Source organism: Pinus tabuliformis, chromosome 3_2 (assembly GCF_031772625.1).
Source record: "Pinus tabuliformis cultivar Carrire ecotype Pingquan chromosome 3_2, CPIR1, whole genome shotgun sequence".
In the NCBI taxonomy this organism is placed as follows: domain Eukaryota; kingdom Viridiplantae; phylum Streptophyta; class Pinopsida; order Pinales; family Pinaceae; genus Pinus; species Pinus tabuliformis.
Genome location: NC_142302.1, coordinates 215,257,358 through 215,329,446, shown reverse-complemented (window position 1 = coordinate 215,329,446; position 72,089 = coordinate 215,257,358). Strand labels below are relative to the sequence as shown.

Here is a 72,089-nt window from a genome sequence, read left to right as displayed (position 1 = left end):
AACAATAGTGGGATTCTATGGGGTAAAACAATAAAAATAAGGGGGGGCACACTAACAATAACAATAAAGGTCTACACTAGTATTATAGGGACCTAACACACCCTCTTTGGGGCAAGAACGAGGACTAGCCTATTATGTGACGAAAAACAAAAACGCTCTCTGTCAAGCCCTCGACCCTTAGAAATATCTTGGGGAGATTATCCCTCATGTGTATAGGGTTTTTAGTGTTTTTAGGGTTTAAACCCTTGACACTTGTTCATGTGACCTATATCTTTTGAACTTATATAAAGACTTGGCCCAAATTTTTTATAAGTGTGTGTGTGCATATGAAGGCATGATTTCTTTACATTTAGATCAATGCCACATGGCCATTCCAAAACACAAGCCATTCAGTACAAAATTAATCAATGCCAATAACAAATACACCCCTTTCTCACTATAACAACCATGAATAAGCATCCATTCATTCATAAACATAGGAACATGCATTCTTCATCTCATTACACAAGAATAGTCATACCATCATTACGGTCAAACACAAAAACCCTAAGCTTCTATCAGTATAAAATTAGCAAGAATTCATGACATTCGTGCCTAACATTTGTAACAATTCATTGAGTCCTACAAAAACTTCAAGAATCATGCATTTAACCAAGAACACATCAATAATTATAGGGATTTATAGCTCCCTGACATTCTGATCATGCAAGCATATTCATAAAACACATATTATTGAAAAAAAAAGCAAGATTACTCAGCCATCAACATCATTTTTCATACATATTTTTCCATTTAATACTATGATACATAATTTAAGTGCAAATGAGTATACAAGGAGCATGAATGAAAAATTTATCTTATCTTTGAAATATTGGAAACTGAAGGTGGAACTTCAATTTTCCAGCCAACTATAGACTAGATATAGCCTAACATTTCTTGCAGTTGTCAACCATGAGTCAAATCCACGATCCAAGGGGTTTTATCAAGTAGATTTATCTGGAAATTATGCTCATCACTAGGAGACTAGGAATTTTCTTGGAAGAACTTCTACAAGCTTGGCCACACCAGCCCACCGTTTAAACACAAAAATATAGGGAACTCCATTCCCGCAACCTCAACAGACTATACCAGCGTTCCACAAGTGTTCACGTTTTTTGTTGCGCTTCTTACTTACAAAAATCAATATGTGCTCTTCCTCCAATTTCTTCCATGGAGATTCCTTCCTTGAGCCAACTTCCCCCTTACTATCCATGTCCATATCTATCCATTTTGTGTGGTTGTTCGTGTCCCCCAACCATTCTCCTTCCAGGAGGTAGAAAATGTGGGTATTTTCTTGAGAATATTTGTTGTAAATCATTACATGGGTGCGTTTTTTGTTTCTTCCAGTTGAAAACACCAAGCTCCATCTTCCCCCCTAGATCATGGATCCATGTCCCATACTTTAGGTCATCAATTAAATTAACATTCATTAATAATCAGAGTACAATTAAATTACAAAATCAGGGGAAGTGTACCAGGGGTGTTACAAACCCCACCCCCTTAAAGGAACGTTGTCCTCGATGTTTTGTTGTTGAACAATTTTTTTACTAGTGTGCTTTATAAACATAGCTCATTACAATTACATTTATCACCTTTAGCTTTCACAGTTGCTTTTCCAACAAGTTCAATGGGTATGACACCCCATTGAACCAACCATTTTCTTAGTAGTTATTTACAATTCACAGTGCTTCTTGTTCCGCCTTGTTGATCTTGATAACTTTCCCTTTGGAGTGTTGTCCACCTCCAATGTCCAACGATGTTTCCACTTCACTTAGTGCTCCTTCAACAAACAGTTTCGTCTCATTGCTTCCCACGACACACCCAATGTACATATGATCCCAATTACAATTCCCATGATGCTTTAAAACTAATTACTTCTCAATTTCTAACATCCCCTTCTCTACTTCCCAATCCCTCAAGCAACACAATTCTTCTTTCCAGGTAGTCATTCACCTTCTACATTTTGGCATCCCCTTCTCCACTTCCTATCCCCTTGGGCGATCCATTCCTTGGCAATGTTTCCTTGCCTCAAAAAAGGTCTTTAAAAATAAGGCATCTCCCTTCCTTAAAACGCTCATATCATTCATGGGTAACTTCATGGTGATACATGCATACAAATGAATTCTAGTGTCACCAAAATATCCATGTTCCTAAAGTCTTCAACTCTAGTGTGCTACTACACACTTTAAAATCTTCAAGTTGTTGTTTTTTTCCTTGCAGTCAACTTCATATACTCATGCTACACAACCCAATGATTCTCCTACATCTTAGACATATATGTCATGAGATAATAATAAAGTTTTAATTCAAATTGAAACACAACATAATCATATTGAAACATAACTCAAGTGGGCACTACCAATCCCAATAGTTTTCTGTCGACATGAATATTATTTACCACCAAAACTCCCCTCACACTTGCGTTATTATCACAACTCCCACTTCCTCAAAACATATACACACTATACAATATATACACATATACAACATATATTCATATACACATTATACAACATATATACATTAGACATCACAACTCCCTTGTCATCACAAATCCCATCACTTCTCCTACGCTCAAGAAACCCCCATTTTTGGCAATATGCATGTCCTCTAGACTTAGGAAACCCCCACTCCGAGTAGTCTACTTGTCCTAATATAAATCAAGGAAACCTCCAATTTTGGGTAGTCTACCTATATTCATTGTAATAACCGAATTGTGTGCATTGAGTGGTTCCCAATCCCAAGGTAACACTCGGTAGTATATGTGCCTCGTCCTTTGACCAACGATCCCAGTTTGTAGTTAATATACCTACTGACATAACCTTCAACATTTCCTATTCATCAACATGACATAAACATAAGTGTAATAACCTCATGATAGTAAGATCATTAATTAAAAAAGAATTCATTCTTTCTTAATGGGTTCCTCACTCAACCAAGAATCTCATTGGATAAATCTATTACGTTATCCCAATGCTTCCATTCATATATGTATCAAATTCAGAAGTATGATGAATCATTCTTCCACAAGAGTGATCCCTAGAAACAACTTGTCAATTATGATGGTATTTCATTCATTCATTTAATCACAAATCATGTTCATGAATATATCACATATTCACACATGTTAAATAAAATCAAGGTTAAGAGAACCTCTTGTATCTATGCAAAGCACCCATAAAATTGAGAACAATATTTTTCCAATTTATCCCAAAGGGATTCTTCACCCAAATTCCTTTCATTTACCTTTCACCTTGTTTTCATTACCAGAACCATCGGATGATATTATTATTGTTGCAATCTTCAACAATTCATTGATCTGATATTCACCCTATGAGTGACATCAATTAAATATTTATTAAACTAAGGTATTACAGACTCATGTGTTGGTGTGTGTGTTTTGTGTTATTGTAGCAATGAAGCGATCAGATTGCCAATACACAGACAATAAAATGGAAAGACAATAGAGAAATAAAGTAAGCATACATAATGAAACAAGAAATTGTAATAAGGAGTTCACCCTATTCTCCAGGGCTACATCTCCGGTCCAGCTCTCTGTGGTGGCCTTATTTTATTGTGCCTTTAAGCAGAGAAATTACAATACAAGGACTCGATGTGAGTTCTCCTAAAGCAGGTTTTTCTTGGTAGGGTGGTTCTTGGATTCCCCAAGCCACTTGAGTACACAGACTTCTTCTTCCTACCAACTCTGTGACCTTTTGGTCTACAAAGGAGAGCCCAATGTGGTGCTCAGCCCAGACAGATTCCTCTATGGGAAGGCTTGAATCTTCAAGCTCTCTAGTGCTCGATGCTACCTCTGGTCAGCTCATCCCTCTGTCTATTCTACTTTGTTGTACTGTTCTCTGTGTTCAGTCCTCCTCTCTGGGTTCACTGTTCCACTTCTTCGTCTCTCGACTTTTTGTTGTCTTACTTCCCTTCTCCACTTGACTGTCTTCTTCCTCTGTTCATGGCTGTTACACAAAAATATAGTCACCATGACTATTTGCAGCCAGTATGGGTCTATCATCACTTATACTGTCCTCCTAAGCAAGCCTCAGACCTCAGCTCTTCATGTCAAGCTTTGAAAATGAGAGAAAGACATTAAAAATCAACAAAGCTCTGGTTCCGCACTTTCTCTCACTGTTGCCTACAGTCTCGCACCCCCTGTTCACAATACTTGTGGACCTGCCCACTCTGTCTCTAAATGAGTGGGTGCGGACCCCTGTGAAAGTCAAAAAGGCGCAAGTTTATTCTAAAAAACTCACTTTGGGTTAATTCTAGATGATTCTAGAAGGAATTTTGATGTGGATGGTTCGCTCTTAGGTGGTTCATGCATCCCAAAAGAGAAGGAGCTAATCCCTTGATGAGAGGAGCTATCCCTTGGAAGGAGGACTTTATCCCTTTGAAGGAGGACCTAGTAACTTCCCTCCATTGCACTATAAATTAAGGCATTGGGCTGGCTGCTAGGGAGGTTAGAAGCTGAACATTTTTGAGGGTAAATGCTGGTGGAATTGAGACTTCCTAGTTAAGCTTGAGAGGAGAGATCACATACCTTTTTGGCTTCATTAGGAAGAGAGTGAAACTTGTCAAAGTAGAGGAGACTTCTTGTTGGACCCTAGGAGGAGCTTGTACAGCATCAAGGCACAGGTTGTAAAGTTCTTCTTGATTTGAATTAATACAATCAGATTCATTTTTCTCAACAAATTGTCTTATGTCATTTGTTTCATGAATTCCTTGATCATCATGATAAGTATGCTTTATGATATTGGCTTTTCAGGTGCTATTTAATTTGTTTTCTTGTTTGTGTTTGCAGATTCGCTACAAGGGATATCATTTGGATCAAAGGAGCGAGGCTTCCACAAACTTGCATTGGACCCAAGGTAGGCCTAAAACACTTGTTTGCCTTTGTTTATAAATTGCATATTTAGAGAAAGATAGTTTTTGATTGGCTTGCTTGTCACTAGATATCATTAGATTCTAGGAAGGTCAATCTTGTCCGCAAGATCAACTCATTCCATGTGACAAAATGGCGACCATACTGGGGACTTGATTTCTTTATTTGCTTTACTTTGACCTGAGAAACTGTGTTTTTGTTTCTGTTTTTGGCTTGTTGTGTGTGGAATTGGGTAGATTTAGTAGATATTGGATTATTTTCTGTTTTTCATAACTTTGGGAGAGGACCACACCCTCGGCTTGCAACACAGTGCGGACCTATCCGCACTTTTGCTTTTCACACAGAGCGGTACCGCACCTGTGTGAACTGTGGGCCTGCGGACCCTGTCAAAATTTTGGAAAACTTGAGATTTTCTCTTTTAGTCAGCTTAGTTTTTGTTTAGATGTTATTATCCCCTAACCAGACCTGCATGTAACTTGTCAGAAGCTTTTCTTAGGTTAATTCCATTGGTGTAAAGGGTTTTAGGTGAAATTCCTAGAAGTTTTGGTTGTCGGGCTTGGTTTTCATTTTGGTCTTGTAGTAGCTCAGAGCTTAGAAGCTGTAGAAGCCTCAGATCACCTTGGTTTTTACTGGCCTTCTTATGAGTCTGACCATTTGCAAAATCTACCTTTGTTGACGAATCCACCTTGTGTTTTCTCTTTGTGAAACTTCGAAAAGCCTTGTGTTAAAAGTTTGGATTTCATTTTTAGAAAAGAAAACAAAAATTGGTTGTTTTTTGACTGATTTGTGATTCTAGACAAATTGGTCCTTAGTTTTCTTATAGCTAAGTAAAACATCCTTGAAAAGACATCTTGTAAGCTTTGACTTCAAATAGTTTTTTATAGTTTATAGATCTCAAGATTAGTTATTTCCATAGTTTTGAGTGTTTTATAAAAAATAAAAAATCTCTTTTGGAAAAAGTTTGTTTTTGTAGTATTTGAGTGTTTGAAAGAAAAAGGAAATTTTTGTGAAAATAACTAGTTGTCTCATTTTGAGTGCATTGGAAAAGACAAAAAGCTCTTCTTTTGATTTGTTTGTTAAGAAATATTTGTGTTTACAAGCATTTGCATTCTCAAACTCTTTCCTAGCTAGAAATTCATTGAAGGGAAAAGATTGCTTATCATCTTAAGTGCATTTTTTAGTGATTTCGAGTCGAGTCTTTACACCACAAGTTTCATCTCCGCACCTCTTGACTTAAACAAAAACCAATAAAATAACGCTTAAAGTAAAATCTATCTAGTAATCTTTTTATTCCTAGGGCTCTATTACACCAACATAGCTTAGGCTAGTGTCTTGGAGTAGGGAGTAATTAACTCTCCAAGACAGTAAAACAAACAAGTAGCTGTATCTTTCGGTAGGAGAAAAATCCAATTGTTGCATCTATGCTTTGGGAAAGCTCCTCTTAAAGGAGAAGCACGAGATCGTGTCTGAACCAGTGTGGGAATCAATCCTTCCTCATTGGGAATGACGCCAGATATTCACGTATTAAAAATGGTAAACCTCAGATTAACCATTGTCGAGGAGCCTGGGGTCACTTGTTGGTAAACCTTGGATTATGTCAAGGAGCCTTCAAGGGGATTGAGCTTGTTACTCTACCCTTGTGTGCATATCGGATCGTAGATTGTTCCCCCAGGTATATTTGTTTCCGTTGGTAACCATAGTGACCATATTCTATAGGATTCTTCCTAAGGTGACGGTGGAGGGAAGATCCCACTGTACCTGGAGTAGACGTCGGCTAGACTCACTTGGATTTTCTGGGGGGTTCTCTTCACTCGAAATGGCTTAGTGGAGGAACTTGTGTTGGTCTATTCATTAAGCAGGTTGTTGGGGTAACTGTTCCAACTACCATTTCTGTATTGAACTCTGCGACGTTGGATTTCATCACCAACTAGTGTTTTAAGTACAAAAAGTTACTATTTGTGTGTGGTTTGATCTGCTAGATTCTTTATGCGTGTGATTCAAAATTTGTTAGGTTCTTTAGAGACTTTAGGTGGTTTTCATTGAGAGTTTATTTTGTTTGCGTGTGAAGTAGTTAAAATATTTAATCGTGGCTGAATTACCGAGGAAGTCCCGTAGACTTCGGGGCCAACCTCCTGAGTTTTCACCGAGCCAGCCTGAAGGGTTAAGAGCCCTCATAACTCCTAGAGATAGTAGAGTTGGGTCACCTGAAGAAGGAGAGTCTTCTTTGGTGGTACATCCTGATTTTCAAGCTTTAGTAGCAGATTATAATCCACAGTCTGTGTCTGTTTCCGAAATTACTGGTAGCTTTTCATCTACTAGTGATTTAGGTGAGGAACCTGAAATATCTGAACCTGAAACTGAATTTGCTGCTACTCCAACATCAGGATTTACCTCTCCAACTTCTAGTGGTCCTGGTTCACCAAGGGTAGAAAGAATAATTACCCAAAATCTTCCTTCTGGACTTATAACTATTGAAGAACTTGCTACTCCGGAAGAGGAAGGTATCCCTATCCCTGAAAATCAACCTATTATAGAACTTAGGGAGCGTGAATCAATCTTTTACAGTCCACCTAGGAGCAGTGCTTGGTATCTTTCATTGACCAATTTTTTGGAAAACTCGGTACTAAGTTTTTCACCACCTCGTATTCCTTATCACCCAACACCTAGGGATTACTATCCTCCGTTAAATATGTCAAGACAGTCGTCCATGTTTTCTCAATCTCTAGAATCCTTTATGTATGACGGTCCTTCTGTTCCCTTTGGGTATCAGTCACTTACTGGTACTTTTTCGGGAGCATCTTTTCAACCTATTGAACAAGGGTTATTAACTGGAAACAATGTTACTAAGCCGTTGAGTGTAGAAGATATTCTCATGATGTCAGGTACTATTCCTAATCCTCAACCTCAAGGTGGCCAGTTACCGCCTGGGGGGCAGCCTCAAAATCCTCAATTATCGCCTGGGGGGCAACCTCAAGGTCAACCCCAGTATCAGTACATGCCTCAGGGTTATCAACCTTAAGGATAGTACATACCTATGGGACAGTACGTTCCTCAAGGTCAACCCCAGACTCAATATGTACCTCAAGGTTAACCCCAGTATCAATATGTACCTCAAGGTCAACCCCAGTATCAGTACGTGCCTCAGGGTTATCAACCCCAAGGTCAGTACTCGAACCAAGGTTTCCAACCACCTTCCGGTCAATCATATGTTCAAGGAACTGGAAATGTACCTCTGAATTATCAACCCTACCCTCAACTCGGTTATGGTCCTCAATATTCTCAACCTATTATGGGTCTGTACCCCGGAATGAACTTAGTGTGGGATCCATCTCAAACTCAACAGGTCTCGCAACCGAATGTACAGATGTCATCTCAAACTAGACAACCCTTAGTTTCTGGTTCACCCCAGCAACCTGTCCAGTCTACTATTCAAACTTCTGTACCTTCTGTAGTTTCTCAGCCTGGGCCTAGTACGCCTCGTACTCCGCCTCAAACGGCTGCTGCAACATCTGTTCAATCTACCCCACCTACTTCTGGAGTATCGACAGCTCCGGTTTCTACTGTTCCTGTATCAACTCCTCAGACATCTTTACCTTAGTCTGGATCCACAATTCAAACTTTGGTTCAAATGCCTGTAGGACAACCTGGTTCAAGTACGGTTGTCACAAGTCAACCTCAATTTACTTATCAACCGTACCAGGGACAGTACCAATTCGGTCCTGCTGTGTAGCAGCCAGTCTATTAGTATCAACCGTACCCCGGGTATACATATCAACAACCTCAACAACCCCAGTACGGTCCGGTTAATCCTAGTTTTCCAGGAGGATATAATATCCCAAATGAAATTCCAATTCCTAGTTATCCTGTATATCCTCCTCCTAGGGCTGGTCTCATGACCCAGAGTTTTAGGGACCCTAATCGTCAGTTACCGTTTATCGCAACTTTGGACTTGCCTGACTTGTCACGCCTTACGAACAATCCCATTAACTATCTGACGTTTTGGCCGCCAATGCCGAATAAGTTGCCTAGTGATATTCCTAAGTTTGAAGGCAAATCAAGAGAGGACCCGTCGAACCATGTGATGACTTATCACCTCTGGTGTGCATCTAATTCCATTTCAGATGATTCAATCCGTTTAAGGCTTTTCCAGCGCACTCTAATTGGTCTTGTGGCCAAGTCGTACATTGAGTTACCGCGAGCCACTTTTTATAATTTTAGTCAGCTAGCTACTTCGTTTTTAATCATTTTTCGTTTCCTGTCAGATATGACAATGGCACGGAAATATTAACTTCATTAAAGCAGTCGATGTCCACTTACATTTCAAATCACATTCATGAATGGAGACGTCGACGGCGTTTAGTGAAAGTTTTTATTCCGGATTAGATCTTAGCTGAATGGTTTGAAAAATCTTTATTGCCAAAGATCACTGAGGATGTAGCTAAGGATGGAGTCGTTACTGAGGAGCAAGTAATTGCTCAAGCACAGTACCTTGACTTAGTTTATACGCAGTCAGGTACATTACACGAGAAAATCCCAGATCTTCCTAAGAAAAATCAAATCGCTGCAGCTCCTTCAGGGTCTCATGCCGCTGATGGTATGATTGGTACGGTTAATACCAAAAGTAAGAAGAAGTCTTCCAAGAATTCTTCTCCTATCATAACCTTGCCAGATTCCCCGACAGGAGATTCTTTCGCAGAAATTTCCGTCGATATTCATGTTGTAGAGTCATCTACAGCCAAATCAAAATCTGGTGGTAAGAAGAAAGGGAAGAAGAAAAATAAAATAGATAAAAATTCTAAAGAGAAACTAGAAAAAGCAGAATCAAATGATGAGAAACGCAAACCTCGTTATCCTTGTCTCATTTGTGACGAAGATCATTTTACAAGAGACTGCCCTCATCATGCAGAGGTTGCGAAAATTGTCAAAGCTTCCCAAACGCCTGCTATTTTGAAGGATCCTTTTCCAAGTCAAGACAGTAAGATGATAGGTTCTTCCTCAAATGCCAACGAAGAACCCATACTGATGATGTCCCATGTTAGGATTGCAACTCGATCGCATGATTATGGAATTAAAAGTCATGTTGATGGTAAAGAAGCAGAATCTTCTCATTCTAACCCATCAACCTCAGCTCCCGGTTCCGATCCGCTACAGATCGAGAAACCTAATCCAGACTTAGTAATCAAACCGCCCTCCAAGGGTATACTTCGAAAGTCATCTTTCATTCCACATGCAAGAGCAGCTCAGAACTATAACATTGTTCAAGATTTAGCTATTTCACCTTCAACAATGTCAGCTTTGGAAGTGCTGCAATCATGTCCAGCACAACGTAAATTACTATTGTCGGCTATAGGATCTGTTGACGTTCAGGACTCGAACCTTATAATTTTCGATCTAGAAAATAGTACACAGCACTTACCTCATCAAACAGCTTTCCGAATCCCAGTTTTTGTGGAGGTAAATCCTCTCTGCGGACAGAGATGATCCCTACTAGCCCAGACCGGGTCTAGCAACAATCACACAATGCTATCACGCAAGTTCCTAATTGCAAATACAAAGTAGATAGTGAGAACCTACTTGGATTCCAACGCTAGTGTTCGTAGAAGAGATTTCGCCCTCGTTCCTTTGCTTTGGCCGGTCACGATCCCCACGATCTCTGTGATTGGACACCTGCACATGCAAAGAACAACACGAAAACAAGCATAAAATCTAGTAGATGCAATTATATATCAGTCAGAAAAGATATAACTCAACATCAAACATAAGACAATGAGAGTGGAACCATAATGATAGTCATCTATTATTAATAAATAACAAAGAAGAATACAACCATTTTTCTGACGTCAAATCCTCCTTTGGCTGGGTGATCAGCTACACAAGTCTTGCAAAGCTTGTTGGGATGAGGAACAAGCCTCTCTCTCTTTGGGTGACAAGAATCTCCTTACTTAGATTTGGCCTTATGGGTGCAAAGAAGGCTCTTGCAGCTTCAAACTCTCTATCACTATGCTAGAACTGGAGCTATTGTAACTATGACTATGACTAGCTTGCTCAAGGCATAGAGGAAAGCTTTTATAGATAGAGAAGAAAGAGATAGGATCAACCACATTATTCATGGGATTGGCCTTATCATTTGGAAACTTCCATGAAAGGTGGCAAACCACTTTCCCTTCTATGGAGATTCGAAGCCAAACCCTCCTAGCTCAACATAGATTCAGTTGGTGAATGGGTTGAAGAGAACCTTTGGGAGTTTGTTGGTTGAAAACTTTACTCAATTTGGTTGGCGTGAGTGCGACTCTGAGACAGAGCGCCAATGGCGCGCCCCTTTTAGAGGATTTCCCTCATTGGCGCGGGCAGTGAACTGTGGACCCGCGCTAATGCAAAAAGAGTTGTTTTCATGGGTATTTTGCAGGAGATGTCTTCAGGGAAAATGAAGCTCATACTTAGAGGAATATGATGTAAGTGGTTTCAGGTCATGTCACTTCTCACAGGTCCCGGAATGAGTCCTCCAGTGTGCGGGTGAGGGGTAACAGGGACGGTGACAGACGGTGACAAATTGTTGTGTAACACCAGTGTTAGTAAAAAACAAACCTATTTATAGGACTGTGATTGATGAGGGAGCCTCAACATGTATTATGTCGATACAGTGTTGGAGATCACTTGGTTCTCCTTCCCTAAATCAATCCCTGACGATTCTAAAGGCCTTTGATGGTCGTGGGTTTCATCCTTTTGGCATTCTACAAGATCTACCTATAGGGGTAGAAGGAAAAACTGTTAATCTAGATGTGGAGGTGGTTGATGCCCCTCTAGATTACAACCTTCTCTTGGGTCGTAGTTGGTCTTACGCTATGACAGCTGTCGTTTCATCGGTCTTTCAGCTTATAAAGTTCCCTCATAATGGAAAGATCGTAACTATAGACCAACTAACTTACTTTTCATCCGACCCAGCATCTTCTGAAAGTATTCAGCATGTCGGCAAAACGACTATCCCGTATAAGGATGTTGGAGTAGGACTAGTTAAAGATGCTAGTTTGCTGGGAACTTTTCCTTTTCCTCCTATCAACACATCATCTTCTACTGCAGCCATTCATATGATTTCATCATACACCATTGTTTATGATGATCCTTGGATCGTACCTTCCAAATCTAAGATAGACTCATTTGGTGATGTTATGCCTTTGAGTCCATATGAAATTGCGTATCAGGCCGTGCAGTCGCTTTCCGACCCATATTCAACCAAAATTGACTTCATGAATGTGGTCCATGAAGAATCACTTTCAATATCAAACTCAGATTCAACAATGTTTTCTAAACTTGTTCACACTGATGAGCAAATTCGTGAAATCCTGTGTCGATGATTTACCATGGGAAGATCTTCATCATAGATCTTCGTTTTTACCCGAGAGTGATCGTTTTGAAAATGATTTTTCATCAATTTTTACGACTGAATATGTCAAGGAACCTCAGAATCCAATGAAAAATCCTGATTCAGAGTTAAATTTGGGAAACATTTCTCGAACTATTCCTATTGATATTTCGGTTAAGCCTAGAATTGTTGAAAACATTCATATAGGTGCCTCTTGTTCGGAAGATGAAATTCAAACATATAAGGCCCTATTTGAAGAATTCCGTGACGTGTTTGCCTGGTCATATGAGGAAATGCCAGGAATTGACCCAGCAATTTTTGTTCATGAAATCAAAACTTACCCGGATGCTAAACCCGTCCGGCAACGTTTGCATCAGATCCACCTGAGAAAAGCTGCTGCTATTAAAGCAGAAGTTGAAAACTTACTCAAAGCAAGTTTCATTTATCCAATTCCGTTAACGGATTGGGTATCGAATATTGTTCCAGTTAACAAAAAGCAAGGGACAATAAGAATATGTATCGATTATAGGGACATTAATCGACCCTGTCCAAAAGACAACTACCCAACTCCCTATATCGATCAAATCATTGATGATTGTGCCGGCAGTGAAATATTTTCCTTCATGGATGGTTTTTCTGGATACAATCAAATCAATATTATACCTGCTGATCAACCAAAAACAACTTTCATTTGTCCATGGGGGACATTTGCTTATTGCAAATTACCTTTTCGGCTCAAGAACGTTGGGGCAACTTTTCAAAGGGCCATGTCTTACGCATTTCATGATATCAAGCACATTGTGCAACCCTATCTCGATGATTTGCCTGCTCATTCATTACATCGAGCTGATCATCTCATCCATTTACGAGCAATCTTTATGAGGTGTAGGCATTATCGAATTAGGTTGAATCCACACAAGTGTGCTTTTTGTATAGAAACGGGTCGGTTACTGGGGTTTGTTGTTTCGAAATCCGGCATTCACGTCGATCCCTCGAAGGTTGAAGCTATTGTCAAATTGCCTCCTCCTTCGAGTCTTTGCCAACTCCAAAGTTTGCAATGGAAAGCAAACTTTTTACGTTGATTCATTCCTAACTACGCCGAGATTACAAAGGGTTTTACCCGGTTGTTGAAACAGAATACTCCATTCTTTTGGGATGAGATAGCTCATAAATATTTTGATGCACTAAAACACGTGTTGACCCATGCACCATTATTGCATCCTCCCAACTACAACCAGGACTACTTCTTGTATCTCGCCGCCTCGCATTCCACCATTGGAATGGTGTTAGTTCAGGAAGATGAATTCGGTACTGAACATGTGATATATTACCTTAGTCGAACTTTAAATCCAACTGAGCTAAAATACTCACATGTGGAGAAATTGCCATTGGCAGCTGTTCAAGCTGTCCAACGTTTTCGTCATTACATTTTACTACGTAAAACTACAGTAATTTCTTCTTGCAACCCTATGATCTATATTTTGACCAAGCAATTGCTATGGGGCAAGTACTCCAAATGGATTGTCATCCTGCAGGAGTTCGACTTGGAATTTGAAAAGTCTAAGTCGAAGAAATCTTTAGTCTTTGCAGAGTTAATGTGTGACTTCCCGCATGCTGACACGAAAACTATGGCGGAGGAGCCCACTGCGGACGAATCGTTATTTCTAATCAGCACTTCAGATCCATGGTATGAGGAAATCATCGTTATCTCCAGACCCAATCATTTCGGCCAGAAATTTCAAGGTCAGAACGTCGAAAAATACGATTCCAGTCCCAACAATTCAGAATTATTGGAGATACTCTTTATCGTCATGGGGTGGACTATGTTTTTTGACGTTGTTTAACACATGAGGAAGCTGAAAGGGTTATAAATGAATGTCACTCTAGAGCGTGTGGCGGTCATATGTCTGGGTATGCCACAGCCCAAAAGATATTAAGCACTGGCTACTTCTGGCCGTCCTTGTTTAAATATTGTATTAATGCGGTCCAAAAATGACACAACTGCCAAATTTTTGATCGAAATATGCACGCTCCACCTGCTCCTCTCCACCCTTTAATTGCCATCGGTCCGTTTGCAAAATGGGGTATCGATTTTATTACATGTAACCCTCACTCGGCCGGGGGGCATGCGTATATCATCCTTGCGGTAGATTATTTTACCAAGTGGGCCGAGGCGATGCCTACATTTGAGGCAGATGGAAAAACAACTGTGATTTTCATTTTCAATCATATAATTGCTAGGTTTGGTGTTCCACAAGCGATTATCACTGATCATGGGCGTCATTTTCGAAACGTTATGATGACTGAACTTACAGGCTAGCTTGGCTTGCGTCACGATAGTTCAACTCCATATTATCCACAAGCTAATGGTCTGGTTGAAGCCATCAACAAAGTTCTAGTCATCATGATCCGACGAATCATTGGGATTCACAGGTCGAATTGGCATAACATGCTATTTTCAGTGCTTTGGTCGTATCAAACCTCAGTAAAAACGTCAACAGGGTTCACTCCTTTCCAACTAGTTTATGGTTTGGAAGCTATGTTACCCATTGAATGTGAAATCTCGTCATTGCAAATGGCCATCGAGTTACTTCCAGCCACTTCCGAAGAGGAAAAACGTTTGTTATACTTGGCTCAGCTAGATGGGAATCGATGTGATGCTGCATTGGCAATCGAAACTCACGCAAAACGTATTAAAGCTCAGTATGATTGAAATGTGACCCCTCGAAATTTTTCAGAAGGAGACCTAGTCTTATTGTACGATCAAGCAAATGATAAATTAGGCGCTGGAAAATTTGTACCTATGTGGCATGGTCCCTATGTTGTCAAGCGAAAGCTAGCAAAAGGGGCCTATGAATTGGTAGACTTTGACGGGGTCTCTTTAGGTAAACCCATAAATGGTCTTTACCTGAAGAGGTATTATGCTTAAAAATGGGTTTGGAGATTTTTATTTAGGTTAGTTTTCTTTCTAGCTGGTGTGTTTTAGTTTAAAAGTGTGCTTAGCTTAGAGAGTGTTTTTCGTCATTATTCCTGCTTATCTTTGTTTAACTCTTGATATTGCAGATGTCGACGCCTCTCCAAACATACATTGGGTTTGCTGATGGCGCTTGTCGTAATACACGGAACATTTCTTCCCCAGCTTGGGTTATCTATTCGCCCTCTAACGAGTTGGTATCTATGCATGGGGTAAGCCTCGGTCAAACAACTAACAACATTGCAGAGTATAGTGCAGTGATTGAGTTATTATCCGAATCTATTTCATTTGGGATTCGAAGTTTGATAGTGAGGTTAGATTATGAACTCGTTGTATTACAACTTAATAGAGTATATGCCATTAGAAATCCAGTGTTATTGAGATTATTTTTGAGAGTGCGTCTCTTGGAACGTGAATTTGATTCTATTGAGTATCAGCATATTCCAAGATATTTAAATACATTAGCAGATGCAATTGCTTCTCGAATGTTAAGTAGACATTTGCAATAACCATACAAATAAATTTAAAAACATTCCATAACATGTTTTACAAGATAAGCTGGTAATAGTGATATAGTATAGTATAGGAGTGTGTCAAAATCGTCCTCGATCATAGGTTGAAAAACACCTTATGATTGGCAAAAATGATAGTACAAAAAGCAAAAATGTCATATGTTTCTACAATAGGCGATCATCCTATCACTGGTGATGATCTTGATAAGAAAACACTGTACGGGCCACCTTACAAAGGAACCTCCTGAAAGGTCCTGGTACCCCAATCACATAGCGCTGTAGTCGACGAGGAATGTCATCTATGTCGGTCTCCGGAATGTCTCTTGTCAAACACTCTAGATGAATCTCTAATTCAGCCAAGGTCTCTACTGATTCGTCCTGTGGGGCTGGTGCCGGTGCAGCTGGTTGTTTCCTCTCGTAAGGCCGGAGAGAGGCTGGTCACTGTGGACCCACATCTGCATTTGAAACTTTTACTATGAATTTTGGGACGAGATAAAAAAAAATAAAAAAATTAGGAAAATGTTGAAAATGATTTTACTTGAGTCATCCCATTGCTCTCCTGGTGGAAGAGCCATGTCTGGGTCACTGCGAAAATCTACCCCAGCATAAGGAAAGTATTGAATAGCAAAAACCTAGTTTTCCAACCAATGGAAATACTCAGGTTTGAATCGAACGACCTCTGTCCCCTCATCAGGATGACGGGCCATAACTGCAACCCATCGCATCAGTTTCGGCTCTCGAGGAAGTCCAGCTCCAACAGTGAGGTGTTGTGGGACCAACATTGGGACCCTCTCCAGACCAATGCTCACAACTAAAGCACCATATCCAAAGGTCTTCAGTTGTCTGTTGTTGGCTCTAGTCAGTTGGCCTTTTACATTAGCCAACACAGCATCGCACCAGTTGAAGATGGTGCCTCGAAAGCAGTCAATTGCCATCTGCACCTGGGATCCAGTGGCTATATGTAGGGCGGAACTCCCGCAAAGCCTAGTAACAATAAACACGATTACCATGAGTTCAGGATGGGATATGGTTTTGATGTCTATCCCTTTGTCTCTAATTTGGTTGTTACAGAACTCTAGCTGGAGGCTATCGACAGACTGGCCACCTGGCCTAGTCCCGAATAGAGTCAAGTGTTCACCTCTCTTAGGCAAACTAGTAAAAAAGTATATTTATGCCAGCTCCATTTCGAGCTGGTGACCACCAATGAAGAAGCACTGGTCCTGTATGCTCCACCTGTCTACCAGCCACTGCAGAAAGTCTACCTGGGCCCTCATGCCAGGTATGGCCCAGAATTTGTACAAGCCACATGCCTTCAATGCATCGATCGAAGGTTGATGATTTATCATGGCAAGATCTACATCCTCATGCTCTCGTTCTTGCCAATCAAGCATGATGTATACTCTACATCCAACAAAAAGGTGAACTAGAATATAAAAAATGGAAATTTTTGGGTGAATTTTGAGAAATTTAGGGTTAAAAACCCTTGCTGCGGGGACCGCACCCTCTCTGTTAGAGACAGTGCGTGGGTCCCCTGACTTTTTCCCCATTGAGAAAAATTCGGGGTCCGCAGGCTACCTATGTTATCCTTGCGGGCCCCTGTGCACGGGTTTCTAGCCTAAAAATCCTCTAAAAAATGAATTTGAAACCTAAAAACAAATTTGAAATAGATGAAATTAAAGAGTAGGATGATGTGGATTACCTGGAGGAGATGGCACTTGATTCCGACGGATGGATTTTCCGCAATCTTCATGGGAAGTTTCTGACCAAAAGCTCTATTTTCTCACCCAAATCTCAAATGGTAAAAATGAATTGACGAAAGCCCTTTTTATAAGTTTTTTGGATAAATGAATTGTAAATTTGTTTATGTTTCACTTTATAAAGGTAACTTTTGCAGCATTTTTATCCATTTTAAACATGTATGAGTAATGTTTGACTTTTTGTTCAGGATAAAGGATTTTTCAGGCGAAATCGATCATTTTCGACGAAAAAACATTAGAGTCACCTTTAAGCTCTTTTCTGACTCCTAAAACATGAAAAGATCGCTGAGTTTTTCTTTTTAAACTCGTTAAAACGGAACTAAAAAGACGGTCCACTTACAGCTCTTTTTCTGATCGTAAAAACATGAAAAGGTTGCCGGATTTTTGTCATTTCAAATTCGATATTGGTTATAAAATGACGTGTCATTGTTCGTTTTTTTACTTTTTTGGATCAAAGGCACTAATTACGAAAAGTACTCCTTGGTCGTAATGATCAAGCGGTTCTCTCAAGTATTATTTTATACTTTTTTGGGCTTGGGAGACACAAATTTACAAAAATGGTCAACCATGGAGTCTTCTTAAGTTTTTTCAGACTCTCTAAAATTGAAAAACGCCGAGTTTCTCCTATACTGGACTCGTTAAAATTTAACAGTAAAGGACCTGTTCAATTACAAACAGGAACGGACCACTCCTTCTTAGGGTTCGAATTTAAACTAAGTTGGACTCATCCGAAGGATGAGCTTATAATCAAGCAAATGTTATCCTCCTCAAGCTTGTCAAAAATAAAGAGGTACTTGCCAGAAATGGTGGGGGAAAAGAGAGAAAAATGAGCCTGTTTGTCATACTTTGTAACCACTCTTGAACACGACACTTTTATTCACCTAGGTTGGGAAATCCTTTGCCTAACAGTTGATCAAACCACATTGAAAGTCTTCAGCCAGTTTCTGGGTATTAACTTTGGGTCAATTGTCACCAAACCATCTGCTGTGTCGTTATGTGTTCAAGAGGTTAGTGCAAATAAGCCATTCATCTGCAAAATATCTGTCATCCATCTTGACCATCCCTGAGTCAGTCCTTGCAACTAAATTTCTTCAAACTTGATCTATGATTTCGTGTTGTGGGCTTGCCTACGATGGATCGCTTTCTATCGACTTCAGCTCATTATCTAGAAAGATGATCTAGAAATCATCAGTACCTTGGGATCTGCATGCCTCAATGGCAGGTTTCTTGCCTTCGACGATAGGTTGCATCATTGACCTTCGATCAAAGGACTCCGTGACATGGTCGACATCAACACATCTATTCACATCTCATGGATTGTACTGAGTACTTTGAGAGCCATTGACATTAATGGTGGTTTCTCTCACGCTTGTTAACAATTTACATCATTGACTGGCAATCAAGTCGTTTCTACCATGTTCGACTTCAACACATTCATTCGCATGGATAGAATCATACTATTTCAGGAAGTAGAAATGAAGACCCTGGATCTAGTTTTCGCCATCCAAGCTGCGAGGAATTTTGTATTCATTATACTGTAGACTATTCATAAATAGATGGCTACATCCATAATGTGTCTACATGTGTCTATACTTGTGATGTAACAAGATCATTCCTATATCAGAGCAGTAGTTAGTTTTCTAGTTAGTTTTGATCTGAGTATGGGAATGCCTACCTCAGCGATGATATGATCTCATATATATATTTCGCATTGAACATTTTTATGGGTTCCAACTGGGCTCTCCACAAGATGATCCTCGAAATGATAAAGTACTTCACTCTTCCTAGATGATAAATGAAATCCTCATCTACTACAGACTTCGCACTTTAGGGGGCAATCTATTACACAAAAATATCGTCACCATGACTATTTGCAGTTAGTATGGGTCTATCATCAATTATACTATCCTCCTAAGCAAGTCTCAGACCTCAGCTCTTCATTTCAAGCTTTGAAAATGAGAGAAAGACATTAAAAATCAACAAAGCTCTGGTTCCGCACTTTCTCTCACTGTTGCCTGCGGTCCTGCACCCCCTGTTCACAATACCTGCAGACCTGCCCACTCTGTCTCTAAAGGAGTGGGTGTGGACCCTTGTGAAAGTCAAAGAGGTGCAAGTCTATTCTAAAAAACTCACTTTGGGTTAATTCTAGACGATTCTAGAAGGAATTTTAACGTGGATGGTTTGCTCTTAGGTGGTTCATGCATCCCAAAAGAGAAGGAGCTAATCCCTTAATGAGAGGAGCTATCCCTTGGAAGGAGGACTTTATCCCTTTGAAGGAGGACCTAGTAACTTCCCTCCATTGCACTATAAATTAAGGCATTGGGCTGGTTGCTAGGGAGGTTAGAAGCTGAACATTTTTGAGGGTAAATGCTGGTGGAATTGAGACTTCCTAGTTAAGATTGAGAGGAGAGATCACATACCTTTTTGGCTTCATTGGGAAGAGAGTGAAACTTTTCAAAGTAGAGGAGACTTCTTGTTGGACCCTGGGAGGAGCTTGTACAGCATCAAGGCATAGGTTGTAAATTTCTTCTTGATTTGAATTAATACAATCAGATTCATTTTTCTCAACAAATTGTCTTATGTCATTTGTTTCATGAATTCCTTGATCATCATGATAAGTATGCTTTATGATATTGGCTTTTCAGGTGCTATTTAATTTTTTTGCTTGTTTGTGTTTGCAGATTCGCTATAAGGGAGCTCATTTGGATCAAAGGAGCGAGGCTTCCACAAACATGCATTGGACCCAAGGTAGGCCTAAAACACTTGTTTGCCTTTGTTTATAAATTGCATATTTAGAGAAAGATAGTTTTTGATTGGCTTGCTTGTCACTAGATATCGTTAGATTCTAGGAAGGTCAATCTTGTCCACAAGATCGACTCATTCCATGTGACAATGGCTTTAGCCATTTGACCCCAATGCATGTTCGGTTCCTCTTGCACCTCTGTCTCTTCACCTTCTACAAATGTGCTTGGAGTTCCCTGTTTGGCGTCATCATCAGCGCTCAGGGAGTGGCCACTTGTCCTCCTCTAAACGTCGCCAACATACTTCGTCGATTCATTTCTTCAGTTACGTCGTGGATGAATCTTTCCTCCATTGTGGCGGTAAAAACGGATTCCAAATCCCTTCTAAAACGCGGCGTATTCCCTTGTTGATTCTGCTTCCTCCGTTAGGCACAATCTCAGCCGTCTGATCTGAGCCTTCCAGATCCGACACCATATGTTCATTTCGCACGGTTGACTTGCTCGACCGATGGTGTGTGATCAACGGTGGTTTTCTCTCACCTCTGCCTGCCACACGTCGATCGGTGTATAGAATCGCTCCTATCTCGTCCAAAACCTCTTACCGTTCAAGGGAACCCCGATCAAAACCGTCGGTTTCCAGAGCGCAAGTCCCACCATTTGTACGTTTAACACTTTTTCCTTTTCAGCCCATGGTTCTACGACTCCCGATGCAACTGAGTGATCGAGCTTCCCCATTTCAGCCTTGTTCGCCTAGCGATGCGCGATTAGTACTAATCATGCATCAAGAATCACCTCTTTTTCCCATTTCAGGGCTCTCAGGGGCTACTTTGGCCTCCCGCATGGTCTCCATGGGCCTCGGTCAGCGTGCTTTAACTAAGGTCCTCGTTGTTCCATGTTGGCTTCCATTGCCACTAGTTCAGGGTGTCTTTGATTGATGTTCTGGAATTCTTTAGAGATTTGTTCAACTTGATACAGTCATGGTTCTTTGACAGTCTTCTATGGATCCAATTCAAATCACGGCCTTCCCACTGAAAAAGATTTTGGACCACCAAAATTTGGTTTTCAAGCATTGACTAAGTGAGGATACTGTTTCTTCACTTGTCCAATCTCAATCCACTTTACGCTGCTCGGCTTTGAACCTTTGAGCCTAATCCTAAGGTACTCCACATTTCCCCTGCGCGTCGTCCTTACCTCCCTATCCAGCACTGTGTCTTCCTACAACTCATTGAGATATTCAGGTAGCAGGTCATTGATAGAAGGAAATTGACTCTACTCTTTAGGGTCCTCAATCATTGAAGGTTCAAACAATCTCAAGAAATCTGCATTTACGACTGAGTAGATGTGCATGTAAGCTGGTAAATCAAGGTGAAAAGCATTTCCCCAATCTTCTCAAGTATCCTAAAAGATCCATACCTGATAGGCTTTAGCTTTTTACCTTCACCTTGCATCCTGTCCTTATTGATATACAGCCATACTTGGTCTCCAACTTGAAAACTATGCTCCATCCAATGCTTATCATGCCTAGCCTTGTACTTGGCCTGACTCTTTTCCAGCTGTTCCTGTACTGCCTGGTAGATCTCCTCGATCTGTTCAATGAACCTAGTTTCCTTGTCCACATCATTGTGTCCATCAACCATAGTATCTTTACCAAAGACAAAATCCAAAGGAGACCTTGGTGTGAAACCAAAATAGGTATCAAAAGGAGATCTCTGTGTAGAATAGTGCTTGGCTCTGTTGTAAGCATGTTGCACATAACACAAGTGTTCATCCCAAAGCTTAGGATGTTTGCTGCAATACCCTCTCAGTAACTAGATCACTGTCCTATTTACTACTTCTGTCTAGCCATCTGTTTGTGGATGAAAAGCTGTGCTTTTCTTCAGTTTGGTGTCCATTAGTTCCCATAGACTCAACCAAAACTTCCCCACAAATCGGGTGTCTTGATCAAATATAATGGAATTGGGTAATCCAAAATGAACCCATACATGTTCAAAGAACAATTTTTCAGTTTGTTCAGCTGTGATCTGTTTACTACAAGGTATCAAAATACACATTTTGCTGAAGCTATCCACAAAAACATATAGATAATCATGACCCTTCCTAGATTTAGGCAGTCCTCCAACAAAATCCATGGAAACACTTTCCCAAGGGTGAGAAGGAACTAGCAATGGAGTGTACAAGCCCAGTTTTCTGTTGTTGGGCTTGCTTTTAGCACACATGGCACACTCTCTTACATATCTAGAAATTGTCTCGTTCATTTTCGGCCAATAGAAAAACCTTTGCAGCTATGCAACTATTTTACTTACCCCAAAGTGACCTGATATCAGAGAAGTGTGTGCTTTCCTAATTATCTTTACTCTCGTGGTTTGTGGAATGCAGAGTTTCCCACAATGGTATAAGAGTTGGTCCTTCATATGATAGTCCAATTCTTCTACTCTTTTGCCTTGACTCAAAGTTGCATATACATCTTTAAAGTCCATATCCTGAGCATATTGTTCTATGTAGCTTTCATGTAGCACAGAATTATGCTTAAGTATGGTAGATGCATTTATAATGGGTCTAGAAAACATGTCTGTAACCTTGTTATGCATGCCCTTTTTATATCTGATGACTAAGTGAAACTGTTGTAGAAAACCCATCCACCTATAATGTCTTGATTGCTGCGACTTAGTTTGGGAGTGTAGATATTGGAGTGGCTGATGATCAGTATGTATTACTATCTCTTTGCCCATTAAATAATGTTTCCACTTTTTCACACTCTAAACTAATGCATACAATTCTTTATCATATGTAGGATAGTTAACTACTGCAGGACTAAAAGTTTCAGAATGATAACACATGGGTTTATCGTGCTGTGTCAACACTGCTCCCATGGCATAGTCACTGGCATCAGTTTGGATCTCAAATGTTCTTTGTAGATCTGGCAGTGCTAGTATAGATGTTGTACTAATTCTCTCTTTCAAGGTGTTGAAGGCTTTCTGATGTTTTCCTCCCCACTGAAACACCTTATTCAATCCTGTTAAAGCATGTAAGGGAGCTGCAATCAAGGAGAAGTTAGAAATGAACTTCCTCCAATATTGTACTACTCCTAAGAAGCTTCTCAGTTCTGTAGTAGACCTGGGTTTAGGCCAGTTCATAATGACTACCACTTTAGAGGGATCTATCTTTAACTCACCTCCCCCTACTATATGACCCAAGTAGTTTAGAAATTTTTGCCAAATTCACATTTGAGAGTTTAACATAAAGTTTTTCTCTTTTCAAAACATTTAATGTCTGCTTAACATGCTTTAAATGTTCTTCCCACGTTTTACTACAAATCAGAATGTCATCCAGATACACAATAACAAAATCATCAAGAAAAGGTCTGAGTACATCATTCATTAATCTCATGAAAGTAGCAGGAGCATTAGTTAAGCCAAAAGGCATAACCAGCCATTCATACAATCCCTGCTTCGTTTTGAAAGCAGTCTTCCATGCATCTTGATCTGCAACTCTGACCTGATGGTATCCACTATGCAAATCCAGCTTGGTGAAATAAACAGCTTCCTTGAATTGATCTAAAAGATCATCTATGTGAGGAAGGGGATAAAAATTTTTTATTGTTATATTATTCAGTGCTCGGTAATCAATGTACATTCTCCAAGAGCCATCTTTCTTTCTCACCAAAATGATTGGTGACCCACATGGTTATGTGCAGGGCCTGATGAAGCCCTTCTCGAGAAACTCCCGCACCTGCTTCTTGATTTCAGCATTCTCTAAAGCAGACAACCTGTACATCCCAAAGTTAGGCAAAGGAACATCTTGCTACAAAATAATATCATGTACTATTCCCTTTTTGGGTGGCAGACCTTTAGGTTCTTGAAACAAGACATCATACTCTAAAACAACCTTTTCTATATCAGCTTGCTATTCAACATTACAACCCTCAAATACATTGGTTTTATTAGGTTTCTTTTCCTTTACAACCATCAGTAAGATTTGTTTACAAGAATTTATCATTCTTTTCATCTGTCCTGAGTTTATGAGAGTATAATTATTCTTGAGCTTATGATCTCTTACAAAGTATTCGATTCCATTTTTAACAAGTAGATACTTGTTCTCAACTCTATAGAATATAGCCTTTCTATCATACAAGTAAGGACTTCCTAAAGCAATTCCACATATATCCAAAGGAATTATGTCTAACTCAACCTCATCTACAAACGTTGACCCAAAAGAAAACTTGAGTTTGCATTGTCTAGTCACTTGTAGTGTGCTTTATCATTCAACCATCCTAATGGGTATGGTTTCTTGTGAGGTGTAGTTGTTAATCCCAATTTCTTTACAATTTCTTTAGAAATCAAATTTACTTGTGAGCCACTATCAAACAAAGTATCAATCTTTTGATTTTTGGAAATAACTCGAATATGAAAAAGCTCATGTCTTTTTCTCTCATTTTCTTCATCAATAACAGATTGAGCAGAATTACTAGTAGATGCTTCAGAATTCTTACCTTTTATACTTGTGGCTGCTATAGTTGTTTCATCTCCCAAGTCTGACCCCAAATCTTTCTGAATAGCTAAATTTGTCTTCTTCTTCTTGCCCTCGGACTTCTTAGGTCTTAGCTCTAGATGCATAATCTAACAATGCTCATCATCATGCCCCTCCTTTTTACAGTGAGTGCATGAAGCTTTGGCTTTCTGTGCAGTGTTAGCCGTCCTTGCTTTCCACTTCTACTTTCTTTTATCCTTACTCTTGCTTACAGTGGGTTGGGATGGTCCCCAACTTCTGGATTTCCATTCTTTCCTCTAGCTTCTAGATGAGTAGCTTGTACAGATACCTCATCTATACTAGTGGGATTAAACATGAGGATGGTATGCCTCATGTAGCTGTGTAGACCACCAATGTACTTCAAAAGAGTCTCTGGTGAGTATAATGAGATACCCAATATCAATGCTCTCTTTCTGAACTCTTGAGTATACCCTTGCACACTTTGCCCTTTCAACTGTCAAAGAGTTTTCCAACTCATCATGGCTTGTTGCATGTAGACCAATGGATAGAACTGCTTTTTGATTGCAAAAACAAAGTCACTCCAGACAGAGATCATCTTACCATGTCTTTTCATATCAGCTTGGGTTATGCCTTCCCACCAAACCAAGGTAGTGCCTCCTAGGCATAGGCTTGCCAGCTGAATCTTACTCTTGTATGAGTTTATGTTCTATACCCTGCAATACACATCAATTTGTCTAATCCAATTGTCCAACTTTTCAGCATTTAGCTCTCCATAATATATAGGAAAATCAAATTTAACATCTACTTAATCAAAGATGCTTTCTTATTATGCACATGGCTATTAGGAGGTGTGAGAAGGTTTTCCTCTTTCCCCTTTCCTTTGGAGTGGTCATGGCAATGAGACTCATCTTCTTCTTTATCTTGTTTAGAACCTGATGAATCTTTAACTTTTTTCTTTATAAAGTCTCTTTACATTTCTTCAACCATAGACTTTATAGCTAGGAAACTCTCTATGAATTTAGGGTCTGGCCCAACAGAACCTTCCTCTAACATTGTCTTCCAAGAATAGACTCTCCCAATTTCAGGATTAGTTTCCACCAACTCTCCTTCTCCTAATTTGAGCTTTGATCTTGTGAGCATTCACAGCTAAACCAACACAAGCTTGTCTAACCTTAAAACCTAGTGCTCTGATACCACTTGATCTGATATTCACCCTATGAGTGACATAGTTAAAGATTTATTAAACTAAGGTATTACAGACTCATGTGCTGGTGTGTGTGTTCTGTGTTATTGTAGCAACAGATCGATCAAATTTCCAATACACAGACAATAAAATGGAGAGACATCAGAGAAATATAGTAAGCATACATAAAGACACAAGAAATTTTAATAAGGAGTTCACCCTATTCTCAAGGGCTACATCTCCAGTCCAAATCTCAATGGTGGCCTTATTTTATTGTGCCTTTAAGCAGAGAAATTACAATACAGGGAATCGATTTGAGTTCTCCTGAAGTAGGTTTTGCTTGGCAGGGTGGTTCTTGGATTCCCCAAGCCACTTGAGTACACAAAGTTCTTCTTCCTACCAGCTCCGTGACCTTCTGGTCTACAGGGGAGAGCCCAATGTGGTGCTGAGCCCGGACAGATTCCTCTATGGGAAGGCTTGACTCTTCAAGCTCTCTGGTGCTCGATACTGCCTTTGGTCAACTCGGCCCTTTCTCTCTTCTACTTTGCTTTACTGTTCTCTGTGTTCAGTCCTCCTCTCTGGGTTCACTGTTCCACTTCTTCGTCTCTCGACTTTTTGTTGTCTTACTTCCCTTCTCCACTTGACTGTCTTCTTCCTCTGTTCATGGCTTTAGCCATTTGACCCCTATGCCTGTTTGGTTCCTCTTCCGCCTTTGTCTCTTCACCTTCTACAGCTGCGCTTGGAGTTCCTTGTTCGGCGTCATCATCAGCGCTCAGGGAGTGGCCACTTGTCCTCCTCTAAACGGTGCCAGCATACTTCATCGATTCATTTCTTCAGTTACGTCATGGATGAATCTTTCCTCCATCGTGGCAGTCAAAATAGATTCCAAATCTGTTACACTAAAATTTGTCACCATGACTATTTGCAGTCAGTATGGCTCCATCAATAACCATACTGTCCTCCTTGGCAAGTCTTATATCTCTGCTCCTCATGTCAAACTCGAAAAAAGAGAGAAAGCCTTTAAAAAATCAATATAACTCTGGTTCCGCACTTTCTCTTACTCTTACCTGCGTACACGCACCTCAAGTACATAATACCTGCGTACTTGTACGCTCTGTCTGTAAAGGGGTGGGTGCGTACCCCTGTAAAAGTCAAAAGGCGCAAGTTTTACTTCAAAAAACTTACTTGCGGTCGAATCTAGAGCATTCTAGAAGATGGTTTAACGTGGATTGAGCGCCTCCAGATGGTTCATGCATCCCAATGAAAGAGGAACTTATCCCATGAAGAGGGGAACTATCCCTGTGAAAGAGGGGCTTATCCCATTGATGGTGGACCTGTTTAACTTCCTCCAAAGCATTATAAATACAGGCATTGGGCCAGAGGGAGGAGAGGTTGAAAGCTGAACATTCCTAAGGGTAGATGCTGCTGAAATTAGGACTCCCTTATAGAGCTTGAGAGGAGAGATTCCAATCCTTTCTTAGCTTCATTTGGAAGTTGGTGAGCTGATCAAAGTAGAGGAGAACTCTTGCTGGACCCTGGGAGGAACCTGCACAACACCAAGGCACTGGTTGTAAGGTTTCTTTTGTTTCCAATTGATACAATTAAGTTCATTTTTCTCAACAAGTTGTTATATATAATTTGTTTCATAAACTCCTTGGTCTTTATGATGAATATGTTTTATTATATGAGTTATTCAGGTGCTATGTAATCGTTTGCTTGTTAGTGAATGCAGGCTTCAAGGAGAAGGAGCTCATCTGGATCGGAGAGGCTTGGCTGCTACAAACAACGTTGGACTAAAGGTAAGCCTTAAACACCTGGTTTCTTTTATTTTAAATGCATATTTAGGGAAAGCTAGTGCTTGATTGTTTTGTTTGTCACTAGAAAACGCCTTAGTTTTTAGGGAGGTCGGTTTTGTCCGCAAAATTGACTCTTTCCGCATGACAAAATGGCGACCATACTGGGGAATCCATGGATTTGATTGATTTCTCTTTTTTGATTGATACTTTGATTTGAGAAACGTTGATTTCGTTCTAGTTTTTGACTTGATGATTGTGGGATTGGGTGAATTTAATTAAATTTTGGGAGAGGTACGCACCCTCTGAGTTAAGCACAGTGCGTACTAGTACGCACTTTTGCTTTGTGCACAGATTGTAGACGCACCTGTGTAAACAGGTTGCCTGCGTACCCTGTCAAAAATTTGAAAAATTTTAAATTTTTCCTTTTTTTTATTAGTTTAGAATTTGTTTATAGGTTTTAGCCATTGCCCAGACCTGCTTGTTCCCTGTCAAAAACTTTCCTTGGTTAATTTCATTGGCATTCTTGCTCTAAGCTTTTATCAATTGGGTGTTTTGAGTCTCTTTTTGAGAAATTCTTGATTTGATTTCCTTTGGTCATTACTTGGAGGTTTGTCTCAGTCTTTTCACAATTTTGCATCTTTTTGCTTTTGTTTTGGAAAAAAAATTTCCCCCTCATTCGCCGGGGGGGGCTAAATTGTGTATGAGTGTTAATCACCTTTGAGTGTTTTTATTTTTTGATCTTTGGAACTCTCACCCAATTTTCTCGACTTGCACTTGATTGGTTCTTAGATTACATTAGAATCATCTTGTGTTTGAGAATTCTCTTGCATACATCACATTTGCATAATTAGAATTCTCATTTTCAGAATATTAATGAAAAATGTGCATAGATTACATTTGCATACTTTTCAAATGAATTGTGCATAGATTACAATTGCATAGTTTACATTCTGAAAAATCAATCGTAGATTTAGATCAGTTTTCTTTGATTTGAATTTACACAAAAATAAAAATAAAATAAAAAACTATTTTGGAATTGATTTGCATTAGTTTTTCTTGATGAAATTAGTGCATTAGAGAATTTGTTATATTTTCTCCTAGTGATCAATTTTTTGCATTGTTGGAAGTGAATGGAAACTCTCTCCTTACTTTAGTTAGGATTCATCGAATTGAAAGGATTACATTATCATATTCGATTGCATTCAGTTTTGAGTCGGGTCATAACACCATTGGTTTCGCATCCATTTACCCTTTTGAGTAATAACAGCCTAAATAACACAACGCTTAATTAAAATTCACCTAGTAACATTTTTATTTCTAGGGCTCTGATACACCAACTTAGCTTAGGCTAGTGTCTTGGAGTAGGAGAGTAACTAGCATTTGCACCAGATGTTGCAAAGGAAACGCCGTAAATTGAAGAACACAAATACAACAAAAGGATACTTTGATAAGGAATAAAAATATATTGAACGCTCAAATCAATGCCCCATTAACTGGAACCACTTAGTAGACATATCTATCAACATTAGGGTTATATACAATGATCAAGAAATTTCTCATATACAAACAACACCTTCCACAACAACCTTTTGTCACATCCACATTTTAAAGAATGCCTTGGAACGTGATTGGAATCTCCCATATTTCCTTTTTCATTATGCAAATAAATCTTCCACGGACAAAAATTTACAGCTAATTTGTTATAATCGGGATTATGTTTTATTTATTTCCTTCACAATCTATCACTTTTAAATTTTAAACATGGTTCTCTGGTTTTAGGTCGCAAATTATGTGATAAAAATGTGCTCATCATTTTCACTATACCTATATTTTTTTCCATTTGTAAGTATTTAACACTGGCAAGCAATTGAATTTGCACAGTTCAATCAAATTTGACATCATTAAGGAAACTCTATTTTTTACTGTCTAACAGCATTGATACATACATGGCCAACAATTAGGTTACAGAAAGTATTCCCAAAAATTATCTTATTGTCGCACAGTTCAATCAAATTTGACATCATTAAGGAATCTACCCGAGTATGAAGAGAAAGCAAGAAAACAAGGGGGGCCAAAAGGATCTGGAATGTATGGATAAGATCAATATCTCTTTAATTAGTTTTCGGGTTGTAGTTTCAAGTTATCCTTATTAGTGTTTGGTAAGATTGACTCATTTTCACTCATTGTGTGTATCAGATAAATTGGTGGGCTTGTTACTAAAACAACAGTTGAAGTTGTCATAACTGAGCATGCCATTGCACCTCCTATCGAAAATTCAGGGAAGGGTGTTGCTCAAATTTCCCTGTTAGGATTATTGACAAGAGAGAATGTTCAATGGTGGCAGACATTGTGAGTTCTAAATATGTGCACAGGCCACTTGGTTGTCCATTTTTTCAAACCATCTTCTTGGTTTCTGATTTGATTTGGCCAATCCTTTATTGTATCTGCATCGTCTCAGAGCTCTTCTCATGAGTATATTCATCAACAAGATCTTATTTACCTTCTACAAATATCAGGTGAAAAAGTTAACTTACTTGAAGTGAGACCACAATCATATGAAGTGATTGAATATCTGGTACTCCAGAGCAAACCCATTCAGCTCAGGGTCTGCTTCATGCATTTATTATAAATAACCAGTCATCGCGTGGTTCATATTCTGGATAAGTACTTGTATGGTAAGCTTTTTATATGTATAATTTTATGTAGTTAGCTGCTGCAAGAAATTTGAAACTGGTTTGGTAGCTTATATTTGAATTAGTTACTCTTATTTGGTGGTGGTTTTGAACATAAAATAAACAGCACTTTGTTCCTCATGTAAGAGGGTACTTATTTAGAATGTCGAATGTAACATATGCAATCTACATGTATGCCCTAACAACAATGTGCATGCACTATTTAGTACGACATGGATCCTAGCCCTTAGTAATGAATGGAGCAAGGACTACTATGCAACTCTTGGACATTGGCATTTATGCTGTGAATTTTCTTTTCTCAAGAGTTCATAAATGAAATGTTTTGACATTTTCATGTTCAGAGTTATCCTTTCCTTTTTTAGTTCAAATGATATCCAATTTTTTAGCAAAATTTTGCTCTGTCCTAATTTGGAAATAAAAAGTTCATATTCTGATTATTCTTTTGTTGTCATTCACAGGATTTTGTTTCAGATGATTTAATCTTCTGTGGGGTTTTTTGATGGCCATGGTCCTTATGGTCATCTTGTTGTTCGCAGGGTCAAAGGTTCATTACCAGTGTAGCTGCATTATTTTTGGCAATCTTTCAAGGATAAAGCAAACAACATCAATGCTACTGATACATACAATAATAAAAAGAAGGCCAAAAATGCCCAAAATGACTTAGATGGTGATGGCCAAGTCAGTTCAACAAAGGAATCCAATCTTTTTTCTACCTCGAAAGACACCTACCTGAAAGGAATCCAGTCTTTTTTCTTTTGCAGATACATATCACCTACATTTTGACCTTGAGGAAGTTTCTTATTCACACAAATTCAGGGTTATTTCTGTGTGGTTAACCTACACTATTTTGAGGATAATTGAATGATGTTTGGAGCACAATATGTGGATTTATTTTGAATTCAACATTTTGTCTGCACAAGTGTGTCCTTCGATCTTGTACTTCAAACCCCTTAAGTTGTTCTACGTAGACTTCCTCTTTAAGCAAGCCATGTAAGAAGTCAATCCTAACCTCCATTTGGTGTAGGATCCATCCTTGAGAGGCAACGAGAGAAATAATAGATCGGATAGCTCATATTGAACAATAATACTCATAGCAACTAAGTACCCTTGATACCTATTTGGCTTCTTACTTTCACAGAATTTCCCTCTTGGAGCGATATGTCTTTCAACATCTTCGAGAGTATTTTTGAGCTAGAAAGATATTTTCCTTGAGGTATAGGTATCACTAGGTGGTGGATCAATGGGATCCATTGGGCCTTCAACATCAGGCATAGGTTCATCTGAAGGAGGTTCATCCTATTTTTCCACAACATCATCATTATTGTCCTTCCTTGGAGTGGGGAGATCTTGGGTCTTCCCAAGGGAAATATCTTCATCGAAGGTGACATCATGGCTAACTTCCACATCTCTTTGTCCAAGCACATAGATTCTATATGCCTTTGAATTCTCACTATAGCCCACAAATATACCTTTCTTCCCAGATGCTTCCAAATTGTTTCTTTTCTCTTTATACACATGAAAATACACAAGACATCCATATATTCTAAAATGAGAAACACCAGGTTTCTTACCAGTGAAAACTTCTTCAGGTGTCTTAAAATCCAGTTCTTGACTTGTGCCACACGTGTGAGAGAAAAGAGAGCCCAATAGTTGTACAAACCAATGGGAGTAGGAGAGAGAAGAATACGAGTGTTGATGATGATGCCAAATAAGTTGAGAGGTCACGGGTGAAGAGTCATGTCCATTGGGCTTCATGAGCCTCCATGATGATGTGGCCAACCTGAACAATTTGCACATGTGTGGGCATAAATTCAAAATCTCACACTTCTGCTTGTCCAAATGCGATGATTTTTTTATCAATTTTGGTCTCTCTCATAAAGTGAAATTTAATGCAATCATCATCTCCATCAAATGAATTGTCCCAAGGTGGAATTTGGCCCTAGTTGCCAATTTTAACACTTTCGATCTTTCAATGGTCTTAAGTTCCAAATTTCACTCCACTAAAACCTAAACCCTTAGTAATGATGAGAAAGTTTTAAATGGGGGAGAAAGCATAGTATGAATTCTATAGAAAGTTTGGAATGATCCCTCATTACATTTTAATTGGCATGGAAAGAACATTAAACTAAGGAGATAACTCCCTATACTTTCATACAAAGGAGATAACTCCCTGTACTTTCATGGAATTGTTTTCAAAGTTTCAATTTTAATTTGAGAGCCACTCTTATAATCAATCACGTGCATTCTAAACTTTTCATTTAAACAAGACACAACTTTTCATTTAAACAAGACAATTTATACTTTTCATTTAAAAAAGACACTTTATACTTTTGTCAGTCAGTGTTGAACTTTTATCATAGTGAATTTAAAACATTTAATGGAGTATGAAACTTTTTAAAAGAACATATTTAATTTTTGTGCCAAAAAAAATGTGTGCAAGTTCCTCCCATAGCTAAAGTGAAGTTTTAACTCTGATAAAAATGAAAATTTACCTCAACTAGGTGAATTAGAAGATTTTTTGAAGTTGATGTAGAATATCTTTTTTATATTGAAAATTTTAAATTAAAAAAAAAAAAAAAAAAAAAAAAAAACAAACAAACAAAACAAAACAAAACTTGTTAAACTGAATATTAGTTAAAACAACCACTCAAACCAATATTTTCATCATTATTCAAAAGAAAAGATTATATATATATATATATATATATATATATATATATATATATATATATATATTGAAAAAAATAATTAAATAAAAAATAAATTGCTTTTAAAGAACAAAAAGCCTATGTCTATTTTGTACATCTCTCATTTTTTCTTATATTCTTTTCCCTCTTTTGGGCATATTTGATGGTTAGATAGTAGAATTCTCAAATTCTTACTCATTGAAATATTAGGTAACTTTAAAAGTTTATAACTACAAAATATTGTGAATAAAACTGAGTTGGTTCATTGCATGAAGGAAAAAAAAACACATTAACAATTAGCCATCACTTATTATTAAGACCTATGAACCTTGACAAGTATATCATAGCTTGTTTGGTAGAAATGAGAATAAATTGTTGATGTGAATTGGCATAGTATTACTACATATAGAGGTCAGAACTAAAATAGAAAAAAAAAATGCAGATGTGAAACTCAAAATAATAGAATCAAAGCAGGAAAAAAAAAGACAAATTAGTTAGAGGCACCTTACATCCAACTACACTGCCTGTACAAATCCAAGTTGTCTGGAGTTCTCCAATATTACCTTGATTACCTTGTTGAAGTGATAAAAGTTACACAGGAAAAAGGGTAAACTCCATTTGTATATAACAAGTGAAAATTCATAACTGTCAAAGTGAGTGAAAGTCACTGATAGGAGTTATTGAACTCTTCTTAAGGACTTAAATATAGAATATTATCAGAAAATAATGAGCTTACATGGTAGCTCATAGCCTACTATATTGTATCTCTATATTGTACATTTATCCAGCTTGAGTTTTAGGGAAATGAAGATTTTTCTCCATTCTATTGTAAACCCAATATGACCAATGTCCAAAGCTCTAGTTAAGATATCTATTGGATGGAGTACTCTGAAACAAGTTTTGCAAATGCAGAAAATTTGTTGCTGAGTAGTTTGGATGGAGTGTCATACTCAACAATTTGTCCTGATTCAAAACAAATACAAAAGTAAGTAAAAAATGAAATGTGTCCAAAAAAATAGTAACTGTAACAAAACACTAGAAAATAAACAACTAAAAAATGTTATACCATCCTTTAATAGGAGAACCATATCACTCTCAATAACAGATGGAATCTGATGTGCTATAGTAATGACTGTGCAGGTAGAAAATTGGTGGCGAATTATTTGCTGAATAAACCCATCAGTTGCAGTGTCAACTGAGGCAGTTGCCTCGGCAAGGACCAATATCTGACTTTGTTTCAGTAGTGCCCGTCCCAAATAGACAAGCTAGCATTGACCCACACTCTAGTTTCCTCCATTCTCAAACACTGTACAAGACAGACAAGCTGGCATTGACCCACACTCTAGTTTCCTCCATTCTCAGACACTGTACAAGACAGACAAGCTGGCATTGACCCACACTCCAGTTTCCTCCATTCTCGGACACTGTACAAGAGATCATTCCATTAAATTCGATTCTCAATTTTCATTCTAAAAAAAAGGGGTCCTACAGAACAGGTAGGTCTCAAGGACACCAAAAAATAAACAAAACATGAGCACTAAGATGGAAAGAAAATAGTAGAAATAGCTACTGTAAAAGGTTTTATTTTCCTCCTTCAGGACTTCCACTGAATGTGATAAAGACACATAGACCTGAGGAATCAAGTTTCTTTTCTTTTGCTTGTACAATATCACCAAGTTGGCACTTGTCCAAAGCCTGAAAGGACAAGCAAAATTGAAGTGGATTCATAAACAATAAACTTATAGCAAGATCCACAGGGAAATATCTATATTCTTCAAGGCAAGAATAATTGGCGCTAAAATTGATGCTAATGCTTATAGAATATGAAGCAAAACTAACCTCCCAAATCTCATCATCCAAGCAATCTTCGAGAGGATCCAAATTATTTCTTATAGTGCCTTCAAACATTGTTGGTTCTTGGGGAATAATGCTTAATTTGGATCTTAGGTCATGGAGGCCTATGGATGAGATGTCGACTCCATCAATGACAATTCTGCCCATTGTTGGTTCCACAATGCGAAAAATGGATTGAATAAGAGTAGATTTGCCACTTCCTGTCCGCCCCACAACTCCCACCTTCGTGCCTCCAGGGAAAGTGCATGTAAGGCCTTTCAAGACAAGCGGAAGATGTGGTCCATAACGCACCTGATTGTATGGATCAAATTTATAGATGAACTGACATGCAAATTACTAGCATTGAATGCGTGAAAAAGAGTCTATTTGTATTGAGTTCTGACCTGCAAATCAGTTAGATCTATCGTTCCTCTAGATGGCCAGTTGGAGTTTGGTCTACAATTCTCTATAATCACTGGTGACTCACTGGGAATTCATGAATACTGCATTATTCTCTCCGCTGACAACATGTTGGTCTTCACATAACAAAGGCACCATATTATCCAGGCTTGTACCATGTTCAGACTTAGACTATATGTTACTGCCAACCCTGCAGTGCCCGTTAAGGTGCCATTTTGTTTACTTTCATATTTCATTATAAAGAATATGTCTAGTCTACTGAGATCAGTTTAGGAAAAATAATTGTAAGCCAAGATATTGCTTCTGTACCTACTTGGGCTAATAACACCAAAAAGAATGCAAACACAAGATTTGACAGAAAATCCATCCGAATGCCAAGCCACTCATTGGCTCCAACATTGTGGAGACTAGGTCTCATATATATATATCAATCAACTCGAGATTTCATTCCATGAATCGAAATTCCTGGTCAAAACTTCTAATGGTGGCTGCTCCAGAGATTGATTCTCCAAAATGTTGTACGATTGAAGCTCTACAAACTGATGCCAGCCGAGCCAGTTCCCTAGCTGATGTTATGCAGTATTGCTGCATGCAAGGAAGGTCAGAGGAGTTACAAGAATTCTCTTATTACTATAAAAACCCAAAAGCATGGAAACAAAGAAATACAGATAAACTGTTGTCATGATAGAATCCTGATGCAACTTAATCTATTTGATAACATCCTTTTCAATCAGATTATGGGATCTACCTACAGCAAACATTGAAGTAGAAATCAAACTCTCTTATCGCCAATTTATGTTCCTCTGAGAAAATTAAAATTTGCAAGTTCGTATTTATTATTATTGAGAAATACAGAGAATACTTGATACCATATACAACTTGCACCCACTGGTATAAACATAATGAAGACCTGCCAAGCAATATGAGACATGACTGCAATGATCCCCAAAAGTTGTATAAATGCAAAAGCCAATTCTCCTAGTTGAGAAGGAATCAATGTGTCCACTACACTCTGATCAGTTGATGCCTGCCAAGAAACAGAGAGCTTGTTACTGACCCACTAGAATCAAATGATTTCCTCCTCTCTCAGGAAAGGTATTAGCTTATTAAAACAATAAATGTCAACTGACCCGATTTAGTATTCGCCCAGATGGAGTTGCATCAAAGAAGGACATTGGTGCACAAAATATACACCTGTGCAGAGTGCTAAAAAGCTAATTAGCAGTTTTAAGTCCAACCAATGAAAGAAGCATAGACGTCACAAGAACGCACAGGGAGCTGCTTAATGTCAAAGCAACATAAACTAGAATGAAAAGGGACTTTCTCATAGGGGAACTCTCATTTTCTTTTGTAGAGGCTTCCAATGTCATCCAGAGGTTACTACATATTTGAAGTAGCTGACTTATTATTAGGGCCAGTAGTATTAGACGTATCAAAGTACCATTGTATGCAGCAGTAATGTAAGACCAATGTACCGACATGCTTACCCTACCTCTCTCTCTTTCTTATTCTTGTACAAGCTGTGAATTTTTATTCTCTTTATCCAATCTTTCTTTGTGGTTTTCGGGTTCAACCTCTTCCTCTACATCTATTGAGTTCTGAACACCGCACTGCTCCAGTGTGTCGCTGGCAGTAACATTTTTTGCTGCATCTGTATTTCTAGGACATGAGCTTTCAACAAATCTCTCTGATGTGTACACTTCAGATTTCTCCATAGCAGAAATAGCTTTCAAAGCTTTCTGATGTGCACCAACTAATTGCACAAAATCTGTGCCTGATTGTAAGATGTCATCATATCTACCAACCTGAGTAATTTCACCATCTCGCATTACCTGTGAATAATATCATTTACATCAACAAAATATGGATCACTTATCTCCTCCTCTCAATAAATGATCAATAAGCCCACTATCCCTTTACCAATTACATTGAAAGTTTTAATATAACTATAGCAGGATGAAAGAAATTCAAACCTACCAGAATGATGTCAGCAGAGGGTAAAAACTCCACTTGATGAGTTACATAGACTAGAGTCTTTGAACCCAGAATACCAAGTATGCATTCCTATAACAAGCAAGTCCAATTTCTTAGATGTTTATGGACATGAATTTGCAGCGGCACAACCAGCAATGTATATTATCCAGACTGAACAATGAATTGCAGAGTGCTACTGTAGAGATTCATCATTCCATCAAAACATTAAAACTAATTAATTCATCAAACCTACAGTATGTAAAGGATAAGAGAAACATACTTGGAAAATATGTTTTCCGGTATGTGCATCCACAGCACTAAAAGGGTCATCAAAAATATAAATGTCTACATGTTGATATAAAGCACGGGCAATCTGTATTCTCTATTTTTGTCCACCACTCAAATTTAACCCTCTTTCTCCAATGTCTGTCTCGTCCCCATAAGGAAAAAGTTCAAGCTCTTTTTTCAATGCACAAGCATCAAGTACACTATTGTATCTAATAGTATCCATCTGCTTTCCAAAGAGAATAGCGTCTTTAATTTTCGCACTTTGTATCCAAGGAGACTGAGGGACATATGCTTTGGTACCACTTAAGCTAACAGAGCCTGATATTTATGGTATTTCACCTAATATGCAGGATAAAGGGCTTGATTTTCCTGAACCAACAATTCCACATACTGCAAACCTCATGTCTCTCTCTAGTTGGACATCTAAACCTCTTATAGTTGGACTAGACGAATTGGGATTCCAAGAAAATATCCCTCCCTGGATTTGAATCGCGAAGTCTGTTGACTCCTTTGATACCTTTTCTACCCCGTCATGTTGTAGCTCTTCCTCCTGCAGAAAGGCCACAATGCGATCTATTGACACTTTAGTTTGAGCAATCTGAGGGATTAAGCCAGGAAGCATGCCCATAGCTCCCTGAAGTGTCCCATAGGTCGCGAGTGCAGAAAGAATTCTCCCTGCTGTCAAAGGCACTCCTATAAGCATAAACGTACCAAAAGTTGCAACAATGATAAATATTGGTCCAACAGAGGAAACAGATGTTGTGATAGCTGATGCGTAAACATATTTTTGTAGCCAACTATATTCTGCCTGCCTCAAAATTTCTAGTTTCCGAAGAAATCTTGTCTCCCAAGCCTGCAATTTTAAGATCCTCATAATTTTTAATGTCTCCGATGTGGCCTTCATCCTTTTGTCTTTTTGTTCCATTATTCTCTCCTGAAATTTTGCTTGCAATTTTGCAAGTGGGAAATTTGGCAACATAACTGCAAATGAGGCTGCCAACCCTGAAAATGCTGCCAAGGCCAACGTCTGATATAGAATAATGAAGGCTAGAACAAATTGAAGAGGGAAAATCCAAATACTATGCATATAGTAACAGAAACATGAAACATTCTGAACATCTACACTCGTGTAGTTGATAATCTCTCCGCTTGTATGCTTCTGTCTTGACTGACTCGAAAGCAACAAGCCCTTCCTGTATATAATAGCTGTCAATGCTGCTATAACCCATAAAGTTAACTGATGTTGTTTGAAAAACCCTTGTCGCTGTGACAAAGACTCTAATACCTTTGCCACAAAAAAAGCACAAGCTAGCACATAGCCTTGACTTTCAAACTGTTTCATTCCACCTAGAAACTGAACAAAGGCATTTATAAAACATGGACCTACATATGATGCACAAGTCTCCAGTGCTGCTACGAATGCAGTCAAAAGTACTTCCTTCCGAAAAGATAGGAGTAAGGCTTTTGCTAATAAGCTTGTATCACCTTTGGCCTCTAGCTGAGCTCTGAATTTAGGGTATAATTGGCCTGTCCTGCCCGCCTCTGCAAAGGGCTTTTATAACCAATAGCAAGCAAAGGACTCATCCAAGAAAATGACAGCCGACTGAGAAGGTTGGTTGTTGCATAAGTAGAGACTGCGTTAATGTTTCCACATTTTTGGGGATTGTCTTTCAAGAGAGGTTCTAGAATGGTCTGTGAGGAGGACTGTACACCACTTCTGGCACAACAACTAGTATAACACAAGCAAGCCAAAATGAGAACAGCCATAATTTCAACAAAGATATCAACATCAACGCTTCTTTGTTTTGTCAACCATTGAATGTCGAGGACGATGAAGAAAGCTTGTAGAATGAATGATAGACTCCACCACAACTACAATAAAAGTGGAAACTTATGTTTACCTTCTTTTCTGAAGGAGCGATGAACATAAGCTGACATTGTAACCCAAGTCAGAGCTTGGACAATATACTCGCCCACATTTTCAAAACCTTCAGGCCTCTCCTTCAGCCACCAATACACAGGGCTCCATATCCCAAGAACGCTATAGCATATACAAAGAAAAATGCAACCACCTAAAGCCAGCTTTTGCATAATCCCCAGTTTAAACTTACTCGAAAAGCTGTTAAATGGAACAGGAGGTGTAGGTGGCCGAGGTGTGTGAAATTTACACCTTGTTCAACACAGTTCAAGGATGACAGAAACAAGAAAGAGCAAATTAAGCCCAATTGCAAGTGCATGTCGAAAGAACTGCCCTCCAAAAAGAGCCCTAAGTCCCTGACACCCAATTGTTTCACCCATTTCCAGCCAGAGGGTATTGTTATTCTTGTTTAGTGCCCCTATGGCTTCCATGACTGCAAACAAATAATTTACTAACAATATCAACAAAGTGCCTTATCAGTATATCTACTTCAGTACCCACATGAAAAAGTGCCAACAGATCTCTTGGTTACCATTACCATTTATAAATGCACATATATATTGGGCTTCATACAACAAGGATGTTGCAGTGCAAAAACCTTCTTGTTTACTGGATTAAATAATTCTAGAAGCAGCATAAACATAACTAGCACTAAGAGATGGTGAGATTAAATAACAGGGCAATAACTGATACTTGTATACTTGACATGCCTGGGTAGCTGGCTGCATGCACTCTCCCTCTTTCATTCTGGTGGGCAAGATGCAAACATTTAAAAGAACAGAGAAATGGGTGTATCAATTGAATGCTTTGTTAAAATATTTATTTCATTTTAATTTTTAATAATTTCTCAAGCTCATCCTACTGTCAGCTCATTGACATTGCCAGAGCTTCGTCTCCAATGTTCTTCTGGGTAACACATATCCAACGCAAATGAATTGCAAGCACATTCAGGTCAAGATCCAGAGCAAATGAGAAGTACATTCTATCCCGTAATGAATCACTAATCCACATTAGCATGAAAAATAAATATTGAGGCATCCTGATTTTTTCTTTTTATATATCAACACACACAAGACCTTAGGTAGCAAGAAACAGTCAAACCTGAGGTGAAAAGTGGGTGGCTGGCTTGCTGAAACTGTTGATTGTCGGCAAGACCCTGCTGCCTCTCTAACATTTACAGAAGCCGACCTGTGGTGTACATTGTAAATTTGGGATTCCATATATCTGTGTCTACCTCGGCTCTCATATTCCTGATCAGCCATCTCGTTTTGCTTACCACCTGCTCTCATATTCCTGATCACCCATACCGTTTTGCTTACCACCTAACATGAAAAATAAATATTGAGGCATCCTGATTTTTTATTTTTATATATCAACACACACAAGACCTTAGGTAGGAAGAAACAGTCAAACCTGAGGTGAAAAGTGGGTGGCTGGCTTGCTGAAACTGTTGATTGCCGGCAAGACCCTGCTGCCTCTCTAACATTCACAGAAGCCGACCTGTGGTGTACATTGTAAATTTGGGATTCCATATATCTGTGTCTACCTCGGCTCTCATATTCCTGATCAGCCATCTCGTTTTGCTTACCACCTGCTCTCATATTCCTGATCACCCATACTGTTTTGCTTACCACCGGCCTGTTCCTTTAGACAGGGCACTCTGTTTGAATCTAATGAAAACTGGTATTCGAATCATATCCACCGATGGTATTTGAGTCTTGTTTCCATCATGGCGCCATGAATACACGACCTCATGCTGTTATGCTCCCTTCCCCTACTCAGGGTCACATTCACACCATGATGCAACTCTCTAAGATTTTATATGCTCGAGGCTTCTATATCACCTTCGTCATTACCGAATACATACAAGAGCGCTTCGTCGTATCCGGATCGGTGGACTCTATTAAATCTTGGCTCGGATTCAGATTCGAAGCTATTCCAGACGACCTACAACCATGCAAAAACGAATTGAACGAGATTTCTTGCCGATATACATGAAATGGAAAAAAGAGAACCCAGATGCCAGATGCCATGCGCAGCCAGGGGATAATGAATCGACTTCGAATCAAACGGTGAATATTAATTCCATCGTCTAACAACGAAGTCAATGGTGCAGGAAGGTACAGAGTGGCACTAGAGGGGAGTCCTTCCCAGAGGAACGCCTTACGGCGTAATTAACTCTCCAAGACAGTAAAACAAACAAGTAGTTGTATCTTGTGGTAGGAAGAAATCCAATTGTTGCATTTATGCTCTGGGAAAGCTCCTCTTAAAGGAGAAGCACGAGATCGTGTCCGAACCAGTGTGGGAATCAATCCTTCCTCATTGGGAAAGACGCCAGATATTCACGTATTAAAAATGGTAAACCTCGGATTAACCATTGTCGAGGAGCCTGGGGTCACTTATTGGTAAACCTTGGATTATGTCAAGGAGCCTTCAAGGGGATTGAGCTTGCTACTCTGCCCTTGCGTGCGTATTGGATCGTAGACTGTTCCCCCAGGTATATTTGTTTCAGTTGGTAACCTTAGTGGCCATACTCTTTAGGATTCTTCCTAAGGTGATAGTGGTGGGAAGATCCCACTGTACCTGGAGCAGACGTCGGCTAGACTCACTTGGATTTTCTGGGGGGTTCTCTTCACTCGAGACAGTTAAGTGGAGGAACTTGTGCCAGTCTATTCATTAAGCAGGTTTCCAAGGTAACTCTTCCAACCGCCATTTCTGTATTGAATTCTGCGAGGTTGGATTTCATCACCAACTAGTGTTTTCGGTACGGAAAGTTACTGTTTGTGTGTGGTTTGACTCCTAGATTTGATAGCGCATGTTAATTTGTTTGTTTTTACTTTTAGAGACCATAGGTGTGAATTGTGAATTTTAATTGTTAGGTGTGAATTGTGAATTGTTAATTTTAGTTTTAAAATTGTTAATAAAATTCACTGAAGTTGAATATAATGGAAAATGTTCCAGAATTTACCAACCAAGGAATTCCTCTTGACGAGAATCCTAGTACTTTTCCTTACTTTGGAAATGTTGGTCCGCCTTACATGGCTACTTTGTCATTACCTGGATTTACAATAGGTTTACCGATATGGTTATTTTCAACTTCGTTGGCCCCAAATACTCCAATTGTTCCACCTCAACCGAATGCTTCACCTCAACAGAGTTCACCATCTCAACATCACCAACCTTCTGTTGACCCTTTGCCTTCTTCAGCTAATTTTTCTTCCTCCATTTCTTCCTCTTCGCTTGGTAAAAGCCTTGATGCTAGTAACCAGGTGGCTAAGAAGAAGAAGAAAGGGAAGAAGAAGAAGAAGAAGAAGAAGAAGAAGCAAGATAAGAAAGAAGTCAACCAACCAACTATGGCTGTAAGTGTTAGTTGTGTTGAGGAAACCTCCAACATGCATCGTAAACCCAAATACCCTTGCAAGATTTGTAAGGGTGACCACTTCCTTATCAATTGTCCTGGTATTCCAAAGGTCTTGAAAGTATGGTCAAAAAAATCTCATCAACTTTCCATTGATCCATCAACCAATGATAGTCAGGTTCCTGGGAAAAAGGGTAAAGTTAGGTTTCCTTGTAAGTTATGCAAAGGGAGTCATCAAACTCACATTTGCCCTCGCATGGATGAAGCCTCAACATTGTTGGAAAACCTTACTGTTCCACAACAAGAATTTCCAACTGGTTACCGTAAACTTTCTCCCAACCTACCGTCAACTGACGAAGTGAATGAACTAATTTCAAGTACAGTCGATCACACTCTTCCATCGGAGAGTGAAACTCATGTCACTCAGGTTGATAATCCATTAGTTGATCAAGTGGTCGATTCAATTTCACATTCGGTTGATCCCACTTTCCCTTTAGAGAGTGAAGTTCATACTGCTCAGGTTCTTTTTGTTACATCAGATTCTTCTACGCCGGGGGGCATTTCACCTATTTCTATAGAACCTCCTCCAAGTACTGAGGTCTTTTCCTTCGATTGGAATAGACTAACAGAACCTCGTCTTCCTTCCTCCATCCCTTTCCAAATCATTGTCAAGGCTGGTGGTAGGGACATGCATCGCACACAGGTAGATGAAGGTGCTTCTGTTAGTATTTTATCCTCAACTGCTTGGAAAGCTTTGGGTTCCCCTCAGCTTGTGCCTATTACGCAGAATTTGAAAGCTTTTAACAGAACCATTAGTGAACCTTTAGGGATCCTTCCTAATTTTTCCATTACCTTGGAAGGTAAAACTGTCTGTATTGATCTTATGGTAGTTCGAGGTCCCTTGGATTTCAATTTACTCCTTGGGCGAGACTATGTTTATGCAATGAAAGCTGTCGTATCGACACTCTTTCGCGTGATGTCTTTCCCTCACAATGGCAGTATTGTGACTGTAGACCAGCTTTCGTTCCCTAGTCTTTTTTCAACTACCAATAATATGACACCCCTAAATGTTCCTAATTCTAAGGTGGTATCTACCCCGCCACGGGTTAATTATGTGGCAACTGGTCCCATGTTTTCAGTTACCGATGTAAGTGAGCCTCTCACTGTTTGCTCATCTTCCTTTGATTTAGATCCAGTAATTGACATGGAAAACTCTATGGGATTACTTGAACACGATGTTCTTATCCCTTTTGAGTCCCTTGACATGTGTTCCTTCCAAAGAACTATTCTTCCTTCTGACGAAGACCTTTTGGAAGCCATGATCAAGGTGTGTCCATTGACATGTCATTCCTCCAGTTGGAAGCCATGATCAGTGATCGCAAGGATAGTTTTTTCCTGTACCAACCTCGTTAAAAAATGAAACAGGCTGCATCGAGGAAAGTTCCTTTTACTGTGTCGACCTCGTTAAAAAATGAATCGGTGAGTCTGAGGATGGTTCTTTTCCTGTGTCAACCTCGTTAAAAAAATGAATCAGTTGGTCAGAGGATAGTTCCTGTTACTGAGTCGACCTCGTTAAAAAATGAATTAGGTATGAGGACAGTTCTTTTCCTGTGTCAACCTCATTTAAAAAGAATGAATCAGTGAGTATGAGGATAGTTCTTTTCTTGTGTCAACCTCCTTAAAAAATGAAACAACTCCCTTTTCGAGTCGAATCTTTTCAAGAACTTGAAAGTAAACCTTCATTCCATCCACCTGGTTGAATGCAATGAAGCTTGGGAGGCATGTACCTCACTTTGCATCATTATGCTGGGGGCATGCGAACTTTTTGAGCATAGTTCCTTGTCTTGTGTCAAGCTCGTTAAAAAATGAATCAAGGATTTTCGAGGATAGTTCCTTGTCTTGTGTTAACCTCATTAAAAAATGAAACAAGGATAGGTTATTTAGGTAGATTGTTGAGAGTAGTCATGAGCAAAGTTCCTTGTCTTGTGTCAAGCTCGTTAAAAAATGAATCAAGGATTTTAGAGCATAGTTCCTTGTCTTGTGTCAAGCTCGTTAAAAAATGAATCAAGGTTTTTAGAGTATAGTTCCTTGTTAGGTAGATTGTAGAGAGTAGTTATGAGCATAGTTCCTTATCTTGTGTCAAGCTCGTTTAAAAAATGAAACAAGGGTTTTGAGGATAGTTCTTTTCCTGTGTCAACCTCACTAAAAAATGAAACAACTCCCACGAGTCTTTCCAAGATTTTGAAAGTAAACCTTCATTCCATCCACCTGTTTGAATGCAATGAAGCTTGGGGGACATGTACCTCGATTTGCGTCATTATGTTGGGGGCATGTAAACTTATAACAAGCATAGTTTTTCATTTCAAGCTTGCGTAAACATGAAACCGAATCCGAGCATAGTTCTTTTCCTGTGTCAAGCTCGTTAAAAAATGAAACAAATCCTCCTCTAATTGAGTTGAGAGTTTGACTAGATCTCATAAATGTCAAGTTGTATATTTAGGTTAGTTATTTTAGTTTTTTGCATAAATTTCTTACAGTTGTAGGTCGAGTCTTTCAAATGATCTCGTAACTGAACCTTCATTCCATCCAGCTATTAATTAAGGTACTTAGTTGAATGAAATGAAGCTGGGGGGGCATGTGCTCTAGGAGTTATGCTTAGGGGGCATCAAGCACAGTTTTCTCTCTGTTTCAAGCTTGTGTAAAAATGAAACTACTTTGAAGCATAGTTTTTCTCTGTTTCAAGCTTTTGTAAAAATGAAACCTATCTCGAGTCAATTTCAGTTATTTTCAAGACTCGTTAAACTCATGAAAATATCAAGATTATTTTGCTATCTTTCATTCTCATAAAACAAATGAAAAATGTCGAGTTCTTTCCGTCTTTTCCTGCTCGTAAATTAAATTGAAAGTCGGCCATATGAGTACATTTTTATCCCTTTTTCGAACTCATTAAAATTTACGAAAAAGTGAAAACCATGAGTACATTTTTATCATTTTTTTCGAACTCATTAAAACTTACGAAAAAGTGAAACCTTAGAGTCATCTTTAAGCCCTTTTCTGACTCCTAAAACATGAAAAGATTGCCGAGCGTTTCTTTTACACTCGTTAAAACGGAATTAAAAGACGGTCCTCTTACAGCCCTTTTCTGACCGTAAAAACATGAAAAGATTGCCGGATTTTTGTCGTTTCAAATTCGATATTGGAAATCAAACGACGTGTCCTTGATCGCTTTTTACTTTTCAGATCAGAGACACTAATCATGAAAGTACTCCTTGGTTGTAAAGATCAAGCGGTTCTCTCAAGTATTATTTTATACTTTTTCGGGCTTGGGAGGCACAAATTTACGAAAAAGGTCAACCCTGGAGTCTTCTTAAGTTTTTCAGGCTCTCTAAAATTGAAAAACGCTGAGTTTCTCCTATACTGGACTCGTTAAAATTTCACAGTAAAGGGCCTGTTCGATTACAAACAGGAACGGACCACTCCTTCTTAGGGTTCGAATCTAAACTAAGTTGGACTCATCCGAAGGATGAGCTTATAATCAAACAAATGTTATCCTCCTCAAGCTTGTAAAAAATAAAGAGGTACTTGCCAGAAATGGTGGGGGAAAAGAGAGGAAAATGAGCCTATTTGTTATACTCTGTCTCGGAAAAACCTTATCACCACTCTTGAACACGACACTTTTCATTCACCTGGGTTGGGAAATCCTTTGCCTAATAGTTGATCAAACCACATTGAAAGTCTTCAGCCGGTTTCTGGGTATTAAATTTGGGTCAATTGTCACCAAGCCATCTATTGTGTCGTTATGTGTTCAAGAGGTCACTGCAAATAAACCATTCATCTGCAAAATATCTGTCATCCATCTTGATCGTCCCTGAGTCAGTCCTTACAGCTACATTTCTTCAACTTGATCTATGATTTCGTGTTGTGGGCTTGCCTGCAACGGGTCGCTTTCTATCGACATCAGCACATTATCTAGAAAGATGATCTAGGAATCATCAGTACCTTGAAATCTGCATGCCTCAATGGCAGGTTTCTGACCTTTGACGACAGTTTACATCATTGAATTTCGATCAAAGGATTCCGTGATATGTTCGACATCAACACATTCATTCACATCTCATGGATTGTACTGGGTACTTTGAGAACCATTGACATCACTGGTGGTTTCTCTCACACTTGTTAACATTTTACATCATTGACTGGTAATCAAGTGGTTTCTACCATGTTCGACATCAACTCATTTATTCGCATGGATAGAATCGTACTATTTCGGGAAGCAGAAATGAAGACCCTGGATCTAGTTTCCGCCATCCAGGCTGTGAGGAGTTTTGTATTCATTATACAGTAGACTAATTATAAACAGATGGTTGCGTCCATACTGTGTCTACATGTGTCTATGATTATGATGTATTGCGAAATCATTCCTATATCAGAGCAGTAGTTAGTTTGTTAGTTAAGTTTTTGATCTGAGTATGGGAATGCCTACCTCAGCAATGATATGATCTCATATATGTATTTTGTGTTGAATATTTGCAGGTTCCGACTGGGCTCTCCACAAGATAATCCTCGAAATGATAAAGTGCTTCACCCTTCCTAGATGATATAAAACCCTAATCTACTACAGACTTCGCACTTTAGGGGGCAATCTGTTACACTAAAATTTGTCACCATGACTATTTGCAGTCAGTATGGCTCCATCAATAACCATATTGTCCTCCTTGGCAAGTCTTATACCTCTGCTCCTCATGTCAAACTCCAAAAAAGAGAGAAAGCCTTTAAAAAATCAATATAACTCTGGTTCTGCACTTTCTCTTACTCTTACCTGCGTGCACGCACCTCAAGTACATAATACCTGCGTACTTGTACGCTCTGTCTGTAAAGGGGTGGGTGCGTACCCCTGTAAAAGTCAAAAGGCGCAAGTTTTACTTCAAAAAACTTACTTGCGGTCGATTCTAGAGCATTCTAGAAGATGGTTTGACGTGGATTGAGCGCCTCCAGATGGTTCATGCATCCCAATGAAAGAGGAACTTATCCCATGAAGAGGGGAACTATCCCTTTGAAAGAGGGGCTTATCCCATTGATGGTGGACCTGTTTAACTTCCTCCAAAGCATTATAAATACAGGCATTGGGCCAGAGGGAGGAGAGGTTGAAAGCTGAACATTCCTAAGGGTAGATGCTGCTGAAATTAGGACTCCCTTATAGAGCTTGAGAGGAGAGATTCCAATCCTTTCTTAGCTTCATTTGGAAGTGGGTGAGCTGATCAAAGTAGAGGATAACTCTTGCTGGACCTTGGGAGGGACCTGCACAACACCAAGGCACGGTTGTAAGGTTTCTTTTGTTTCCAATTAATACAATTAAGTTCATTTTTCTCAACAAGTAGTTATATATAATTTGTTTCATAAACTCCTTGGTCTTTATGATGAATATGTTTTATTATATGAGTTATTCAGGTGCTATGTAATCGTTTGCTTGTTAGTGAATGCAGGCTTCAAGGAGAAGGAGCTCATCTAGATCGGAGAGGCTTGGCTGCTACAAACAGCGTTGGACTAAAGGTAAGCCTTAAACACCTGGTTGCTTTTATTTTAAATGCATATTTAGGGAAAGATAGTGCTTGATTGTTTTGTTTGTCACTAGAAACGCCTTAGTTTCTAGGGAGGTCAGTTTTGTCCGCAAAATTGACTCTTTCCGCATGACAAAATCCCTTCTAAAATGCGGTGTATTCCCTTGTCAATTCTTCTTCCTCCATCGGGCACGATCTCAGCCGTCTGATCCGAGTCCTCTAGATCTGATGCCATACACACGTTTCACACGGTTGACTTGCACGACTGATAGCACACGATCAACGACGATTTTCTCTCACCTCTGCCTGCCACGCGTTGATCGGTGTATGGAATCGCTCTGCTCTCATCCAAAACCTCTTACCATTCAAGGGCGCCCCAATCAAAACCGCCGGTTTCCAGAGCGCGGGTCCCACCGTTTGTACGTTTAGCACTTTTACCTTTTCAGCCTGTGGTTCTCCGGCTCCTGATGTGACCGAGTGCTCGGGCTTCCCCATTTCAACCCTATTCGCCTAGCGATGCGCGATTAGTGTTAATTGCGCATCAAAAGTCACCTCTTTTTCCCATTCCGGGGCTCCCAGGGGCTACTTTGGCCTCCCGCGCGGTCTTCATGGACCTCGGTCAACGCATTTTGACCAAGGTCCTTGTCGTTCCACGTTGGCTGCCACTACCACTAGTTTAGGGTGTCTTTGATCGGTATTATGGAATTCTTTAGAGATTTGTTCGACCTGATACAGTCATGGTTCCTTGATAGTCTTCTATGGATCCAATTCGGATCATTCATGAAACTCAACATTTCATACCCATGTTGTCCACACACTGTTATTTTAAGCACGCATCTATTTTCTTCATTCATGTTCATGAAAAATTTCAAGAGTATGGCCTTTGCTATCCATTTGCCCAATGGTGTTCCATGTTGATTTGAACCCATTAATAAACTTGTTGTGTCAACGTTTCAAGGAAATTTTTCCCTTCTTCAAGCCACTTTCATGGTTGTCATATTGTTGTTTATTTCCAGCATAATCACAAAATATAAGCATTGATACTTATCAACATTTCAACAAGGAATTCATTAGGAAGCCTCATAAGGTTAAAACATACTATGTGAAATTTCTATAGTCACATCATTCACACAATCATAATATTTTAGAAATAAGTTATTTATTTTCTATTGTGATGGTTCTCAACTCAAAGGCATCTCAAACCTTTTTGTACCCTTCTCATGGATGTCATGTTTGTTGTCCATTTGTTTCCATGGACCCATCCAACCCACTTGGTTGTTCTTTCCTCCCCTTTTCCCTCCATTTCCCTTTATTTCATACACCAAGCTTCATTTGAGTCTTATGTTTTCCATTTGGTTTCACACAACACTCCCTAGAGTTTTTTTACACCCCTTTTCACACCCAACAATGACGAAGACCCAAAGCATAAATAAGTCAAGAATAAGAAGGATGAAGGAGAATGAAAATTTCATGAAAACAACACAAAGTCACAACAACGTAGCATGGAAATTCTCATAGTCAACAATTAAAAACAACAATTAAAATATAAAGCTAACCATGAAATATGAAACATGTAAAACATCAATAATCCACAATAGCTCATCCCCATGAGTTCTTGTGTTCAAGACGTCCTCTACCACCATACACATATGCATATATAAAATTAGATTGAGTCTTTTCTAAGGTTTCATGGAAACCATGAGATTTCAACACCCCTCAAAGGTGTTCCTAATCAAAGAGCTTGAGGGGGTACTCCCTTCCCTCCTCCAACGTGACACACTATTGGTTCATGTGCCTAAGGCTCACATGAAATTCCCCCCTTCTTCCTTTTCTGTATGTTAGCACAATCCGTTTTTAAGTGCTTCCCTCCATAATGTTGATAGGAAATTGTTTTATTTTCCTTTTTAGTCTTAAAAGGACTCTTTTGGGCCCTATCAGCACGACATTTTTCCACATCTCTAAGAGTCAAAGTGTGTTGCAATAGTCCTTGTATGAAAAACAAGTTTTGCATAATCATGGTGTTCAACATTTCCTATTTCCTTTGCTCTCTAATACGTCTTCTCTTCTCTGCCTTGCAGCTCTTAAGCTTAGCCTTCAAAATTTTGAGTTTTCTACTCTTTCTTTGGATCTCGCCCTTTGTTTCTCTTGGTGGGCATGGTCCATGTTACACTATACCATTCCACTATCCATGCTTTTATTCTTTTTGCAATTGGCTTCTTATGTGTTGTCACATACACACATCTATTAATTTATTAGCATAAACAAATTAACTTTTTACCTTGTCTTGCTAATAATATGCATGTTGATCTGACCAAGGATAGCAACCATGACCTCTGCAATCTCAAAGGTGAGTTAGAATAAATCTAACATCGTAGCATCTATCCTTTTTGGAATTTCACAATCATAATATCACCATACAATGTATAGTCTATGATCAACACATAGTCATCAATCATGGAGCCACAACCAACACCCACTTGCAAAAAACCACTCTATAACAGAGTCACAAAATTTCATGCCCTGAAGGTCCATCAAGAAACCTTTTCCTTTCCATTCAACTTCCTTAATCTCATTGAGTCTAAGTGTTAAACCTAGATTCTCTTTAACATCACTTTGTAACAAACTCTAACACTATAGTCTTCCTTAGAGTCCCAATTTATTTATATAAGTCTAGTGTTGAACCATTTTCTTTGATACCACTTTGTAACACACCCTCCCTCCCCCTTGGGTCATTCTCGGCTAGTGGAAGGTGTTATATCAAGCTAACTTGACCTTCATAGTCCTGTCATGGAAATGGGGTCACAAAATTTCCCCAATTTCCAACTTCTGTAAATCTAAAAACTATTGCTACCATTTCAATCGACTCATCTAGAGATTTCTAGTGATATAAATTTTATCCAAATCTGACCTACAAATCAAAATTTATGTTCGTTAAAATATTCATCCAAAAAACCTTTTCCATGTCAATAGAATTTGCCACATGGCATCCACATGGTCCCCGTGTGGTGCCCTCATGGCACTCCAAGTCACATTCTAAGTCACCCCTAGTCGAGGCCCACAAATCCAAGCCCTTAGTTTGTTTTACGACCCTCCATTGTTATAATAAAATCTCAGTCTCCCCCTCCCTTCTTCATCGTCACAATGCACACATACATTGAATAAGACCCCAGAGTGAGACAAATAAACTAACATCTATTACTGAGTGGGTTTTATCATCTCTCAGCCTCGTTATCACACCCTCCATTAATGGATTCCACAATCTAGGATTCCCTAAGGTCCGAGACATGAAATTATTTTGTCATTTGTTAGGGACTCCCCATCCCTCAATCCTGCTAGACCTTGTCCCTTTCCTTGCCATGAATGTCACAAATCTCCACAAGGTCCTTAGGCACATGGTCCCAAGATGATGTCATGTTGATGTCATTCCTAAAATGACATTATCCTGACATCATCTCATCCTCATGGAATTCTTTGAGGGTGGCACATGTCACTCATTTTTTGGACATCTGGGCCTCCAATGTGGTCATTGGAACCTGCCACATAGAACACCACCTATGCACCACACATCCCCTAGTTCCATGTCACTGCCACTTCAAATCCCCCAACCTAGGTCCCACTAGGGTCTCGACCAAGGGAAAAACATGAATCCCCATTATAAATATTTTATTCCCTTTGGTGAAGCTCTACCTATGCCTACACATAACCTCTCCTTGGATTGACTCCCCACAATAATATTTATGTCACATTCCTTTTAATCTCGGTACCAAGACACATACATGTCCATCTCATGGTAGGGAAAATTTCATCTCTCACCCCACCCTGCTCCCTTTTCCTTGGGCCCGCGTGACTAAGGCATGACCCTCTCAAGGGAAAGAATAGGGAACAACTCGTTATATGACAAAAAATGCCCTCTGTCAATTCCTTTACCCTTAGAAAGATCCTAGGGAAATTATCTCTCTTGCGTTCATATATATGTGTGTGTGTGTGTGTGTGTGTTGTGCGTGTTTGTATGTATATATAACAACAGGTTGCTCTCGACACTTAGACAATGCCACACCTTTCCCTCCTGAGATTATATTGACAGGTAACTCCCTTTACATGCAAATATACATGTGTGCGTGTGCATGTGATGGCCATCCCTCCTGAGATTTACATATATATGTATGTTTATATTGCCCTCGACAGTCAACAATGTGGCCTATCTCTCCTAAGCTTAGATAAATACATGGACCAACTTTTATACATATGCATATACATATACATAGGAACATGCATTCTTCATCTCATTATATATGAATATGCATTCCTTCATTAAGCTCAAACATGAAAACCCTAAGCTTCTACAAGTCTAAACTTAGAAGGTATTCATGAAATTCATTCCTAAATCTGTAAAAATTCATTGAGTCCTACAAAGACATCAATAATCATGCAATTAACCAAGAACATATCAATATTTACAAGGATTTATAGATCCCTCACATTCTGAGTATGGAACAATATTCATAAAACACATCTCATTGCAAAACACAAGTAAGGGTACTCATCTCGAACGAAGGAGTGAACTGAGATTACCACTTGAGTGAGGCTATACGTATCAGTTTCTCCGCTCATTGGAGGCCTTCGTTTTGCCACCATAGCTTCATCTCAGTCGGAACATGACCACCTGATGGGACATGCCCACCTTATAGCACTGTTAGTGAACAGTACTTAGAATATAAGACAACGGGTCGCACGAACACGCCTCGCCCACTAGACTAGCTCCTGAATTCTACAGAATAGAAGATAGCGCACGAACACGCTAACTAACTGGACAGGCTAGGACCTGATACTATGCGAGATCAGATACCAAGAAACGCCAACCGACATTCATTGACATCATTGTTCATGCACCTTTTTCCACACATTTCTTTGATTCATAATTTAAGTGAAACTGGCTACATAGGGAGCATAAATGTACAAATTATCTTATCTTTGAAAGATTGACAATTGAAGGTGGGAATTCAATTTTCTACCCAACCATAAGTATTTGTAGCCTAACATTTCTTGTAATTTTCACCCCCGAGCTAGATCCACAATCCAAGGATTTTTCATAAGAAGATTCATTCGGAAATTATCCTCAATGCCTAGAGATTAGGAATTTTCTTGACTTAACTTCTCCAATATTGGAAACACCAACCCATCACTTCAACAAAACAATACATGAAACTCCATTCACTTAGCCTCAATAGGCTATACCGGTGCTCTGCAAGTGCTTAATTTTTTGGCTCCGCTTCTTGATTGCAGAAATCGATCCGTGCTTTTCTTCCAATTTCTTCCATTCGAACTTCCCTCCTTGTGCCAATCACTCCCTTGTTGTCCACGTCCAAATTCATCCTTTTTGTGTGGTTTTTTGTTCCCCAATTTTTCTCCTTCTAGGAGGTATGGAAAATGTGGATGTTTTCTTGAGAACCTCTCTTGCCATCTATTACATGGGTGTGTTTTTGGTTTCTACTAGCCAACACCACTTAGTGCCATCCCCCCCCCATATTGTGGATTCATGTCCCACCCTTCAGGTCATCTATTAAATTAACATTCATTAATGATTAGAGTAAAATTAACTTACAAAATCTAGGGACGTATACCAAGGGTGTTACAGTGTGTCTTATGATCAAGATGTATGTTGTGTCTTCTCCCACAGTCTCGTCTCCTTATATAAGTTTAATTTATTTCCGTATCCAAAACCCTAATCTCCAAAGTGATTAAAGATATAGATTAGACTTCAACATCACTTGAGATCAACGATTGAGATTCATATAATTCACATATGCAATAACCTTGCATTTCATTAGATTGACTCACTTTATATTATCAAAGTAAATTATTTTAATAATTAAATTAATTGCTAAGATTCAACGGTAATTATGAAAATTTTGCATGACTAAACACTTAGGCCTATGTAAATTTACATGCTTGAGCTATAAATATTAACACTCCCTCTTAGGGAGGATACTTTCTGAAGAGTCATCTCGAATTAGTTTTCCTTTCAGCCCTAGCATGATGTCACATGCATCATCCTTTACCAAGGATTTCCTAAAAATCTCTTGGTCTACTGCCTCTTCAATGATGTTAGCCATTAGTTCCATTAGTTTGAAAACTTATTGTAAGGCCTACTCTCCCTAAATGTGGTCCTAAGCGCCTCCACATGCTCTTAAGCTCTTAAGCATCCCTCAATGTCTAGTCAAACCACCTAGGTCTCCTAATAGAATTGGAAGGACCTACTAAATCCTCCCCACCTAAAGGTTGACTCCTTGAACTGAAAGATCCCTCAGCCCCATGAGATTATTTCCAATTAAGTTCATCTATACAATCTTTGACGAACATTTTTATAAGCCTAGTTTTGTACATTTTCACTCTATTCTTGAGACAACAATTCAAGAACATGAGTCACTAGTTTTGAATTTTGATCAAGAGAATTACAAATTATGCACAAGTGTAAATAAATCATTCATTCAAATATGATTTTACAACCTTTTCGTACATTTGTATGTTTATGGTTTATATTTTAAACCAAATGTCCATCACAGTAAAAATTGTTAAAACTTTTCATACATCCGTTGTGAGCATATGAAGGAAGGTTATAATAATCCAATAGAGGAATGATCTTTCCCAATATGTGTACTTATCCCATTCCCAAATCCGTTTAATATAATCATTTAATAATAGAGGTTGGCTTGCATTTTTATTAAACTAGGGAGACATCCCATGAATACATGACAACCCTTAGGTGTTGTTGCTCAACAGGCTCCTTTTTAACCCAAATTGAAAAACCAAGTGTATAGTGAGGTGGAAAATAGTAGAACACACCCTTTACAACTTAAAACACTTACAAAGAAAGAAGAATTAGTGTATGGTGTGTATTTTTCTGAGCTAGGCAAAACTTGGTTAAAATCTGAAAAATTGTCATTTTTTCGAATCAATTGCAAGAAACAAACACATAATCTGAGCAACGTGAAAGAGGGTTTTGTCAAAAATACATATATGTTCAGCCCTATAGGATTATTTTTAATTAGTGAAATTGGTATAGTCTTTGGCAGGCATTTTTCTAAGCCAATTTTTGTACATTTGCACTATGTTCTTGACAAAACAATTCAAGAACTTAAGTCATTAGTTTACTATTTTGACAAAGAGACTTAAAAATTGTGCACAAGTGTAAATAATCATTCATTCAAATATGATCGTGCAATCTTTGTGTGCCTTTGTATGTTTATGGCTTGCATTTTACACCAATTTTCCATCATAGTAAAAATTGTTAAAAGTGCACTCTTCATAGATCGAATGATGATTATAAAGCTTATTATATAAAAGTTAATAACATAAATTTTATTACATATAAAATTTATTATTCATATAAATGTCTAAAAACCTATTTTGTTGGCACCCTTAGCATGCATCTTGAACTTGAATTCTCAACGTAGATCCTGAACTTCCATTTAATCAATGATCTGAGACAAGGATGGGGAATCAAATTGACGCGGGGTTAGAATCTGCCAACCTTGCACTTTGTCTCTCCCCTCATTCATGGCCATTAAATGGGGGGAGGATGTGTGTGGAGTACTAAAAAGGTACGTTTTTAATGATCATTTCAGTGGCTTTTCAGTGGGACTTGTGAATCTTTTACATCATGAATGTGGAAAACAATAGAGAATTGTGATAAAATATGTGGAATTAGTATGCAAGACTTAACCGTTGATAGTTGTCATTATCCTGTGTAGGAAAGGGTAAAAATGAGGAGCTGTTGTTCCAAAGAAAAAGATAAGAATAGGGTAACTTCTGTCCCTTTGACGAAGGACCGAGTACAAACGAGGCAAAGTAGGCTGAAGCAAACCGGTCTGGAAAAGGAGGAGAAGGCACCAGCTCGGCGGAGGAGAAAAGAAGTGATTAAGGATTAACATTTTGGCGAATCCCTCAGGATCTTCAATCCTAAGGGATCGCTGCTTTATTTATCTTATCGCTTAGACATCTTCGTCGTTACCCTTATATAAAGGGACGACACTGTTAGTCTTGGGGGACGATGCTTTTATGTAACTTCTTATTAAAGATTGAACTTTGATCATCAAGTCTCGTTGAACTTGGCTCATTGTACTTTCTGTTTTATGCATTAATATAAACTTGGTGACTATCTTATCTCTGCATCTGGATTAGCTTAAAGCGGTGTACCCTTGAGGCTAAGGGCCCGGCCCCGAAGGACACTTGCTTTTGTATCCCTACGATTTGATTTCTGCGTGGTTTGTTTATCGTCACTAGTTGGTAATCTGATATGCTTTACAAGTTACATCACGTGCTCTGCTAAGATTCGTTCGTTAATGTTCTTTCTATTGACTCTGCATTATATCATCAATACTTTCAGAGTGGATTCAATATTATTAGACTTAATTGAACATTATTATCATTGTGTTACGAAGCTTTTATGTTGTGTATGTGTGTTAAGGAAATTATCTGAAAGGTGTGTTCTTTATGATTCAAGATTCATGTTGTTCCATTTTGAAACACAATTGTAATTCCTATTGATGATTGATTTTAAATCAGATTACTTCTTCAGAGTGTTATGTGTGTATGATTTCCACATGTTGTTCCATTAGTTGGTTGCATGATTTGCTTGGAGAATGAAAGATTATAGTTTTGGATTGCAATGAGTGTGTTTGAGTTGATAGGATAAGGTTTGATTCTTTCTTGTGAGGTTTAGTTATAGCGATTACTGTTCCATTTTAAGCATTGTTGTTCCATTCTAGATTTGCTGTTCAATTTCCTATTTGCCGTTCCATTTTTATCTGTTGTTTCATTTACTCGCATTTGGTGTGAGAGACGATCTGTGGCTGTAGTGAGCCTCTGCATTTACTGCCTCGCTCCCAGACCCGTGGTCCATGCTCTAGTTTTCTTTCCATTAGTTTCCAAAGGGATGGACTATTGCTGTCGAACCCTTGACTGATAAAGTTGCCTAGCTTTAAGAGTGTGTGCTTTAGTCATTTGAAGTAACTTAGTCATAGACAAGCATCAGTTTACTCTTGTATTTTTGTAGGACGTTGTACTACTAGCATTACTCTGACAAATAGCCTCAGATTGAGTCACTCTTTGAAATAACCAAACGCTCCCGGATTGACATATTAATGTGAGGTAATTAGAGGTGAAAGAGACCCTTTTTATAGCTCTACATTTTGGCGCTGTTGCCGGGGAAAGAGTGTAGCCATTTGTCTTTTTCAGAGTAGTGTACGAACCTTCTAGGGAAGAGTTGGATCTTAAAAACGAAAGGTAAGAACCTGCGTATGGAGCATGTAAAAGCCCTGCTCCACTGTCCGCTTTCCTAACAGATTTGCTCTTGCTTTGATTGAATAGAATTTAGCAGTTCATTTGAGTGCATGACTAAGCAGAAAAAACCAGAAAAGAATATCAAGCTTCCATCCAAACCCGAAAAAGCTAAGGGGCCAGTGACCCTTGGCCCAACAACTTTCATAGACGAAATCTATAAGAAAACAGAATCTCAGCCATCAGTAGGTCCCAGGAAAATCATTTCTAAACAGCCTATTAGTTCCCTTTAGGCCACAGGATCACCATCTGTAGTCTTTGCTGAGGTGCATAGTCAAATTGAAGAGCAGGACTTTCAGGAAATTGAAAATTCTACTCCAGAACTATTGCAAGAAGGGAATTTCAGCAACTTTTGTGAAGGAGAAGGAGAAACAGGGGAAACTGAGGAACCAAAATCTCCCATTGGAACAGATCAGCCATTAAATAGCCTAGATAAGGGGAGCACTGCGAAAATCACTGTTGAAGGAATTCAATCTCCTCAGACATCAGGTATCCCTCTTATCCCAGATAAAGGAAGTGCCATTAAAACTATCCTTGCTAAAATTGTTCCCTCTCAACCTAGGAATACCCTCCTAGATATCCCAAAAGGTTATTGGCATATATTCGATCCTATGGCTTAGAATCAGCCAAATACTCAAACCTCTACATTACAATATCCTATAGTGGATTCTGCAACAAATGCGCCCATGAAAGCTATCCCTCTTCAACATATCCCTACCTTTCACGGCCTCACATCAGAAGATCCGGATGCATTTTTATTCGAATTTGATGTGCTGTGTAGGGGATATGATTACACCACCGATCCCCAGAAATTGAAATTATTCCCCTCGACATTAAAGGGGGCAGCTCTAAGATGGTTTATGGAACTAGGTGGTCGGGTCATCAACAATTGGGATCAAATGAAAGAATCCTTCTTAAAAAAATATCAGGATTATTGTAGGTCTAGAGAATTGAAAGACGAAATATTTCAAATGACAGCCAAGCCAAACGAAACATTAGAAGAATATGTGGAACGTTTTCAATATAATTTACAAAGATCTCCTTATGAATCACTACCTTTACCTGATAATGTGCTAAAAACTGCATTGATAAGGGGCATGAAGGAACAGTGGATTGAAACATTAAACATTATGGGAAAAGGGGATATTTATCAAGAGAATTTTGCTGACACTATTGATTTATGCATCAGGAGTTCGAGAGGCAGCACAAGAATAAAACAGGTAGAATATGATCAGTTTGCAAGAGACAATAAAATATCAACAGAAGGAGTAACGCGTGTGGAGATTGGAAATTTATTAGAAAATTTTAAAACTGATATTCTAGGGACACTAACTACACAACTTGATATTATGCAGGCCAAACAGAAGCAGATGGAGGCAGAGCAGAATTTGGCAATGTTCTTCCCCCGATGCAGAAAAAAACATAGTCACAAGGAGTGTCCACTGGATACAGTCCAAACATGTGCCATCTGTACAAATGATCATCTTACGGAAAGCTGCCCCTCACTTCCTGGATTAAAAGCAGTATACAAGGAAACAAAGGAAGAACCAAAATCGGTGTACTTGATCAACCAGCGCCGCCAGTGGCAGCAAAGACAATCTGGTATGTTTTCAGACCCAACCTCTTCTTTTCAGCTTCCACAATATAATGCTCAACAATATAATATGTGGCAAAATCAGCCCCCACCCCCATTCTCAAACTGGTCACCACCACCGTTTCCTTCTTCAAACCCATGGCTAAATCAGCCAAACCAATCTGGTTGGCCGAATTTCCCTTATACTTCACCATATTGGCAAAATAGCCCATATCCTCTGCAATGGACTCCCCCTACTTCACAAGGTTCACCCTGGCAAACAAACTAGCAAAGACCGATGTAACAGCTAGTAGGAACGATTCCGCTCCCTCAACCTACTCTACCATCTCTATAACAAAATCCCCAGTCTAATTTGAGACCGCAACTCCCAGCCCAACCCAACCCCAATCCAAATAACAAACCAGTCCAATCTCTTCAAATCATAGAATCACCAGAAATAGGACCTGACCTGCGGGAGTGTAATGATCTTCAATTACGATCTGGACGTATCATTGAAAATGAGGGAGATAAAACAGTTCATAGTGAAGATCAGTTAGTAAGAGAACATCAGTTGCAACAAGAGGATGTAAATAAGCAGCAGTATCATAATAAGGCAACCACATCCTCTCCCCCATTCCCAGAACGATTAGTCATACCTCGACCTTTACAGTATCCTGACTTTGACATTCTGGGCGAATTACAAAAGTACATAAAAATCTCGTTCCTCCAAGCCATTCAAAATATTCCTATATATGCAAAAACTATTAAAGAATTGTGCAAAAAGAAACCAAGGAGGAATATAACAAATAATCCAAGAGTCCAAGTAGTCGGTACTTTATCTGATCTCTTATCTGGGAAAGAAACACCCATCAAATATGAAGACCCAGGAAACCCAATTGTAATTGTTCAGATTTACGGTCAGACCTTGTCTAATGCCTTAGTTGATCTAGGAGATACAATCAATATTTTAACAGCCACCACCTGTCAAAAACTCAGCATTACATCTGTAGAACCTACCTCTACTTTGTTAGAATTGGCCGACCTATCTGTGATTAGACTAGAAGGTACTCTACACGATGTCATGGTCTCTGTAGATTCCTGGGAATATCCGACCAATTTCCTGATAATTAATCCAAAAACCCGACTTGATGGACACCCGCTAATCCTAGGTAGGCCTTGGCTTTCCACCGCCGATGCTTACATTGGTTGCCAGCAAGGAAATATGACCATAAATAAAGGACCTGATATTAAGAATTTGGTTCTATACCCTCCAGCGCAGCCAAGTCTCACAATAATTAAAACTAACAAGTATCCTATATCATACCTTACTGATAACATTAGATCTCCATTGACTTTACAAGAGGCATTTGATTTTAAAGACCAAACAGAAGATGATGCCATTAACAATTTCATTAGTCAAACTGAAGTTGAATCCTGCACACAATGTCACATGATAGAAGCAGCATTTGATAATGAATTAGAAGAAGATCCTCTGAAAGACACACATGATCAAACAATACCTGTTACTTCTGTCGCAACTAGTAAAATTGTGGAAATTGAACCGGGAAAAACTTTAAATATCAATGCCAACCTCACATCTGAACAAGAAACTAAGCTCATCCATCTGTTAAAAAAATATCAACAGGAATTTGCATGGGATTACCTTGATATGAAAGGAATCGACCCACATTTGTGTACACACCACATTTATATAGAAAAAGATGCTAGACCTGTCCGTCAACTGCAGAGAAGACTTAATTCTCATCTAAAGGATGTGGTGAAAGCGGAACTTCAGAAACTGTTAGATGTCAATTTTATTTATCCTATTTCTGATAGTAAATGGGTCTCTCCGCTTGTGGTCATACCAAAAAAGAATGGGAAATGGAGAATTTGTGTGGATTACAGGGAACTCAATAAAGCAACACAAAAATACCACTTTCCACTCCCATTCATAGACCAAGTGCTAGATACTTTGGCAGGAAAAAAATTATTTTCCTTCCTGGATGGCTTCAGTGGATACAATCAGATTCAGATTGCCCCTGAAGACCAGGACAAAACAACTTTCACTTGTCCTTGGGGGACATTTGCCTACCGAGTTCTACCTTTTGGCCTATGTAATGCTCCCACCACATTCCAAAGGGCTATCCTTAGCATTTTTGCAGATTTAATAAATGATGGACTTGAAGTGTATATGGATGACTTTACACCCTATGGAGATGATTTTGATCCAGCACTAAATACCCTAGAAAAAGTCCTACAACGCTGTATAGCTACCAGGCTTTGCTTAAGTCATGAAAAATGTTACATGATGATGACTGAAGGACTTATTCTAGGACACTATGTTTCAGCAGCTGACATTCAGGTAGACCCAGCCAAAATCCAAATACTTTTGCTTATTCCCACTCCTACTACTCAAACAGAGGTACACATATTTCTTGGATTTTCTGGATATTATAGACGATTTATAGAACATTATTCACATATTGCTACACCTTTATATGCACTAACTGGTAACGTTGATTTTATTTGGACAGAAAAATGTGAATGTGCTTTCAAGGATTTAAAGAAGCTTGTATCCACAACCCTAGTCCTGCGAGGAGCAAACTGGGATCTGCCATTTTAGATATCAGTTGATGCCTCAGATACAGCCATTGGCGCAGTCCTTGGGCAGGAAGAGGATAAAAAACCATATGCTATCTATTACATCAGCAAAAATTTATCCCCTGCTGAATTAAATTACATTGTTACCGAAAAAGAATTCCTAGCTGTAATACATGTTGTTAATAAATTTAGACATTATATTACAGGCTATCCTGTTATTTTGTATACGGATCATTCCGCCATAAAATACTTAGCAAATAAGCCTGTCACAAATGCCAGAATAACTATATGGTTGATTTTATTGCAGGAATTCGATATCACAATCAAGGACCAGCCTGGCAAAGAGAATCCTGTAGCCGATTTTCTCTCGAGAATGCCAAAGCCAATCGATGCAGCAGCAGTTGAAGATCAATTTCCAGACGAACATCTATTTGTTGTTGCCGTTCGAACACCCTGGTATGCTGATGTTGCCAATTACCTTGCAGTAGGTAAACTACCAAAACACTTAACCCCTAATGAGCGAAAACAGATTGTTCAGAAGAGTACTTGATTCTCCTAGATTGGGGGCTATTTGTTTCATACAGGGGAAGACATGCATATCAGGAGATGTGTTTGAGAAGATGAAATCTTTGACATCCTAAAAGCCTGTCATGATGGACCATGTGGGGGACACTTCGCTGAGCGTAGAACTGGACACAAAGTATTACAGACAGGATATTACTGGCCCACGATTTTCAGAGATGCAAAGAAATTTGTCCAAGCCTGTGACAGCTGCCAGCAAGCAGGACATCTTGGTCAAGCTGACGAGATGCCTCTCAAACCACATTTAGTCATCGAACCATTCGAGCAATGGGCTCTTGATTTCGTTGGACCCATCAACCCCTCATCAAATCAGAGAACATATATCTTGGTGGCAACATAATATGTCACCAAGTGGGTTGAAGCAGAAGCATTGCCAAGAGCCACAGAGGACTCTGTCATACAGTTCCTGTTCCATCTATTTGTACGTTATGGCCTTCCAAGGGAAATAATTACAGACGGAGGACCACAATTTGCTGGCAATAGATTAGCGGCAACACTTAATAATTATCATGTCCAGCACAAAATCACTACTCCATATCACCCACAGGCGAACGGACAAGTAGAAAGCAGCAATAAGGTAATAGAATCAATCCTAACAAAAACCATTGCGTCACATAGGCGTGATTGGGCTGCCCGACTACCTGAAGCACTCTGGGCCTATAGAACAACATGGAGAAGCACCACTGGTTACTCACCTTATCAATTAGTGTTTGGAAAACAACCCATTTTTTCTATAGAATTTGAAATCCAAACATTACGAACAGCACAGGAAGTTGGCTTAGATCTAACAGAGGCACAGATTAATCGAATACAACAGATCAATGAATGAGACGAAATTAGGCTCTCCGCACTACAAAATACAGCATTGATTCAACAACAGTGAGCTAAATGGCATGATGCCCTCATCAAAAACAAAGTCTTACACGAGGGAGACTAGGCCCTATTATATGACTCTTGGTTTCAGGACTTCCCTGGGAAACTCCAGACTCGTTGGTTGGGACCATACGAAATCCAGAAGGTACATGACAATGGGACCATCACTTTAATCACCATTGAGGGTTCTGGATATACCTTCAAAGTGAATGGCCACCAAGTTCGTCTCTATCATAAACCACTCACTCGGGAATCCTTCTGCCAACAGCTACACAGAGACGCTGATATGGAGATTTTAGGAGAGGAAGAGAAATGTTCCTCACCTGTAACTCATTAAGGAATTCATTTCTTTTCACAATTTTTACATAATTTATTTTCTTCAAACTTGTTTGTGCACATATACATTTCAATTTTTTTTGCCGTTCCTGAAACGAATGGCATTTGCATGTTTCTGTTGTTCCTTTTCAAAAGGAACAACACTTTTGATTTTTCTGCTGTTCCTTTTCAAAAGGAACAAAACTTTTGATTTTTCTACTGTTCCTTTTCAAAAGGAACAACACTTTTGATTTTTCTGTTGTTCCTTTGAAAAGGCATAGCACTTTTGATTTTTCTGCTGTTCCTTTTCAAAAGGAACAACACTTTTGATTTTTCTGTTGTTCCTTTTCGAAAGGAACAACACTTTTGATTTTTCTGCTATTCCTTTTCAAAAGGAACAACACTTTTGATTTTTCTGTTGTCCCTTTTCAAAAGGAACAACACTTTTGATCTTTTTTTGTTGTTCCTCTTCAAAAGGAACGACACTTTTGGTTTTTTTGCTGTTCCTTTTCAAAAGGAACAACACTCTTGATTTTTGCTGATCCTTTTTCAAAGGAACGGTGTTCGTTTGTCATGATATTCCTTTTCTAAAAGGAACAACATTTTGATTTTTGTTGTTCCTTTTTCAAAAGGAATGCTATTGGTGTGTTCTGCTGTTCCTTTTTCAAAAGGAATGGCATTGCTATGTTCTGCTGTTCCTTTTTCAAAAGGAACCGCATTTGCACTTTTGAAACCTATGCTCCTTTATTGTTCTAGCATACTTTTTCTCTCTGTGTGAAACAGCTTATCCCTCTTGCTAGTCCAAGTTTGAGGATGCTTCTTGCCCCTATTCTTTCAAAGTCTTTTAGAGACAAGCGATGCACTTATGCAATGAATACAAAATCACAACATAATGAAATCAGGAAACTATAAATCGCTATTTTTATAAGGCTATGTATTGGTAAGAGGACAGAAGGAAGGATATACTTATCTTTTGTTGTCATTGTCTTACTAATTTTGCCCTGATTGGTTATCTTTATCATGCCATTCTTTTTTTAATTCCCTTTGATTTTTGTTCAGGAATAAGAGCAAAGGGTTTATATCCTCCTATTGAGCTGATAAGACTTCTTCCACCATTCCTACTCTTAAGGAGTGTTGAACCACCCTTTGTGGATATATAAGGAAAAGTGCTTTATAAAAAAAAAAAAAGAGAAAGAAAAAGCAAATGAATTATAAATTGTCAAATGCAGGATAGGGGGTCTCATCAAGAGCCAGCCTACCATGATCATGAGGATGGAAGCGAAGTGGCATTCCCACTATGGTCACCACAACAGGGATATGGTCCAAAAGGTATAGCAAATAAACAAACCTTGGAACAGGAGGTCTCATCACGAGCTGGCCTTCCCACTCTTCGCCCCCTCCTCGTGAATGGCATTATGGCTAACTGGTTACCAAGCCAGCATAATGGCCTACACTTTGACATCACATTCCTTAATATGCACATAAAGGATCATGGTTCCGGGGATGAAATAAACAGCTCTGCCAAGGTTATGGACACCTGTCGGCAGCAGAGCACTGTTAATGGTATCAAAGTCACATTCATTACACCAATAGGTAGGATACTAATACTCTTTTGTTTCTTATATCCTAGGCACTAATCATACATTATTTCCCGACTTATATATCGCATGAACATTTATTACACCAATCATGGCAAAGGAGGTGACAATGACCACTTGAGATTTTGCAAGTACGACAGACGTCCTATCCCCCGGCCTCGCATCATATCACAGCAGCCTCTTACGTAATACGCGATCCAACTTTACACCTCGATTTCGGCAATCCATTGTTTCTCTAAACATGGCATATTTCCATACACTGTTCCTTTATGACTTGGTTATAGATCGGGTGCCGCTCCTTTCTTTGACCATTGGGGCAGCCTATCACATTGCGGGGGGGGAGGTTAACCTCATTATTCCCCGGGTTATGTGTCAACTCATTATTCGGGAAAGATAGTGTACCAGGAAATAGCACGGTTTAATGGCATGACATTTCTATTTCTTTTCTATACAAGTTGTTGTTCATAAGTCATTTTTGTTGCATACTCTATTTTTTTTCTAAATCCGACGATTACTACCCTCTCTGTGTTTCAAAACAACACAAGCAGTTGCTGTTCCATTGAGAATCCACAGTGAAACCATGGTTGGCAGGGCAATTCGAAGTGAACCACAGGAGTTGACAGTCTCTGCTGCTACTCAGGAGATCCTGGAAAGAGCAGGATGGCTAACTTATCTCAGTCGCCTGCAGGAGTCCAATGAAATAGTGGCGATGGAATTTCTGCAGAACCTGCAGGAGGATCACTCCACGGTGCGGGGAAAGTGGATAGCGGTCACCGACGATATAATTGCAGAAGTCTCGGGACTACCAGCCACTGGACCTGTATGGACATTAAAGAAGGAAAGACTCCAGAAGATCATGGAAATTTTCCAGGACGAAGGCAAGAGCTTAACAATTAAAGGGAAGGGAGTTCTGCTAGCAACGCTAGGAGAACCTTGGGCAGAATTAGCAAGAACAGTGCAAAGCTACATCACCTGTGAGGGGAGAAAAGACGTGGTAAGGCCACGACACCTTAAACTCTTAGTTGTTTTAAAGCAGAAATGCTCTGTAAATCTTCCTACACTTTTGAATTCTTTACTTCATGACGTCGCACAAAGCTTGAAAAAGGCACAGCATGTAGAGTCAGTTGTCAGCCACCATGGATTAATCCGACTAATAGTTAGTCATAGCCTCACCCAGCAGCAAAGCAGCTGGGAAGAATTAATTGCAATAATTGAGGGGAGAGTGACAACACCTTCCCCAAAACGTAAAAATACTACAAGCACACCAGAACGTCCGGAAAAATGCAGAGAATTAAGAAAAAAAAAACATGTTGCAAGCACATCCGAACGACCAGAAACACGCCAGGAATCAGCAAAGCGTAAGCATGACACTGATACACCAGAACAACCAGAGAAACACAGAAAATCAGTCTGGTTAGCCCGGATAAGAGGAAGGCTGGAAAAACTCCAGGAAAGCACCAGCCAGCCAGTGGTAATTGAGGACGAGCAACCCTCACGACTAGAAATAGAAGAAGAACAAGTCGAAGGAGAAAATGAAGGAGAGGCCGAGGAGGCTGAGCAATCCAAAGAGGAAAATGATGAAGTAGCTGAGCATTTGGAAACAGAAGCTGAGCCTCCTGAGATAGAAGCTAAGCCTCCTGAGACAGAAGCTGAGCATCCTAAAATGGAAGCTGAGCATCCTGAGGCAGAAGATGGACAATCCAGGCAGGAGGAGGAAATGGGACAGCAGGTAGGTAGCCCACCACAGGACCCAGTGGGAGAAGAGGAATTTCCGCAATCTTGGCCAATATGGGTGAGTATGGCCAACCTTCCACTCCATCATACCTCCGTGACAAACCCCAGGAAGAAGATGCACTTGAAAAACCACATGCAGAAGAGGCAGAGGAAGGAAATCTACCTGTTCATGATGAAAAGGAGATAGGAGACACTGAGAGGGAACAATTTGTTCCCACGGCACCAGAGGAAATTCCAGAGGAAGTGAGGATAGAAAGTGAATCCATGGAACCAGTTAGGGTTCTTACCCCAGAACAACTAGCACAAAACAGTGAAGAAGCACCCCAGGAGAAAGATCCATGGACTAGTCACGGCCCAGAACGCAGCAAAAAACCTACTGTTCCTTCTAATAAAACATTGGAAATTAGAGAATTAAGAAAGGAACAACAGAGGTTATTGAGCATAATAGCCCAGCTCCACCAGCAGATCAGGATCCTAAAATTGAGGCAGAGGACAAGGAAGACTGCCGGGAAGAAAAAGATGACCACTGCAGTAAGAATCTGCAGGATAAAATGGCGGAGGACTAAAAATCGCTTTGTTGATCAAAACCCTGTTGAAAATCCAACTGCTGATTCAAATGAAGCTGAAGGTCCAGCTGCTGTTCCAAATGAAGCTGAAGGCCCAGCTACTGTTCCAAAGGAAGCTAAAGGTCCAACTGTTGTTCCAAATGATGCCGAGGGACAGACTGTTGTTCCATTCGAAAAGGAACAACTGCAAGCTGGTATTCGTGTTAAAAAAGAAAAGGACAACAAGGAGATTCAAACAGAGGCACCACCCTCAGGGGTGATAAGGATTCTGAACTCGAAACAATGCAATAAGAAAGTTCAAGTAAAACTCTTGGCCTCCACTGATGCATGCAAAAGAGATCCAAAGACGAGGACCTTGCACAAGGGATTGAAACAAGCTCAGCAAGAAATGGAGAGGCTTAGAGAGCAAACAGTCCCTCGTGAGAAGTATGAAGAACTCCAACAGCAACTAAGGAACGTCAACCAATCCGAAAGCCAGGCCTTTGAAGGGTGGCAAAAGGAACAGGAGAAAGTTGCAAAGGTAACCCGTAGGCTAGATACTGTTATCAAACAAATGGATACCTTGTGTTCTTTATACAATGACGTTTTAGCATGTAGGGCCCCTGCCAAAAACTATGCTTTATTTTTATTGGAACGATACTTACAATTAAAATAAAGACTGTTAAAGCAGGCGCCCTGATACAAATTAACACTGTCAATGACTTTATAGATTGTTGTAAACATTATGGGGTGAAGGTCCAGAGATTGCTATGTAAATTTTATTTGCATAACCTCATGCTAGATCAGGAGACTGAGTTGAACCCTGGCCCTTTTGTTGGGGACATTCAATTGCAAGCATTCATCTCATTCGAGGTTAATCAGATTAAATGGCTCAAAGCCTATAACACTTTCCAAAGACAGGAAAATGGCCTAGACTTGTGGGTAAGGGCTGAGCCTAGGGACCTAGTACGGTTATGGAAAGCACATAGAAACCTTATGAGAACTCCGGGTGTCATCGAAACGTTAGGGCCCATGCACGAGGCACTCATTCGACAAAGTTTAAAATATTTTCTTTCTATCAAAGACCTCGCCATTGATGCAGCCAAATTCCGGTATCGAATCTCTAATCCAAACATCCAGCTCAGGGAGCCATTTAAGTATGAGAATTTTCAATTAGCTGCCAATCGTTTGAACCTCTATGGCGAAAGCATTTTGAGGGCAGGGCCATCCTGGTTAGGATATAGATTCCGCAGTCCAATTATCTGGCACCCTGCACTCGGATATCAAGCCCTATATGATATGACTAAGGGTCAAACAGGCCAGTTCTTTGACTACCTAGTCACTCACCATGGCTGTAGGCCTCCGCATGAGATTCCTTCTCCAACCTATTCTCTCACTGCTTTTCATGTCAACTACAACGTTTTCATGAGGGCATGAAACAGGGTAAGCAGGGGGGTGTGTGGAGTACTAAAAAGGTATGTTTTTAATGATCATTTCAGTGGCTTTTCAGTGGGACTTGTGAATCTTTTACATCATGAATGTGGAAAACAATAGAGAATTGTGATAAAATATGTGGAATTAGTATGCAAGACTTAACCGCTGATAGTTGTGATTCTCCTGTGCAGGAAAGGGTAAAAACGAGGAGTTGCTGTTCCAAAGAAAAATATAAGAACAGGGTAACTGTTGTCCCTTTGATGAAGGACCGAGTGCAAATAAGGCAAAGCAGGCTGAAGCAAACCGGTCTGGAAAAGGAGGAGAAGGCACCAGCTCGGCGGAGGAGAAAAGAAGTGATTAAGGATTAACAGTTTTGCGAATCCCTCAGGATCTTTGATCCTCAGGGATCGCTGCTTTATTTATCCTATCGCTTAGACATCTCCGTCGTTACCCTTATATAAAGGGACGACATTGTCAGTCTTGGGGGACGATGCTTTTATGTAACTTCTTGTTAAAGATTGAACTTTGATCATCGAGTCTCGTTGAACTTGGCTCATTGTACTTTCTGTTTTATGCATTAATATAAACTTGGTGATTATCTTATCTCTGCATATGGATTAGCTTAAAGCGGTGTACCCTTGAGGCTAAGGGCCCAGCCCCGGAGGACACTTGCTTCTGTATCACTACGATTTGATTTCTGCGTGGTTTGTTTATTGTCACTAGTTGGTAATCTGATATGCTTTACAATTTACATCACATGCTCTGCTAAGATTCGTTCGTTAATGTTCTTTCTATTGACTCTGCATTATATCATCAATACTTTCAGAGTGGATTCAATATTATTAGACTTAATTGAACGTTGTTATCATTGTGTTACGGAGCTTTTATGCTGTGTATGTGTGTTAAGGAAATTATCTGAAAGGTGTGTTCTTTATGATTCAGGATTCATGTTGTTCCATTTTGAAACACAATTGTAATTCTTGTTGATGATTGATGTTAAATCAGATTACTTCTTCAGAGTGTTATGTGTGTATGATTTCCACATGCTGTTCCATAATTAGTAATTAATGTTGTTCCATTAGTTGGTTGCGTGATTTGCTTGGAGAATGAAAGATTGGAGTTTTGGATTGCAATGAGTGCGTTTGAGTTGATAGGATAAGGTTTGATTCTTGCTCGCGAGGTTTAGTTATAGCGATTGCTGTTCCATTTCAGAATTGTTGTTCCATTTTAAGCATTGTTGTTCCATTCTAGATTTGCTGTTCAATTTCCTATTTGCCATTCCATTTTTATCTGCTGTTTCATTTACTCGCATTTGGTGTGAGAGACGATCTGTGGCTGTAGTGAGCCTCTGCATTTACTGCCTCGCTCCCAGACCCGTGGTCCATGCTCTAGTTTTCTTTCCATCAGATTCCAAAGGGATGGACTATTGTTGTCGAACCCTTGACTGATAAAGTTGCCTAGCTTTAAGAGTGTGTGCTTTAGTCATTTGAAGTAACTTAGTCATAGACAAGCATCAGTTTACTCTTGTATTTTTGTAAGACGTTGTACTACTAGCATTACTATGACAAATAGCCTCAGATTGAGTCACTCTTTGAAATAACCAAACGCTCCCAGATTGACATATTAATGTGAGGTAATTAGAGGTGAAAGAGACCCTTTTTAGAGCTCTACAATGTGTCATTGTATACCCACACCTCCACCTTTAACCACATTCAAATTTTTGTTATAAGCATTTCATAACATGGGTTGGATTTCATTATTATTAAATTAAGGGGACAACTCATAAATACAGGACAACCCTGAGGTGTTTTTGCTCATCATGCACCTTTTTAGCTAAAATTGGAAAATTGGGTGTACAATTAGGCAAAAAATAGTAGAACACGCCATTTCCAATTGAAATCGCGAAGAAAGAAGCAAGAATGATGGTATGGCGGGCATTTTTTTGAGCTGGGTAAAATTGGTTAAATTGTCATTTTTTCAACTCAGTTGCAAGAAAATGACATAGAATTTGAGGAATGTGAAGGATGATTTCTTCACAAATACATCTATCTTCATTCCCATAGGATTATTTCCAATTAATGACATCTGTACAGTCTTTGATGGGAATTTTTCTAAGCCCTGTTTTGTACATTTGCAGTTTGTTCTTGATAGAAGAATTCGATAACTTAAGTCATCAATTTTGAATTTTGACTACAAGACTTACAAATTATGCACAAGTGTTGATAAATAAATCATTCAAATATGATTGTGCAATCTTTGCGTGCATATGTATGTTTATGGCTTGCATTTTACACCAAATGTCCATCATAGTAAAAATTGTTAAAAGTGCACTTTTCATACATCCACTGTGTTATGATGAGGGAAGTTTATAAAAAATCAACAAAGGAATGTTCTTTGCTAATATGTGTACCTATCCCATTCCCAAATCCATTTACTATAATCATTCATAGTAGGGGTTGGCTTGCCTTTTTATTAAACTAAGGGGACATTTCATGAATACATGACAACCTTTAGGTCTTTATGCTATAGAAGCACCTTTTTAACCCAAATTGAGAAAAACGTTGTATAGTGAGGTGGAAAATAGTAGAAAACACCATTTCCAACTGAAATTTTTACTCAAAAAGAAGAAGGAATGAGGGTATGGTGGACATTTTTCTGAGCTGGGTAAAATTGGGTTAAAAACTGAAATATTTTCATTTTGTCAAATCAATTGCAAGAATATGACATATAATTTGAGGAATGTAAAAGAGGTTTTTGGAAAAATTACATTTGTCTTAAGCCCCATAGGATTATTTCCTATTAATGATATATGTATAGTCTTCAACGGACATTTTTCTAAGCCTAGTTTTGTACATTTGCACATTGTCCATGACAAAACAATTCAAGAACTTAAGTCATTAGTTTTGAATTTTGACTCAAAGACTTATAAATTGTGAAAAATTGTTAATAAATCATTCATTCACACATGATCATGCAATATTTGCGTGCATTTATATGTTTATGGCTTGCATTATACACCAAATGT

General features: G+C 39.1%; 1 pseudogene; it reads right to left on the bottom strand.

Moving 5' to 3' along the window:
• Positions 1 to 33,843: 33,843 nt before the first annotated feature.
• On the bottom strand, positions 33,844 to 41,128 carry LOC149180504 (putative ABC transporter C family member 15; annotated as a pseudogene).
• Between the last annotated feature and the right edge of the window lie 30,961 nt (positions 41,129 to 72,089).